Source organism: Protopterus annectens, chromosome 13.part0 (assembly GCF_019279795.1).
Source record: "Protopterus annectens isolate FY-2018-M chromosome 13.part0, PAN1.0, whole genome shotgun sequence".
In the NCBI taxonomy this organism is placed as follows: Eukaryota; Metazoa; Chordata; order Ceratodontiformes; family Protopteridae; genus Protopterus; species Protopterus annectens.
This window is the reverse complement of record NC_056747.1, coordinates 664,101,198-664,173,286: the sequence shown is the minus strand read 5'-3', so window position 1 is coordinate 664,173,286 and position 72,089 is coordinate 664,101,198.

Genomic DNA, 72,089 nt, shown 5'->3' with positions numbered 1-72,089 from the left:
ACATGCAGACTCTACACAGAAGGCACCCCAGCCGAGGATTGAACCAGAGAACTTAAGTTTGTAAGAGCAATATTTAAAATTTGCCCCTATTTTTGGGCCTTTGTCCCACTTTTGTTCATGGCTTTGTCCAGATTCCTTGCTCTAAGAGGTTGAGAGGTATGGACAGACCTAAGGACTGTGGATCCAAATAATAATAATAGTACAAAACAAATCTCAGGAAATAAACAAGCAACATCAAGAATAAGCCATAGGGAGTAAGTAAATGCTGACATCAAGAAAACTGCAAAGATTGACTATATGATTGCTGAATAACAGAAAGTAGCCAGCTCCAGGATTTAAAGAAGCTTGGAGTATTTTGATATAGGTTACTGTGTTACACTTAGCCCTTTTAACTTAAGTGATGAACTGGATCAAGAATATTATTTTCTGAATCGATCTAAATGTAATACCTACTAAGTTTATGTACATCTATGATAATATTGTCACTCATCTGGTCAGGATAAAACAGACGAACAGTTGTGGGTTCTGTTCAAGCAGCTTTATTATATACAAACACATCAGAACTGAGGCTTAGTAACTTTAACTTAAATAAACTTATAAACAGACTGACTGCCACTTCCACACATGTTCACACTCTGGCTGCTCTCTCAAAATGGCACTGCTGCCTGCACATGCTCGCTATTTATATACACATGCCACACTTGGAAATGCTTCTTAAAGATACAACACACACACTATTCTACAACCTCCCTCTTTGAGAAGTAGCTCATGCATTAATGACTACTGATTGACATGCAATAGTACAGAAATAATCATTTGACATGCAATTATACAAAACTATATATACATAAACAATCATGTCCAGGTTACTGTGTATTTTACACTGGGTCTAGAATTGCGACCAAATCGTGTGACAAAAATTATTACTAGGTCTAGCAACAGGGACTGTCTTTACTGAATGTTCAAATTTGGGGACATCTGGGACATCATCAGGAATGGAAGTGGGTGTTGAGACACGTTTTTCGATAGGAACAATGTCTGGATTGCTCTGAGATCTAGAGTCTGTATCACTGATAGAATGCTGTGATATCGGTTCTGCAACAAAAAGGAGATGTCTGCGGTTCCTCTTGTATTCTATACCCCCCGATTTTACAAAGTAGGATCTCAGCTCGGTACATATACCTGTCACTTGACCAATCCGGTCGAAGGCTTTCGCCATTTGTATCCTCACCGTCTCACTTTTTCTCACCAGATAAAGAGATCTGCTCATTTTATCATAGCTGGACTTCTGAAAAGAACACTTTCTGAATAGTTGTGCTTTGATGGCTCTGTTGCTTTTAGCTTTAGGCACCAACAAACTGGAACTGATAGGCAAGGTTGTTCTGGTTTGCCTAGACAAAAATTTCTGAGTAGGCGAGCCAAGTATGTTGTCATGGGGTATATTTCTGAGTTTGAGTAAATTCAAAAAGATATTGGTATTGTCACGCTTTGACCTCTCTAACAATTGCTTTGCACTCTGTACTGCACGCTCAGCCAGGCCATTTCACTGTGGGTATTCTGGTTTGCTGGTAATATGAACAAAGTCCCACTCTTTTGCAAATTTCTGAAACAATTGACTGGCAAACTGAGTACCATTGTCAGAAATAAGTTTATGTGGACTACCATGGACTGAGAAATGATGTTTCACCTTAGTAATAACAGTAGTGGATGTTTGGTTATGTAGCAAATTGATCTCAAACCAGTTTGAATAAGAGTCTACCAACAATAAGTAATGCTGATTGTTCCACTCAAATATGTCAGTGGCTACTGTTGACCAAGGTAGTTCAGGAATTTGGCTTAGATGAAGTGGTTCTTTTTGCAAATGCTGTTTAGTACTATTGCATACTGAACAAGATGACAGTACTTTAGCAATGTCTTTTGACAGAGAAGGCCAAAATACTAGTCCTCACACCCTTCTTTTGGTAGAATCAGAACCTGAGTGGCCACAATCTAAAATCTGGATATATTCATGTTGTAAGGAAGTGGGAACAATAACTTTATGACCTTTGACAATGATACCATCTTCCATCAACATCTCATCTCTGTAAGGAAAATAAGGTTGCTCTTCTGGCCGTACACAAGATTGCTTTGACAGACATCCAGCATCAATGAAGTGGTTGAGCTTATGCAATACTGGATCAGTCTTTGTATGATCTCTCAGCTCATCAAGTCTCATGGTAGAAAAAGTACACACTTCCATGACATCAAAGTCAAAATTATCTGCATCAAGCTGTTCCATTGTATTTCTGGGTGATCTGGATAAGTTATCGGCCAGATAAAGAATTGTGCCTTTTGTGTAGACCATTTTGAAGTTGTACTTTTATAATCTGAGCATCATTCTCTGTAATCTTGCTGGAGCTGCATGCATAGGCTTCTTTAAAACAGTGACAAGAAGTTGATGATCAGTCTCGCTCTGAATAGCTCAGCCATAAATATTATGATGGAACTTCGAACATGCAAATACAATTGCCAAAACTTCTTTCTCAATCTGAGCATACTGCATTTCAGTTTGGGAAAGGGTTCTAGACTCATAGGCTACTGGTCTGCCTTCTTGAAGAATTACTGCACCAAGACCAAACTTTGAAGCATTACAGGAAAGAATTACTGGTTAGTTAACATCATAGCATCTTAATGTAGGTGGGGTGGCAATTTTCTTCTTGAGGTCATCAAATGCTCTCTGGTGCTGTTCCAACCAAGACCAGGCAACATTTTTGTGTGTCAGCTCTCTTAGAGGCACTGTCAACTCACTGAAGTCATATATAAACTTGCCTAAATAGTTAACCACACCAAGGAAACACTGTAGGGCTTGGACATTGTCCAGTGCTGTCATCTCAAGAATGGCTGCTTGCTTGGATGGGTCTGGCCATAAGTCAGTACTACTGAATAAATGACCTACATACATGACTTCTGCTAGTCTGAATTTACACTTTGAGGATTGAGCTTCAAGTTCACTTCATGTGCTCTGTCTAGAACTTTCTTGAGGTTTCTGTCGTGCTATCCTTCACCATTGCCGCCAACCAATAAATCATCTACTATTATGGCACATGGATAACTCGAAAAAAATTTGCCCCGTTACACGCTGAAAGACTTCACTTGCAGAATGTATTCCAAAAGGCATCCTGAGAAATCTATATCTACCAAAAGGAGTACTGAATGTAGTCAGAAGTAAAGATTTAAGATCAAGCATCACTTGCCAAAATGAACTCTTTGCATCTAGAACAGAAAAAAAACAGTGGCATTTGGCATCAGAGCTGCGACTTCCTTGACTGTACGTATAGGATGATGAGGTCTCTTTAATACTTTTTTCACGTCTCTTGGGTCAATGCATATTCTGATTTAATCTAAGCTTTTTTTTGAGCAGTTACCATGGAAGAAACCCATTCAGATGGTTCTGTAACTGGACAAATTACACCTTGCTGCACCATTGTATCCATCTAGGCCTTCACTTTGTTCTCCATAGCAATCAGAACTCTCCTTGCTGGTCTGACCACTGGACTAACCTCTGGGTCTATTTTCATGGAGTACACAACTGGAAGTTTACCTAGCTTGTAATCAAAACATTGGCATACTCTGACAGAATAGTATTGGTAAGACTGGAACTAGAAAATGTGCTTACATGATGGACTTCTTTGGTAAAAGAAAGCAGTTTCATTATCAAACTGTCTCTGAGACCTAACAATGACTGCACAGGTCTTCGGACTACATAGAATTGCAAGCTGTAACTGTTTCCAGACGAACAGCATTAAAGCACTACTGAGCCTTCGGTTTAAATTTCTTCACCTTCATAAGCAACAAGTTTTGCACAATTAGTCAAATTAAGTTGCTCACCAGCTCTCACCTTAGCAAATGTTTCTGCTGACATAACATTACATTTTGAACCAGTGTCTACTTTGAGCTCTGTGGGTTTACCATTGATCAGGACAGTACAAAACACTTCATTCTTTGCTAATAAATTTACTGCATTAACCCTTTCTCCTACCACTGATATACCATCTACATAGAAAGTAGGGTTGCAGCTTTCTACATGATCAACTTGCTTTTTTAAGTGACCTTTCTTTAACTGAGTAAGGTTTGCTTGATTTGCAAAACTTTTGAAAATGGTTCAATCTTTTACACTTGCTGCATTGCTGACCAAATGCTAAGCACTGTTCTCTTTTAGACTCGTGATTACGACAGTTGACAATAAAACTTGACTTGGGTTTTGCTGACTCACCTTTGTACTGCATTGAGCATGTTTGTTTTACTGAGCTAAACTTAGAACTTGCTAGAAAGCTACGGGACCTCCCTGGGGAACCCTCTGGGGCTGTAGCTGCCATGTGCTTAGGCTTGTTTCTGCTAGCCACATGCTGAATACTCTCTACGTTTGCTTTGGAGCCTGCAGAAACCATGCTTTTAGCACTTGAAAGCATACTCGTGTGCCTTTCTGTGAGCTCATGGATTTGACAAATCTCAATAGCCTTGCTCAGCATTAAATCACTGTCACAAAGCAAAATCTTTCTCACAGCAGTATTATTAACACCACACACAAGCCTGTCCTTTATCAACTTGTCTTTCAAATCACCAAACCTGCATGTTTAGCCTTGTTTCTCAAGTCAGTAATATAAGCTGGAAAAGTTTCTCCTGGTTTTTGGTCTCTTGTATAAAACCAGTCCCTCTCTAATGTAACATTTGTCTGGGGGTTGCACATTTCCCTGAATTTACATTTCAAGCACTCGGGGTCCTCCCTTGATTCAGCCGGTACAACAATATGACGATTATCCCCCTCGCTTGCATATACTGCTGGTACATGCACAAATTAATGCTCTCTTTCAGTGGCCTCTGACCCTGCTAGGTTAAGCAAAATGAATGCCCTGGTATGTACATCTTTGTCAGAAAAAGCTGTTTGTATGAAAATATCGTATTCCTGCTCAAATATTCTCCAATTCTCTGCAATATTATGATAAAATACAAGTGGACTGCCTCTGCCATATTAACACACACTAGTGAAGGCTTTTGGAAATATGTACAAACATATATACATATGTCTGAAATTCATTCCAGAACTTGTAATTATTCTCAATAGCACAACAAGCCTCTAAATAACTGAACTTTGCAAAATGCAAAATAAGTCTCCGTGGCACAGGAACACTTTTGAAATCAGTGTACTCAGAAATCACCTCTTATCAGTGTAAGAAATGTTTCAAAATTATTGCACTTTGCGAATAAACTGGGCAGAAGAAGCCTCAGAGTATGAAACATTTCAAAATGATTGCACTTTGTGAATGAACTGTATACAGCACAAATGGCTGTACTTTGCTAAATAACTCTGCACAGTGTAAGAAACACTCTGAAATGGCGGCATTCTGCAAATAAATGCACACAGATCAATAAACTTTTCAAAATTGCTGTATTCTGACTGCACTTTACTAAACAGTTGCCCTTTGCATACAGTAAACACTTCAGAATAAATGGACAGTAATAATGCACACTCTGTAAGCACTTTACACACTTTGAAATACTTCGAACAACTTTAGTTATGCTTTGAACAGCTTTGGTCAGTGTGAAATAGTAGTTCATACCAAAACACAGTCATTTGCCAAAAAACATGCAGTTGCCTTGCTTTCTTATACTTAATTGCCCTTTTTGCCCTTTTATTATATACGTTATGCCTATTTAACCTCTTTTCATTATACTTTTCTTGTGCTAATTTTACTCTAAACATGCTTGTTTTGTAAATCCAAGGCAACTCTGAACTCCTTATGAACTTTTCTGATAATTTTATCAAATATCATAATTCTGAACATCTCGCTTAAACAGTTATGCGTTTTGTGCACTTTGTTTGATTAATAATACATTTTTGTGCTATTCATTTGATTAATAATGTGTTCTGTGCCTTTTGAATGCTCAGTATTATTTATTTTATAAAATAAATCATTTGTACGAGTTTTGGTTACCTCTTGTTCTGTTCTGGCCCTTTTATATACCCAGTCTGTTCAACATGCCTTCACTGTTAAATCTGCACCTCGTGGCTTGGAAAGCTGTCTCCTAAATCCGAGTTCTGACACCATGTCACTCATCTGGTCAGGACAAAACAGATGAAAAGTTGTGGGTTCTGTTCAAGCAGCTTTATCATATACAAACACATCAGACCTGAGGCTTAGTAACTTAAACTTATAAACAGACTGATTATCACACTCATACATGTTCACACTCCGGCTGCTCTCTCAAAATGGCACTGCTGCCTGCACAGGTTTGCTATTTATATGTACGTAACACACTTGGAAATGCTTCTTAAAGATACCACACACACACACACACACACACACACACACACACACACACACACACACACACACACACACACACACACACACACACACACACACTGTTCTACAATATTAACTCACAATTTATCATACATTGTTCCATAATCTTTCAGCAATGCTCATTGTAATTGCCTGACGGCTTGTCTTTTTTAACATCTATTGTTCACGTTTCTTGTTTCAATGGAATTGTTTTAAAAAAAAGATTTGTATTTAAAAAACAAAGGCTGAGAATGATGTAGAACTCTTATCTTGGAAGATTTCTACATCATGCTAAGACTTTGCAGTGCTAGGCAAAAAAAGGAGTAAACAAGTGACTGTAGCCACAATGAAAAGTGAAAAAGGCAGCGGTACAGGGGTTGTAGACATAAACCATCCTTATGAGAAAAAAGGTAATGAAATACTGGAAGACAGTGTTAAAATAAATGAGAAGTGACAGGTATTGTTAATAGGGAAATTTAATAGACAGGTATTATATTCTAGCTTTTTCATGGAAGCTGCATCCAAAAGGAGGGTTGCAGCACACATCCTGCAAGGGGGAAGCTTAGACTGGTGGTACTAGGTCCTCCTCAGGGAAGTGTTGTCTCAATCCATGTGTTTTCAGCTGGGGATAAAGCCAGAACCTCAGAGTTTAATGTGACCAGTCATGTGAGAAGTGATCACCAGTGTGATTCACAAATCAAATGAACTGTACAATCCATATAGCCGGCTTTAGGCACCAGTGAAGCCTACAGTTGCTAGAGGCCCCCTAGCCCTGGGGGCCCCCAACCACAGCATGCTGTTACATGTTGGTCAAACCAACAAACACTAATATAGAAATCCTGTGTACTTAATAAATCAGGTGGATAACAGCACTTAGAACTGATGAATCCTAAGGACTGGCACCATTTCTACTCCTTTAAAATTGAAAGATATCTCTGGTTGTAGTAACAGTGTTGTACAAGACAGTGGTGTAACCAGTACTACTGTATGGTACAGAAACTTAGGCAATAAAGGCAGAACAGCTGAAGAAGCTAAAGGTGATGGAAACGAAGTGCCTGAGAAAGGTGGTAGGATGCACACTGTGGGACAGACAAAGAAATGAGGACATAACAGCAGAAGCCAAAGTAGCTCCAATTGCAGAAATGATCAATGAAAACAGATTACAGTGGTTTGGGCACATGTGTAGAAAAGAAGACAATCTGGTGAGGAAGATTTGGGACAGACAGGAAGAAGGTAAGAGGAAGCGAGGGCATCCAGCAAAGAGGTGTATGGATTGTGTGAAAGATCTGCAACAGTCAGGCATGAGTGTTGAAGAAGGCAGGAGTGTGGCACTGATTCGAGAGAGATGGTGACAGTTAACACAATACCCCGAATGCATGTTGAAAAAAATGGGAAAAAGGGAGCTGAAGATATATATATATATATATATATATATATATATATATATATATATATATATATATATCTTCTTCTTCTTCTTTTGACTTATCCCGGTTAGGGATCGCCACAGCGGATCACCTGTCCGCTCATGATTGGCAGTGGAGTTTTACAGTGTCGAGTTCCCAGCCCAGCACCCAACCTTCCACAGAAGGCACACACATGTACACACTCACACCTAGGGCCAATTTAAATTGTCCAATTCACGTACAGCATGTCTTTGGGATGTGGGAGGAAACCAGAGCATCTGGAGGAAAGCCACACTACCTCAGGGAGGACATGCAGACTCCGCAGAGAAGGCACCCCAGCCAATGGCCGCCTATATATATATATATATATATATATATATATATATATATAGATATATATATACATATATATATGTATATACATATATATATATATATATATATATACATATATATATGTGTATATATATATATATATATATATATATATATATATATATATATATATATATATATATATATATATATATATATATATATATATATGTATATATATATATATATATATATATATATATATATATATATGGGTTCCCTTCAGAAGCTCGAAATACTGAAATCTCGAATTTCAGTATCTCAAGCCCAAGAAGCCGAATCCACAGAACAGTGAAAGTTTAGAAGCGTGAAATTCAAAACCTTGAATACCGGAGGTTTTGAATTTCATGCTTCTAAACTTCCGCTATGGTCATGTATTCAGGTAAGTATGTCTGTGTGTTAAGGGGTTTGGGTAGGGGCTGTGGTGTGTGTCAGTGTGTTTTGTTGCTATGATGTGTGTGTGCGAGGAGAATGTAGCTTGTGTGGTGGTGTTTTGTGTGTGTTTGTATGTAGTATGACCCCGGAGTGAGAATATTTAAGTAGGGGATATGGGGGGGGTTTGTCCCCCTGCTTTCATGTAGTAGACAGATTGTGTGCGTTTGTGTGGAGGATGGTGTGTGTATGTGTAGTAGTACCACGAAATTCAAAACCTCCGGTATTCGAGGTTTTGAATTTCTCGGTTTTCATTGTTCTGTGGATTCGGTTTCTTGGGCCTCAAGATACTGAAATTCGAGATTTCAGTATTTCGAGCTTCTGAAGTGAATCCATATATATATATATATATATATATATATATATATATATATATATATATATATATATATATATGGGTGTGTGTGTGTGTGTGTGTGTGTGTGTGTGTATATATATATATATATATATATATATATATATATATATATATATATGGATCTGCCTCACTTGGTCGACATTTCATATGGTCGAATATTCATATGGTCGACAGTTCATTTGATCAACAAGCATTTTAAGTGGAGGGCTTTGCCCCCCACACCCCCTAATGTGGGGGGCTGTGCCCCCCACACACCCCCTAACTATATACATCAACTCCAGGGTTGCACAACATTGGGGAAGGGGGCAAATGCTTGTCGATCAAATGAAATGTCGACCAAATGAACTGTCAATCAAATGAAATGTCGACCAAGTCAGGTAGACCCATATATATATATATATATATATATATATATATATATATATATATATATATATATATATATATATATATATATATATATATATATGGCCATACAAGATCTATTATTTATACCCTTTGGTTTACTGGGAAAGTGTGTTTGTGTTCACCTCAAGTAGTAGACCCCTAACAAGCAGTGTTCCCCTAGTGATGTGGGCATCCTCCAAGAGAGTCTCACCCAAATAAATGACTGGTACCAGAAACATGGCCTCAAACTGAATGCCAGAAAATGCATCATCATCCCTTTTTGGAGAGAATGATGTCCCCACAAATTATCACATTGATAATAAGGCACTAAGCATGCAATCAGTTGTGAGGGACTTGGGAACCCAGGTTGATAGCAAACTGACTTTTGCCCACCATATTGCATCTATTGTAGGGAAAACTTTCTACATGGCCCACCTCATTAGTAAGGGTATCTCATTCAGGGACAAGGTGTTCATAACATCCCTGTATTCTTCCCTTATAAGATCAATTATTGAATACAATGCCCCTTTCGGCTTGTACATCCCAAAGCACATGCAGCAGCTGGAGAGACCACAGAAATTCCTCACCCAGGGAATCCAGCGCCTCAAACATCAACCCTACACAGATAGGCTAAAAGACCTGTCCCTCTAACTCAGTCTCCTACAGACTCCTCAGAGGTGACCTCTGTCTGGCATACAAAGCAATCTCAGACCCCGCCCTGATGGGACTGCTGCATATCCGCAAGTCAAGCTCCACTTGAGTAACCCGCATGCGAGACCTCATCCTGGTCTGTGACATCAATAGGACTTGTTGGCGGGACAGATTTGTGTCTCAGAGATTCCCCCTTTTGTGGTATAGACTCGCTCTCCACATAAAGCAGAGCACCACTTTTTAAGCACAACTTGGATAATGGGATGAGGAACAGAAAATACACCCCTGGGATTCCACCTATGTCCCTACTGGACAGTGGCATAACATGCTGGCTTGTTGGAACATGGGCTAAATTCTTGGCTAGGCTTGTAAGGGCCTCAGGGCCAGTAACTTCCTAAGATCCTGTAATAACCCCTTTTCAATGAAGACCCAGGGAGAAAAGTTCCATAATATTGGTAAACTTGTGCACTATCACATACATACAAGCTTAGTGAAGTTGGCACAATTTACACAGTCAACAGATTTTTGTTGAGATAGTTTCTGGGAATCATACAAACTTAATGCAAACAGTCACAGTTAACAATCAATGGGTTTTGTTTTGATGAAGTTAACTATACAGCAATAATTCCAGACTTTCTTAAGTTTATACTAACTCTAGATTTTCTTAATGGAAACAGATAACTTTCATCAAATTACAGAGTACAGCAGATAAGAGTATAAAGCAGCCAATATATGTAAATAATAAGTTGGATGCAAATAGGCAAGTAAATAGTTAACATCTTGTAATTGTTTAGGAAGAAAATAAATAATATGATATGGACAAGATAGATGAGTAGAATGTTATATAGATATAAACACAGGCACTGAGTATGGGGTAAGAAGTAATGTCAGACAGGTTAATGTGTAAACTGGACGAGGACATTGAAAAGTAAAACATAGCAGGTGAAGACGAGTAGCTTATGAGTAGCTAAGTACAAGAAGGTAACAAGGATCACCCTGTGAGGCATACCTTTTGATTGTACGAATTTAATTTTCGCCGAATGTTCAGATTTTGGCCTCATATTTTTGGTTCGTTTTTCATAAAATTGTAGTTTTCTGGCAAATTAGTGGTAAATCATTATTCTTCTTCTTCTTTCGGCTTTTCCTGGTTAGGGGTCGCCACAGCGGATCACCTGTCCGCTCATGATTGGCAGTGGAGTTTTTCAGTGTCGAGTTGCCAACCCGGCACCCAACCTTCCACAGAAGGCACACACATGCACGCACTCACACCTAGGGCCAGTTTAGAGTATCCAATCCACTTACAGCATGTCTTTGGGATGGGAGAGGAAACCAGAGCACCCAGAGGAAAACCATGCGACCACAGAGAAGACATGCAGACTCCACACAGAAGGCACCCCAGCCAAGGATCAAACCGGAGAACCTCTTGCTGTGAGGCAGCAGCACTAACCACTGCACCACTGCGGTCACCCTAAACTAGTGGTAAATCATTAAAGACTGAAATTAGAAAATAATGACAGACATTTGAGTTTCAGACTTCATACCCTTCAGAAAATTCATGCCAATAGAACGTCTGTTATTAATTTTCTAAGTCTGTAAGAGCAATATTTAAAAAACTGTCCCTATTTTTGGGCCTTTGTTCCACTTTTATTTATGGCTTTGTCCAGATTTTTTGTTCTAAGAGGTTGAGAGATATGCAGTGGGAGGAGAATAGATAGGAGAACTTATGAAGAACTAAGTGTGAGGAAGGAAACAGGGAACATACAAGATGCATACACACACACACACACACACACACACACACACACACACACACACACACACACACACACACACGCAAGCACGCACGCAGAGTACATATATAAGGGATCCTGACTGTGTCTCTGATCATAGTCAGCTTGTTAGTTGTTCTAGACATGGATGTCAAGAACTGTACCTCAAGAGCAAAGATCAAGAGAAGTGAATCTGGACATCTACATGGAAAACACAACACAGCTTGGTTATGATCAGAGAGCCAATCATAATTTTTAGTAGTGATAGACGTTTACATTTTCCCATGTACTACAAAAGTTAGATAAAACAGTGCAGGAGCACTAAGCGTTTTATACTTGCTGCTGCCACACATAGATCAGCCACCACCAAAGAGCATCAGGATGTGCGAACAGCTTTAAAACTTGTTGAAGTCCAGCTCCAATGGCAAAGAGGGCTAAAGTCCTGACTACATCCCAGGTGATCAAGAAGGAACAGTTGAAGCATAATAAGGATAAATGGAATGGCTTAGAATTAGAAAAGGTGTACGACAAGGCTGCATGAGTTCCCTATACATGTTTAATTTGTATGTAGATCAAAGAAGCAGGACTGCATGAGGAAAACTGAGGTAGAACAACTACAAGAATTATCAACAACCTTATCTATCCTGGCCATACCACATTACTGGCTACAAGTGTAAACAATCAGAAATATCTGTTTGCAAAAATTAAACAACATAGTCTCAAAATGGTTTTGTAGCTTAATATGTAATTGATAAATCAATACATTTATTTTTCATGGGGAAGAAATAGAAAGAGTAGACATATTCAGGCTAATGAAATAGCAAGCAATCAAGAAATCTGACCTTCAATATACTGTACTTTGAAATACGGAGTTTGAGTTCAATGAATTTAGTTTGAAGGGTTGTCTGTAGCTCCACTCTTATACCTTACAGTAGAAAAAAAACTTTCTATAGTTCTCCCACTACGCAAGACACTTGGGCACACATCATGTACACCATCACACACCCACATCACTAAATCTATCCCCTTTCCTAGCCCTTACTCTAGCCCTAACCCAGTAATACACACACACACACACACACACACACACACACACACACACACACACACACACACACACACACACACACACACATGTATGAAGTTAATGCTGATTGCTAGTGGGGAGAGTGCATGGGAGAATGGCGATTGGACGACGGTGAGCTGGAAAACAGTTTCCAGTGATATTAACCTTACCAGAGGATCACTCACTTTTATGAAGCTTCCTCTCATGGAATTCAGTGGAACCATTCAGAATGAGTACAAAAACATAAGAATGAAAATACAATAGCTTGCTTGAATGCAGTTCCAATATATTCACTTTTCTTCTTACAATCCAAATCCCAGTTATTAAATAAAGTGGCCTGATAAATTCAAACAGGTGGACCTAACAACAGAGCAAACCCAAAAGTATAATCCCACCACTGTGAAACATACATTTCATTCCCTAAACCTGAATTCAGATCCAGCTGCAGGTGTGTCAAAACAGTCCAACTGCAAACATGCGACCATAAAAGCTATAGTGTCACACTGAATGTAACATCACAGTGGTTAGGATATGCAGCTATAATACAGAGTCCAATGCTGAGCTCCTTAGCAAGGCTGTAGCTCTTTCACCATTAGTGGTGTTGTCATCAAATTAGCTATGAATATATACAAAATGGGGAATAAATAAAGAACCAAAAGGCAGAATACATACAAGCCTCCCAGCATAGAATGAAATGATCAGTAAGCATTAAGTGGTCATAATGGTTACAAATAGTAAATGCAACTTATAACGCAGATGCAGGCTCACATTTCAGAGTTTACATCTGTGAAAGGGCTTTACTTGAGGTCATCATCTGGAAATAAAATGACCTTGCATTTCTATTTTTAGAATCACTTTTTTGGGTGCTCTTTTGTGTTTCCTGAATTGAACTTTGGTATTATTAAGCATGAATGATGAAATGACTTGAGTTTTTCTCTAACTCGGAGGTTTGATACTTTATGTTTGGAGTTAGACATCCAGTACCCCACATCAACAGGATTCTGCTTTACATACAATAACAAACACACACACACACACACACACACACACACACACACACACACACATATATATATATATATATATATATATATATATAGATCAATAGCTATAAATATATAGATAGAAAGATAAACTGATATAGATATGTATGTATAGATAAAGGCACACACACACACACGTACACACACACACACACACACACACACACACACACACACACACACACACACACACACATTCATCCATCCATTCCATCCGTTTGTCCATCCAGTGTTATCAAGTCACACCTGATGTCTATAAGTGCGCCATGAACTGTTAATGCCATCTACAGAGTTTACTAAGCAAGAACGGAATGTAAGCAGATTGACAAGCCTTTCTTCCATATTGCACATATACCTATGGACAATTTAAAGTCCCAGTCCCCATATTGTATGTCTTTGAAACGTGGGAAGAAACTTGAGTACCTGGAGAAAACCCTCATAAACACAGGAGACATGCTGACTCCACACAGAAGACAAAGCAAGTGAGAAATGAACCAGAGGACCTCATGCTGTGAGACAGCAATGATATTAACTGCCTCACTGCTCCACAGTGCCTATGTAAATAGAGAGATGGATGGATGGATAGATAGATAGATAGATAGATAGATAGATAGATAGATAGATAGATAGATAGACATAGAGACAGACATGTATACATAAATATAGATAATAGATGTGTGTGTGCCCTTGAGGAGGCACACACAGTTGTATTGTGTATGTGTGTGTGTGTGTGTGTGTGTGTGTGTGTGTGTGTGTGTGTATATATATATCTATATATATATATATCTATATATATATATATATATATATATATATATGTATATATATCCAACCAAGAACAGCAAACTATTCAGCAAGACCTGAAGAAGCTTGTGTGAAAATCGATTTCTCTTGTTTTGTGGTTTGAATTAAATAATTCTACACTCTCCTCTGTGTTTAATGACACTTGTTTTTGGGAATTAAACACACATGCACACACACACACACACACACACACATATATAAATATATATATATATATGGTTTACTATCATAATTTCGAACATCTTTGTTGCGAATACTTACGTACTCGAAAAACATTGTCGAAAGTTATATCGACCGAGAAAAAGAATGAACGAAAAAAATGCTGACAATTTGATTTCGAATTGTTGACATTTTACGAACATACTACTACATCTGGTTGCATATAACACACGTTTTTCAGGGGGGTACACACTCCCTGCAACTTATATATACAAAATCCGAGATCACACTACAGTGCAAGAAAGGGTACAATTCCTGATCCCCACTATAGTGCAATCTCCATCCAACATGCCGAACTCACAACAGCGAATGCACACTACCATTCAGTATTGTGCATTCCGCATGTTTTTTTCGCACATACAAATCTGTGGAGACTTACCTTCAAATATCCATTGTCGCACACCGCAGCTGCAACATTGTGATGGTACACCATATATATATATATATATATATATATATATATATATATATATATATATATATATATATATATATATATATATATATATATATATATATATAGTTTACTATTATAACATTGATGATCAAAACAAAATCCTACCTGAAATATCAAAGCAGATGGTTGAAAGGAAATGTCAAGAAGGTCAGACTTTCACAAACACACTTCCTTAAGCAAATTCTACCTTTCTTGGCATCTGTAGACTGCAGTGGAGCACTGCATACCACATGATGCAACTATTTAAAAGGGGGACAATCCCCCCTGCACTCCTCATGTGGGGGGCTGTGCCCCCACCCCCAACCCCCTGCACACTAAATATTCCAACTCAGAGATATTACTACAGTGGGGAAAAGGGAAAATTTCCTGATCCACACTGTACCGCAATCTCTTGTCATAAGGCCGGTAACATATGTGCGAATGCACAATGCATTTACTAAACCAAGCCTAGCACAAGTGAAGAATCGAAAACACGGGTTCAACCAACCAAATTTTGACATCCCATGGACATCGAACCTTCACTCAGAATTTTGATTGTAACCCTATAAATATACATATATATATATATATATATATATATATATATATATATATATATATATACCCTACCTGAAAACATCGAAAGCCCACAATATCAAAGATCAAATCGTCAAGACGAAATCCTTGAAACCTCACTTCAGCAAACAACTGGATCATTAAGTCCATTCCCACAGTAAGTAACCTGTTGGCCAACATGGTGGATTTTGCCCTTTTCCCAACTATGGTGCGATCTCCGAGTTGGTATAGTTAGTTGGGTGGTGGGGTGCATAGCCCCCCCCCCACTTGAGTGGGTTGGGCGTGGTATGGTTTCATTTTCATTAGTTGTGGTATGAATGGTTACTTACCCCGAAAATGGATTCACCGATCTGGACATTCGCTTAAGTGAGGTTTCAATGCTTTTATCTCGATGATTTGGTCTTCAATATTGTGGGCTTTTGATGAGTTGATGTAGACCCATATAATACACACACCCATATGTGTGTATGTATATATATATATATATATATATATATATATATATATATATATATAGATATATATATATATATATATATATATATATATATATATATATATATATACACACACACACACACATATATATATATATATGTGTGTGTGTGTGTGTGTGTGTGTGTGTATACATGGATTCCCTTCAGAAGCTAGAGTTTCAGAAACTCAAAATTTATATTGTTGAGACAAAAGGATCAAGTTTCCAAAAACTCAAAGCTTTTGAATGGAGAACGTGGTACAGTGAGGAATGGAGAATTTACCCTTTTCCTTACTGTAGTGCGATCTTGGAGTTCGTATATATAATATCCGAGGGGGTGCATGGGGGCTTGCCTTCCTGCAAAAATGCAGAAAAAAGCTAGATTTTTTTTTTTGTTTTGTGAAGTTTGAATTTTTCAGAAAATCTGTCATATCATCTTGACAATACAACTTCAAAAAGTGAACTGTAAGGATGGTTTGTCAAATGTTTATACTGTAGAACATCTGTGTTGCCAGGGATCCACGTTTACAAAAGAGAAACATAGGGTGTAGACTGAAACCAGGATAAAAAAGTGCCATCTCCTTTTTTGAAGAACTGATACAAACTTCAATGGAATGTCACAGGTCTCCAGTGATAACGGATTTGAATGTTAAGGAATATCCTCCTTTAATATGATAATCTGAGTAGACTAAAGCAACAAAATGTGAACATGCTTAATAACTTTTGAAGTGAACTGCCACACACACACATATATATATATATATATATATATATATATATATATATATATATATATATATATATATATATATACGTGTATGTATGTCCAGATTTTCTCCAAGAGATCAAAAACCTGACCATCCACAAGGACTCCATCCTGGTCACCACAGATGTAGGGGCACTCTACACCATACTACCTCACATATACAGTATTAATGCTGTGATCTAAGCTACCTGCAGGGACTATGCAGCACGTCCAGGGGAGACAGAGGTCCTGGGGAAACTACTCTCACTAATCCCAAATTCGGTGACACCATTTTCTGACAGACCAAGGGGCTAGCCACTCCCAAAAGAGGATGTAACATCAGGGACTATGTAGAATGACCACCAGTACCCAGGATAGTGGAAAAAAGAGGAACCTACCCATGCAGCAACCCATCATGTACATTTTGCAAGTTTATGAGTAATAAGGTTGTTTTCTACTGCCCCAAAAATAGCAAAATCTTTCAGCACACTATCCTGGCAATTGCAACTCCAAGCGGGTAATGTACAGGGCAGAGTGTACTAAATGCAGGACATTTTTACAGTGGAAAGACTATAAACAAACTCAAAATGGGAGTAGCAAAACACTATCACAACATCAGGTACCTGGCAACATCCAACCCCCTGGCAATCCACGCTCGGAACAAGGCAGGCCACAACAGGTACATTTTCCACATCCTAGACCAGATATCAGAAACTCCATTCAATGGCAACACCAACGACTATCTGGAAAAGAAAGAACTTTGCTGGCAGATCAGGCTGCAAGCCAGAAATACCCCAGGACTCAACACTATGGAATCACTCATTCCAGTCCTGAACCTCCATAAGCTCGACCACCAGAAGTATCGGTAAGTGGAATACTGGATGGACTACTACCACAAACCCAGTGACTGTCAGATTGAATTAACATCAGCATGCTACCAATCTCTAGTATAACCTGGACAACTACTTCTCAAAGAATATGTTTTTACAGCCTCATTTTTATATATTATCTATCCTGATATCATGCATGGTCTTATCCTTAGTTTTTTGAATGGTCATTTTTTTTAGAGTTTTTATAAAGTTCGTATAGAGTTTTTATAGAGTTTTTGATAGATTATAAGTCTACTTATCTGAGCCCCAAAGTCCGCATTAGCCTCCCAGTCCATTTCACTCTGGAGCTCTCCCTTCCCTCTTTACAGTGACAGTTTTTTATAAAGTCTAACATGTTTCAAGCCAAAAAAGTTTCAACATATTTCAGCCTAATTTGTTGCAATAATTTTTCCAGTCCAGCAGTTTTTCCACCCCTTCCTGGGTTACCACTTGGTAGACTACCCTTCTATTTTCCACCTACTCCCTCCCCACTATGTTCCTACCAATACTTCCTTTAATGGAAGCTATGACAGAACCCTCTGGCTTGGTATATTACCTATATTTTCTCATAATGATCATTTCTAATTTTTCAGCATAGGGTTTAGTCTGGCTATCACTAGCTTTGGCATCCCTTCCGCAACTCAGCGTACATTTTCACACTCTTTTATTTAATTATTTATTTTTTCCTCCTTTTATTATGTTTGCGGTGTTGGATTCCAGGTCTAACCCCCTTGCTTTCCCCATCCATGCAGTTAATATATACGTTCCTCTCAATGTTTCCTGATTCCTGGGCACTGGACTTCTACCCCCAGCAATAGCAGGTTTATTTTTAATGAACTGTTTGTCCTTTTATTTGAGGTAACTTCATCATTTTGCCATCAACACTACCTGATGCCTAACTTGGATAATTCTTCCAGGTGAGCTGTTTTCCATTTTTTTCAGATCTCCCACATGGTGGACTGCTCTTTTCCCTATATTGTCCATGTGTCCACTCTCCAAGCCCTTCCTTCCATGGCTTTTTCCTTCATAAGCCATCTGGCACCAACAACACCCCGTGGCCTTTGTTTTTCAGTTTTTAATTTTTATTTATATTTATTTATTTATTTATTATTTGTTTAGTTTTATATATTTTACATTCTGGCTCATCCAATTGCTCATTGTGTCTCCTAAAGCTCTGCCCCCACTCCACCACTTTCCACTTTTACAATTTAGATGTTTCCACTGGCTGACCACTAGATTTCCAATCCACTCCTACAGCTATCCCCCCATGTTGTTCCAATCCCACTATTTTCCATGCCGCAATCTGTGTTAACTTAGGCCATTGCACGTAATTTTTTGGGCTTTACCCCTAGCAATGGCAGAGTACAGATTAATTTATGCGAGTCAGATGTGATATTTTCTTTATGCTAGGAGGGTGGCTGAGGATCCTCACAGTCACATAGTAATAAAACTACTCCCGGATTGTCACGTTGGTTTATATTTGTGGGTCCCAGCATTTTAGAGTGTCTCTCCCAATCTTGATATCTGCAGTTCACTCTTTAAGCGAGGTCCATAGCTCTTTACATTCCACGGACACCACCTGAAATAATGGCGCTATTTTCATTTATACACCATTTTCCCACTCTATCCCATGTTCAACTGATCTCTAGCACATATTTTGACCCCTTCCCCATACACTGTCTCCTCCACCTCTACTAAAACTTTTTAAATGGAATGGATCCCTCAGACTCCTCTTACAATCCTGTTAAAATGAAGTGTTTATCTTATTTTTATTTTTCATCTCTCCTTATTGGGTAAGGCTGGTTAGGGTTTTTTGTCGTAGTTAATTGAACCGTGTTACAAGATTTTACTGGTAGGATTTTTATAAATAAAAATTAAAAATGAAATAAGGATGTACAATAGCCCTAATGGCAAATCTGATGAAGTTTAAGCAAAAGTATCATACGACTTGGATGTGTCCCATTCCCCCCACACCGACAATAACAGCCAAACATGAACACAGCTTACAGTAAGTTTCTAACATTTGAACTTAGAATGTCTTTTTATTGTGACTCCAGAATTTTAGTTTAATATGGAAAGCTGATGTGATTCCTCGTACCTTGATTGGTCAGCATATAGTTTGTTTGTTAACCCCACCCCCAAGCACACCAGCTCAGTCCCTGCTTTTTAGGCTTTAACAATAAAGGTTCAACCCACCATTTTCTGACCAATAGGGGGGTCCCAAACTTTACACACCTACCTCCACTGAGTATAAAACCAAGTCAACTCTGACTGTAAAATGTTCATCTAAGCAGCACTCATTTGCCATTAAAGCCATTAAAACTTTGAAAAGAAGACTGAGAACAGTGTTTTTCTTTACTCCACTGAAAGCGTAGCACACCTTTAAATGATGATAATGAGGAAGATCAGGCTTTTAAGCAGAAATGAATTGCACAGCCCATAAGTGTGCTTTGGAATGGGTTAGAATTTTGATTGAACATGATTTAGTGAAACAACATTGTTTAGAAGAGGAAGTACAGTCCTTGTGTTCGCAACTTAGTTCCCAACTCTCCGTGTCTAAGCTTGACACATTATTGACTGATATCAATGATAAACTTAAGTCCTATGAACAGGACTTAACTGATAAAAAGAAAGGTAAGCTTAAGAGAGATCTTTGTGACTATAACAACAGGAAAGCTTTCCTATGGAAGGTTAAAGTGCATGCACAGTCAACTCATTCTACCAGAAGGGATAAAAAGCTGTTAACTGTTTCCTTTGTTTCATCTGATGGTGTAGATATGCTCACGGAAGGTAATAGTGATGGGAGCGCCTATCGTTCATTACCACCTGCCTAGGATCCTGCCACCCATGAGGAGAGATTTTGCAATTCTGGTAATAGAACGAATAGCCCTTATAATGAGAGAAAGAGAAACAGATTTGGACAGGGACAGTTTAATAACACTGATGGACAGTCCAGACAAGACCATAAGAAAGGTAGATGGCAATAAGTGTGGACAAAGTGTTGACGTACTATTTAAAAATAGCAATTCTATGATCATTAATATATTTGGCTGTTTTTATTGGAACCCTTGGAATCTGCTCTTAATTTAGGTCTTAAGTTTGTTCCCTTCCTCATAAGCATAATTTAAAATGTGAAATTTTCTGACTGATACACAAATTGTATTTGTTGTGTTATTTTTCTCAGTCAGAAAAGGAATTTGAGGGAGTTTCAAGTCTTAGTACTGAAGATAGTTTCCACTCTTGTGATTCTGATGTGAATGAGTGGAATGAGACCAAACACAATGCTTATTGTCTATTAGATACATCTAGTATAAATGTAAAAGTTTATTTATACCTTCATTTGATAATAATGCCATTGAACAGTTTTCCACTGCTTTAATTTTTTTCTGTTGAATCATTAATTGATGATTTTTGAAGTTTAAATCTAATGTGAATTATAATCTACCTCTCAAACAATGGATCATGAATATCAATAACTGTGAACTAGTAATCAAGCCTTCTAATAAAGGTAATAAGATTGGTGTGATGAATTTTAAACAATATGCAGATATGTGTTATACATTGTTAAATAATACATCAGTTTATGAGAGATGTGATACTGTGGTTTAAAATCAAGCCCTTGAAAAGTATCATGTATTACTACAGAGGGGTTATAGGCTTGGTTATTTTAGTCAAAATGATTTAGATAAAAAGTTTGCTATACAGGGTTGTAATCTGGCAAATTTATATTGCTTCCATAAGGTTCATAAGGGATTGGATAAGTCACAGTGTAGACCAATAGTTGCTGCTTTTAGATATTTTCTACATAATCTGCATTTATTTTTACATGAATAATTGTTTTCTTTTGTTAAACTAACTTCTTCTTATATTAGAGATAACCAGGATTTTATAAGTAAAATTTCTAATCTGAAATAGAAAAAGATATGCATCGGGTAGTATTAGATGTACAACGTTTGTATACTAATATACAACATTGTCATGGTATTCAAGCATTATATTATTTTTAGGTGCTACACCATTGTCATGTTTTATTGTTGATTTAGTTAAATTTTGTCTGGAGAATTTTTTTTGTTTTGTTTTTAATAATGAATTATTTCATCAAATTCAGGGAACTGCCATGGGGGCCCCTTTTGCCCTCATGTATGTTAATTTATCTATATCCCTTTTTGAGACTGAGCATTTATTTTGTTAAGTTTTTTTACTGATTATGTGATAAAATATTTCTATTATATAGATGACTTAATTTTTGTTTGCAAAGGTGGCGAACAGGAGGAGATACCAACCCCAATTAGCCCCACTCATAGTTCGATACAAGACAATGGTATAGTAGTCGAGGGGTACAGGCATAAGTACAACCATTTTAGTATATACATTTACAGTAGCCTGGACATTGACTGCACATACTTTAGTTTGATTAGTAAAAGTTTGTACCTAGCAACAGAAATCAAATTACGGACGTTTTGATTGACTTAAAATTGTTTTTGAGGAAAAAGAATTGTTAATGCACCAGGAGGGGGGGGGACATGAATTTGATTAAGAGAAAAAGTACTTATAATCCACCCCTTCACCCCCAGTTAAAAAAAAAATTGAAATTCAGGTAGAAAGGGAGCTTTGACAGGGTCTAAATAAGAAAAGAAGACAATACAATTTGAATAAGAAAGAACATGCCCTCCTGGATTCTTTAAGGAACAACCATCACGTCAGGGCGGACTGTCCTTATGGACAGTATTATTTATTCAGGCAAGATATTGGATATGTTAAAAAACATGGACAGATATTCTAGAGTCCCATGTAACGAGATTAATATAGCCCATAGGAAGACTGATTTCATTCTTAAAGAATTGGTTGGAGAAGATATGATTAGTCAAGATACCTATTACTATTTAATTATGGACAAACCAATAGTACCATCTATTTTTGGTATAACCAAGGTCCATAAGGATATGGACAACCCACCACTCAGACCAGCTGTGGCAGCCACTGGGTCTAATTTATCCCTTGGCCAAATTTTTGGACTTAGGGTTAAAAAAGGTCTGGTCTGAGCAGGCGGGCATTCTGAAGGACTTTTGGGATTTTTTGAGAAGTATTAACAATGATCTATACAGTCACAAACTCATCTTTGTTACTTTAGATATCCAGAATTTATTCAACGTCATTCATTACAAGCTAGGGTTAGAATGGTTTGAAGAAGCTCTTAGAATCAAAGGAAGTTTTGATGAAAACAGTATCTTGGTGTTTATGGATTTGGTACTAAGACACAATTTTCTGTATTTCAAGGATGAGTATTTTAGGCAGTCAAGTGGAGTAGCCATGGGGGCCAATTGTGCCCCCATGTACGCAAACTTGGTATTGTCTATTTGGGAAGAGCAGTTTATTTTTCATTCTGGATATTCTCAATACTGGAAATTCTACCGACGTTACTTGGATGATATTTGTAGGTTTTGGATTGGACCTGAGGAGAAACTAATAGAATTTATCGAGTACGTCAATAGTACTACTGACTTCCTTAAATTTACCCACAATTTTTCTAGGGAACACTTACAATACTTGGATGTGATGATTGAAAAGATGCCTGAAGTTAGAAAATTTAAGTCCAATGTTTACAGAAAAGCGACTTTTTCAAACTCTTACCTGTTTTACACTAGTGTCCACTCTTTCAAACAAAAGAAAGGAATTTTGAAAGGGCAGTTCATTAGAAGTAGTAGGATGACGTCCCTGGATAGTGACTTCGACAGAGAAAGTAAGAAACTGAAAAATATGTTTTTGGAAAGAAATGACCCCCTTGTTTTAATAGAAGAAGTAATGAATGAAATAAAAAATGAGGGGGGGGTAGTCTCATTTTAGGGGTATTGAAACACACTGTAATTAACACAGAGAATACCCCAACTCCAGGCATAAATTGGAGTAGTAATTTCATCTTGAATTTCAGTAGTGACACTTATTTGGTTAAAGATATTATTTCTAGAAATTGGGGGAAGTTTGGGGACTATTCTGACTTGGACCTGTTATTCAAGGACCCCCTGAAATTCATTTATAGGAAGGGGAAAAATATTAAGGAAATGCTGGAATATAGAAAACCAAAGCAGGGTAGGCAGAAGAAAGGCACTTTTAAGTGTGGGGCTTGCTCCCAATGCTCACATGTTAAACAGCGGGAGAGTGTGTATTTAATGGAGAGGAACATAAAGTTAGAAACCAATGCTTTCTCCAACTGTGATACCATGGGGGTCATATACATCGCCATTTGTAAATCCTATGGAGCCTTCTATATAGGGAAGACCACTAGGAAGTTTAAGAGGCGAATATACGAACATCTCTATGACATCAGTAACCAAGACACTAATAATGCACTATTCAGACACACCACACTTTGTAAAGATGCAGTTTTTTGTTTTTTTTTTCTCATAGAAAAAATAGAATAGACCCTCGAGGTGGTGCCTGGGAGACAACTATAGAGTACAGGAACTATTTTGGCAGTTGAATTTGGAGGCCAACAGCAAACCAGGCTTGAATGACTATATTTCTTTAGCCCCTGTCCTTAAACTTAGATCTGCTAAACTATGTTTTTATTTAGCATTATTTCTTGACCAGTAGATGGCAGTGTTCACTACTTTATCACAGTGGCATTGTTTCAACACAATTTAAAATTTTGGTGCAACACATCTTATTTATTTATTTCTATATTATTATATTTAATGGCCTGCATTTTATGTATTTACATACTAATTATGTGATTCATTTTTTTTAAATCTGTATTTAAAACCTTGTGTTGCAATAAGTGCCTGTTTGTTTTAGGAGTTTTTACAGTTGCATTTTGAATGCACTACAAACATATTAAATGTTTTAATTGGTTAATTGTTTTGTTAATGGGAAGGGAGGGTTATTTAAGGAGATTACTAGCTTGTGTAACTATTCATTCTGATGAAGTCTAAGGATGAATATGCAAGTTATTGTTTTGTGGCGTTAAATAAATCATTTTGGTTCACCGACCTGAAGAGGCATTTATTTATTTTTATTTATTTATTTTACATTTGTTAACCGGGCTAGTCTAACTGGATATATTTCCATTTTCAGCAGAGGCCCGGGGAGAAAAGCTCCACATAGACATAAAACAATTACATAGTATGCAGAAAAAAGAGCAGAATAAAAATAAGGAGGGAATAGACAATATATGGTATTATATTATAGGATACAACATTCTTGAAATAAAAATGCACACAACATTCTTGAAATAAAAATGCACAACTTATTTAGCATTATTTAACATATTAAGATGTAAAAGAAAGTAAAAGAAAGAATAGAAAAGACATTAATAGACAAGGAGTAAGTAGATTAGTTACTTTTATAAACTTTGTTTGCATTTTGTTTGCTGGTTCTGCAAGTGCTTTGGTTTGTAGTGATTTTGGTAGTTTCCAAGCACTTTTTCCTTCTCAATTGTGGTGTTTTGTTAGCTAAAGCATCTACTATGTCTGCATGCCTACATGACAGCCCTATATAAAATGCTGGACATAATTCACACAAAGCCATGTATACCACATATTTGGACCTGCAATTATATAAATTATTCAACTTAATTTTAAAGCTTCTTGCTGTCACTATAGAATTCTTGACTTCTTTCATATATTGACATAACTTACAACTTTTCATCCCCACTTCCAAAACATCAGGCATACTTGAACATAAATTCCTTTTCTTAAAAAAAGTATTTTAAACTCTTTCCTCTTTTAGAGACAAAGACAGGGTCTCCCCTATAACATTTTAATTTCTTGAAAATTCATTAAGAATCTCCAATTATTCTTGATTATTCCTTTGATTTTACTTTCATCTACTGAATTTTCTAAAATACATGCTAAGGAAAAATCCTTTTAATTTTGTTTTGAGTTGCTATTTACATTTGCTACCTTATGTTCCCTTACATTTTTTATTTCCATGCAGGAATTGCTAATGATGTCCTCTTTCTTGAAATTTCCTTTTGAGTTTTTCACATTCTTTTTCAAAAAATACTGCCTCATCTGTTAACCTGCTTACTCTAGTGAATTGCCCCTTCACTATTTTTTTTTCAGGTTAAACTTATGCATGCTATTGTAGTGTAGATAGCTGTTACTTTGCACTTCCTTTTTATAAATCTTAACTTTTAAAGCATTGCTAGTTCTGCATACATTCAGGTCTAAAAAAATAAGGTTGTCCTTCCTATAATTAAATGTCAACCGAAGGTAACTCGTGGATTCATTCACATGTTTAATAAAATCTAAGAGTTCTTTTTTGGAACACTCCCAAATAAAAAACAAATCATCAATAAAATGTCTGTATATGATGATATGCTTTGAAAAAAAACTGATTCTAAAATAACTTCTTTTTCCCAGTTGATCAGGACTATATTTGCATAGCTGGGGGCCATAGCAGCCCCCAGAGCTACACCATTTTACTGTCTGTATATTTCATCATTATATTCAAAAAAATTATACGATAAAATAACATCCAACATTTCTATGAACAATCTTACTTGTCTAGTGTTAAATAATCCTGAAGTACGAAGCTCCCTATTCACCATTTCCAACCTTTCTACATTTGGTATGGCTGTATATAATGAAGCAATATCTGCTGTAACCAACCACATGGAATCAACTATTTTCACATTCTTCGCTAAACTTTTAAATTCAAAGGAATCTTTAATATAAAATGTACTTTGTACGACCGACCTCTGTAAATATTTATCTACGAAGATGACTAGAGATTCTGTCTTACTGCCTTGACTGGCTACTATCGGTCTAAAATCAGGGCAATTCAGGTTTTTATGGATTTTAGGAAGTCCAAAAAACTTCCCAGCTTGGGTTTTTCTACTCTAAACACTCCACTGTTTCTTTGTCAATCAAATTATCTAAAAAACATTCTTCTATACAAGCATCAACAACTCCATATGCTTTTTTAACAGATGCCCACATTGTTATTTGGTAAAACTTGTCATCATTTAGCATCAAGGTAATTTTTTTCTACATAAAATGTCGTATTAAGCACCACAACTGCATTGCCTTTATCTGCTTTCGTAATATACAGCTTAGTGTCATTTTTTTAACTCAAACAATGCATTTTTTTCTTCTTTGATTAAATAATAAAATACAGGTTCATTTTTGTCATACAATAATTTTCACACATCATTCTCACGTTACCAAAAAACTTCTAATTCTGGCCTGAGAATTGGATTATACATCCTAGGTTTTCTAAATAATATGTTTTCTGAAACCTTATTAGAGTTGTTACAGTCTTTAAATAAGCATTTTAAATGTTATTTTCTGACAAACTCTCTAAGTGTATTTATAGTATTTATCAAGTCAGCCCAAGCAGAAAGCACAAACGTCAATCCCCTGCTTAATACCATAATATGGTGTTTATTTAATACCACATTTGACAAATTAATAATTTTAAATCAGTCAGTCACAATACCTTGGTTCAATGGTTGTAATTGTTGTTTCACTTCTTTCCTTTGTAATTCTTTTTGCCATGAAATCCCTCTTGCCATCTTCTTTTTTCCAGAAGAATTGTCCTTTTGTTGGTTGATCCCCCCCCTTGCTGCTGTGGTTTGTGGGCTGCTACCTGAGCCCATGATTTCATACCTGCCCCACCATCTTGATATACATCCACCTTTTGAAAATGTTGTTTGTTGGACTTGGCGCTAGTATTTCAATAATAATTCTTTCCCTGTCTTTCTTTTGTGAATTGTTTTCCTCTGTTTTCAGTCACATAATCCACTAACTCTACTTCAGAGCTCATTCTTGTGCGTTTTGCTGTGCTATTCTGCCTAGCAACATCATTGTCACTTCCTGCAGATCCGCCCACTTCCTTCTCTTCATTAGTTTGAATACCAGCAGATTCAGGACACTCATTGCTATTATTAAAGAAACAGTTCACCCCTTCTTCATAATCCTTTCTGTCGCTAGCAAATTTTTTCATTTTACGTTTCTTTTGATTCTCATTTTCAGCTGCAACTTTATCCAGAACCCTAGACCATTTAGCTTTAAAGTTGCTCTCTGAAACAGTATTTTTGAGCCTATTATAGCTCAAAATAATATTATTATTTAATGTAGTCATAGTTTTTGTGTTTTCTTCCAGCAATAGCCTCACATAGTAAAGTCCTGTACTTTCATTCAGGGCTTGCCAAGCATCTAAGAGCTCTTTAGAAAAATTGTCTCCTGCAGGTGCACACTTTACTCCCCTAGGTAGTCTATTTGATGATAAACAGGCTTCAAAAAATAAAGTGTCCCACTGTAGTCTCTTATATTTCAACACATTTTTTATAATGTGTAGAATTCATCACCTACTGACAATTCAATAGCAGCAGTGTTGTCCAGCAAATTAAGTTCCAATAAAAATGGATTTTCTGGTGCTTTGAGACCATCAAACAACAAGTTGTCTGTGGGCTCAGACACAGCTGTAGTGCTATTAAATCTTTTTGGAATAGCATCCACATTTGAATGTCCAGGAGCACATACATTGCTGTTAACAGAATTCACCCTTTCAGACTGAGAAGCCACTTTTTCCACCAAACCTCTGCCATTGTCCAACAATGAATCCTTAGGTGTGTCATGTAGAGTAAATCCTGATGATGCCAGCAAAGAACTCGAATTTAACTCAGGTTGGGGAGCCAAATCTTTGTTTGTAAAAGCCATAAAATCTAATAATACCTCACAAAACCCCAAACAAACAAATGAAAAAATAAGGCATGCTTCAAATTTGTAATAATTGATTAAGTCAATGGTTTTGATCATAGGTTTGATGCAGAAGATGAACTGGACTGCAGGGAATATTGCTAGCAAATTAGGCTGAATGCATGTGTATACCCCGGTTTAAATGATAGGGAAAATTTTAAATTTGTTCTTAGAAGGAAAGGGTTAAGGCACTTTGTATCACATGTTATTGTTATTAAGTATTTAAATAAGTTTGTTCACTATACAACTTGGTCTGAAGAAGTTCCATGAAGGGAATGAAAGCGCTTACCAGTTGGATTTTTATGTAATAAAGTCATTTTGTGTTTTTAGCCATTTGCATTTTATTATTTTGCCTTTTTACAGCTATTTTCATTTGTTTGTTTGGAGTTTTGAGAGGTATTATGAGTAAACTCTTGTTGTTGATAATGAATTCTGCTTTAATGTGGTGCTTACATTATTCAGTGCAGTAATAATCATACAAAACAGAAGAAATTATAAAACAAGCAAACACTAAAGTATTAAAACATTAAAAGAAGTATGAAGTAAACAAATTGGACTATAAACAATAAGTATATAAGTCTGACTTGTCATCAAAACAGCCCGAGTTATAAATATATGATTTCAGCAACATGCTAAGCATACCCAATGTGATTGCACTCTGAAGCTGCTGTCAAATTAAATTCCACATGTAGAGCACCTGATAAGTGAAGACCTACTGCTCAGAGTTTTTTACATTTAACCTCAGAATGCTAGCAGGCCTGAAATATATAATTGTCAAATACTACTTAAACCAATATGGCTCCCCATAAAGCGATTGGCAAAGTTGCTACTTGTGTCATTTATTTTCAAAACTTTTTAATCACTCATTCCCATTCTTCCCTTAATACCCAACCATCACAACATCAACCTACAACCTGATTCAGCACAACCTGAAAGTTCTAAGTCACATTGTACCAACCACTGCTATTCCTATTCTAAAACTGCGGGAATCCATAACAACCTTTCCAAAAGAGATCCCGGTTTACCCCAAACTCCAAAGACATTAAAAAAAAAAAAACACTTGCAAAATGAAGTCATATGCTCCTGTTTCACCAACATCAGCATCACATAACCCAGAGCTGCAATCCCCATTATATCTAAATTTTATTTTCTTCATCACATAATCATCCTCAGTCATGTACCTCTAAATGCTTCTTTCACCACTCCTACCACCTCATCTTCTTATTATATCCACTACACCCCACTTGTTTTTCCTCCTGCACTCTCCTTCCCACCATCTTACTTTATTTTTTCCACAAATTGTATTAATGCCATACTGTTCTAAATAATAGTTTGATTACTTAATCATAAAGCTTTAGTATACAAAATGCCATACTGTTATAAACAATGAGGTTTGATTACTTAATCATAAAGCTTTGGTATACAATGTGTTTCACTACAAACTGTTTATCCTTCTCATAATTCAGTTTCCATAAAATATATATTTGCTCATTTGTCTGCTTCTATTCTATATAGCACCTTGATATAAACTTCCTCTGTATACTCAGTGCAGGCATGAAAAAGATCCATTTAGTTCAGTGCACCATCCTATTCAACAAATTCTAACATACATAAATACATTCCCGCAAGCACACATAAATTGCCAAGTAAGGAGCAAAGAAAATGACAAAAAGAAAGCAGAAGCTCTTTAAGGTACAAGTTATCAGTGTAATACAGAGCCAAGCACACTGTCACTCAGACTTGGAATGCAACACACAAATGTAGTTTTAGCCAAAGGACTGGGGTTACATAATGGAATCATGGAGTACCAGTTAGAAATTATGCAGAAGGCCCCTACTCTATCTGAAAGCCACTGAAAGCCATCATGCTTAGAGTCAGGCAGCCCTCGCACACACACACACACACACACACACACACACACACACACACACACAAACACGTATGTATATACACCATCCATCCTGTATGTGCACAAGGGTGAGAAGAAAGTGCACAGATAAATTACAAAATGTACGAAAGTACTCCAGAGCAGTCCAAATGTCCAAGTGATTATCTTTCATAAACAGAAAAGGCTTTTCACCTCACAGTAAACCTGGAATTTCAATGCTGGAGACACTTCCACTTCACTTAAGTAGGAAAATGTCACATGACTTGTGATAAAGTGCAAGAGAAAATCAAACAAATTTCATATTGAAAATACTTCAACAATAGGTTTGTAAAAATCAAACATGAAAAATAAAAGTCACATCTTTTGCCAAATTGCATTACAAATTCCATCTCATTATTCGTTTTGAATCAGTACATAGAACTTGGATACAAAGCCACAAACAAATGTTGTGAAAGGGTTCCCTCTAGTCGATAACTAAAGCTATTGCAACCTACAAAAAAAAAAAAAAAACAACTGAAATAAACTCTACAAATTAAGTACAGACAAATTCCATATAAATAAAATTAGACTATAAGTGTATTATTAAAGTCCTTCATTTGAACCAGGTTTAAATAACGTTCCCAAACTGATAATCTAGATTTTCTATTATTATCCAAAATTTTAAGTCTGTTTTGTAATGGTTTCATTCCCTATCAATGCCTGTGAATGAAAAATGTGCTGTAGGGTGTGACCTTGCATGTTTACAAAAAGTCTCTTTTTTATCTGCCACATCTAATAACATTTAGAAGCAATGCTACCCTCTGCTTCAAAGGCAGGGAAGTTTGGTCCACACAGAATGAGCTGCATATACAAATAACTATGTAAATGACCCAGTCATTATTGCAAGTAATCATTTAAAGATTCCAGTAGTTTTATGGATATTCACAGAAGTAAACAAATCAAATGAATAACACCTTTGGGATAAAAACGGATAATTTAAAATAAAATATTTAAACAAATAAAAAGCAAAATTATCTGGAACCACAGACAACAGTATAGATATACATTGAACTTTAATAAAATGTCACAAGTTAACACTTTGGCTAAAAGCTTCATTGGGCAAATAACAGTAATAAATAAAATCCTTCTTTATATAATATTTAACCTAAATAACATGATTTAAAAAAAAAATCACATAATTGAAGTCATATGACTACAAATCAGTTAGCAAGTACAAATGTTAAAGAAACATTTACTTAACACGATTCCGCAATTCCTTCAATATGGGCTCAGTACTAAAAATTTCATTCAAACCCACGTATTCTCTTATTTTTCTATTGTATTTTAATAGCTCCACCTTTTATATGTTCAGAAATAACATGTAGTGTTGCAAATATAAAAAAAAAATGTGTACCATTCATTTCCTTAATATATTTATACAGGGCATTTGTCTTATTAGATCTTTGTATATCAGATAAATGATCTCCTATGAGCTCCTTTAATTTATGGTTAGTTTTACCTATATAGAAAGCATCATACATTTGGCAAATCACCATATAAAGTGTGCTTTGTATCACATGTGCCATATGTCCATATATAAAAATTACTTTTGTTTATTGAATGTTTAATAAACATATAAGTGTGTGTGTGTGTCCACACACACACACACACACACACACACACACACACACACACACACACACACAATACATACATTTATTACATTTATATGTACCTTGTTCTTGTTTTGTGTTTCTAATGCAATTTAAGGTTTGTATTTGCTCCTTATACCATAACAAGTTTTTAAGTTATTAGATCGTTTATATGCAAAACTAAGCTGTACATTTTCTACCCCTTTAAAATGCGGTAGATGCCATACCATTGGCCAATCTTTCTTAATAATATATATAACCTGAGAAGTGCTCCTATTATAACAACACACATCTACATTTAGATGTAGAATTTGTGTGACAATTTTGTGTGTATTGAAAATCTCTCTTCTCAGAAAAGATAGGTGTAATTTATGATCACTCTTTTGCAAAATTTCTCTCTCTCTAAAATAGATATCTACTGCTCATTGTAGCCACTAGCCATAAAACCACTAGCCATATAGTTAATTTGGGTACACACTTCTTTATCTATTGTGTTAAGCTTGGTTACCTGTCCTATCTAATTCCTAATGATATTGCTAAAAATATGTGGTGCATGCACTACTGTGAAAATAAGTATTTTTTTTTCACTTGCGTTTACAAAAAGTAGTTTCTATTCTTTCTATAATATTTTTAACCAACCTTACATCCAAAAAGTCTATCTGGGAGAAGTGTACATTTTTTAATTTAAAAAATGAGTAGTGGTGTTCATATAAGTTACAAATTCATTTAATAGAATAAACCTTCCCATATTAAAAATAAATCATCAACAAATCTGTTATAAAATAATACATTATGATAATACTGATTACTTTGTTCTGACAAAGCATACTCATACAATACAATATTCACATAGGTGCTGGCCACTGGGGTACCCATTGCCACACCTTTCTGTTGTTTATAATATTGATCAAGAAACAAAAAAACAGTGTTCATTAATACAATGTTTAATAAGGCACATATATTTACATCTGATGTAGTAATTTTTTTTCTCGTGTCATGTAATCTTTAACATATTCTATTCCTTCTTTATTCAGTACAGAGGTAAATAATGACTGCATCCAAAGTTACAAAATAACAATCTATAATATTATTATTACTTTTCCAGCTGAATAATTGTTGTAAAAAATCAGCTGTGTCCTAAACAATGGCTGTAGATAACTGTAAAACTGTTTTTAATTTGTTTTCAAGACACTTTGAAATAGAATTCTGTGACCCACACCCTCACAGAGACTACATGTCTAACAGATATTTAAAGACTTATGAATTTTCAGAATGCCATAAATAACAGGAACTTTAGGTGTTGTAAAATACAAATATTCTGATACTTCTAAAGATATTTCACCATTTATATGTATATTGTATACAACTGAGTTAACTTCTGTAATTATCACATCTCTCTTTACTATATGTGTTTAATCATCAGTAGCCAACATTTTAACATCATTTTATTACAATCTACAGCATCCAAAACAACTCCCCCTCCTTTATCAGAATTTTAATTACTATGTCAGTATTGCTAATTAAAGACTGTATAGCTGCATTCTGTTCACTAGTTGAGTTATAAATGTTTTCCTTTTTATATTATTAAATAAATCATACATTTCATTTTCAACTGCTACTTTAAATGCTGAAATTACTAGGTTACTTACTGGTGTATAAATACTTGTTAATTTATTAGTTGTTACATAGTTCTGATCATCTTGTCCATACAATAACTTTAAATTCAACTTTCTCATAAAAAAGTCTGAATTCCAAAAGTATTTGAGAAATGCCAAGAGAATGAGGGATTAAGGAAAATAAGTTAACTACATTTGGTGTTGGAAAGCAAAGTGAAGACACCATGGCAATGCTTCCCCCAGATAAGATATCACTCATGAGGCATCAAGAGAAATATGTTCAGTTTGTTCTCTAGAGAGATGGCTTGCCTGCAATGTATGTTGCACTTAGAAAATGCTGGGAGTTGACTGCCTATTCCCAAACCCACATTGCTTCACTGCAGAGGAGGGATATGAGCTGTTTCCTCATTGTTTGTTGATGCATCACTCAAAAGCAATACTGCCAGTGTGTATGGCAATTGTACCTGAGGGAAAGAGGCTCTGAAAGACCTGCTGTGTTAAGAACACCACCTTCCTGCCCAAGATATTAATGTACAAATTTAAATAGTCCTGTGTTCATGTTCCTTGAACTGACTGTCCCAGACAGTGCAGCCCCAAGGCAGACTTGTCCATGCTGACCATGACTGTTGGGAGTGGAGAAAGAAGAGCATGTCCTGATATCAGGTTTGGGAAATGGAAACACCACTGCAGATGATTGTAACAAGATATTGAAAGTCATGCCTGTTTAGTCATGAGGTTGTGCAGCTGAGACCACTATACTCTCAACATCCATTGTAAGACTCTCATGTTGAATCTGGCAAAGGGTGACATGAAAAAAATGCTGCCATTAGACTCAGGGCTCAGAAAAGAAGAAGTTATGTACTCACCATAACATTCCATCTGAGTTGTTGTCCTTCATTTGTCTTTAACCTGTGGGTTCCCAGATCTGGCACGGATCCAATGGCCGCATAATCAGCATCTTGATCCAAGCTCCAAGCTCCTCTCCATAATGCTCCTGTCTCCTTCCTCCCTTCAGATCGAGTTTGCTACCCCACCTAGAATTGCACCCAACCCAAAAACTTATCCCATGCCAAATATCCATGCACAAGAAGAAAAGAGTAATGGGCATCCTGGTGATGACCACATCCTCTACTCATCATACCACCACACAGTCTATGCCAGGCAAGGGGAAGGAGGGAGGGATGGTTAAAGACAAATGAAGGACAACAAATCAGATGAAATGTTATGGTGAGTACATAACTTCTTTATCTGAAGTTGTTGTCTTCATTTGGTCTTCAACCTGTAGGACAGAGTCCCAGCTACTAGAAACCTGGGAGGCTTTCATGGAAGGATATTCCAGACCACGGCAGACCCAAAGGATGCCTTGTTCCTGGATATGATGTTCAACTTATGGTGTGAGATAAAGGTATGAGATGAAGTCCAGGTGACTGCAGAACAAATGTTGTCTAATGAAACTCTAGACCAGAAGGCAACTGAAGTAGCCATAGACCTTGTGGAATGTGCCTTCACTTGACCTGGCAGAGTCAATCCCTTGGTATAATACACCAGCAAAATACACGGGAAAATCCAACGGGTGATGGTGACCTTAGATACTGGTTTCCCTAAGAAGGGTTTAGGGCAAGATGTGAAGAGCTGGTCAGAATTACGGAATGCTTTAGTCCTGTGCAAGTAAAAATGAAACAGTCTGTGCATGTCCAGTAAGTGCAATTTGTATTCCCCTTTATTTTGGAAATTTGGGAAAAAGATGGGAAGATTAATTACCTGATTAATATTGGCCTCTGAAGCTACCTTAGGGAGAAAGAAGGGTTAGAACGCAAGGATACCCTATCCTTATGAAAAATCATATAAGGTGATTTGACTGACAATGCTTGGAGTTCCAAAATGCTTCAGGCAGAAGTAATAGCCACCAAAAAGGCCGTCTTCCAAAACAAAAATTGAATATCCATAGAGGCTGCAGGTACAAAGGGAGGTGAAACCAATGCCTGTAAAACTAAGGTAAGATCCCACAGCGGCGTGGGGTCCTTCACCAGTAGCTGAAGAAGAAAGCTGCCTTTTAGGGAGGCTTTATAAAGCTTTGAAGATGCTAAGGAAACCATATTGTGCCCCACATGAAAATTAGAAATTGCTGCAAGTTGAACCTTGATTGTAGAAAAACTAGCACCTTGTTGAAAAATCTCTGCTAAAAATTCTAAAACTGATGAGACTGGAGCAGTGAAAGGGTCTAGGGCACATTCTGAAGCTCAGATTGAAAAAGTCTCCATTTACTGGAGTATACCTTTCTAGCGGGAGATTTATGAGCCATCAGCAGGATCTTTTTTACAGGTGAAGATAAGCAGGAAGTCCTGACAATGAGGAGAACTGAAGCACCCAAGCGGTGAGCTTCAGACTTCCCAGGTTTGGATGGGGAATCCCTGAAGGGTGAGAAATGAGATCCAGAACTGGATCCAGCAACCATGGTGGAGCCACAAGATGAGACCAGAGAGAGGGAAACCAGACTTGGCGAGGCCAGAATGGGGCAATGAGGATTACTAAGCTCCCCAGCCTGTGAGCTTTCTTAAGGATATTGGTATTAAGGGAAGAAGAGGATAAGCATACAGAAGACTGGGGGGGGGCAAGCATGAACATGAGCATCTCTGGGGGCGTCCCCCAGAGGGGGGCTCAGAGCAAAAAACTTGCTGCATTTCACATTAGAAGTAGAGGCAAAAAGATCGCAGCAGGCTTCAGCCCAATTGAGAAAGATCTGTTTCACTACTGAAGGATTCAGAGACCACTCATAGCGCATCAGAATAGACCTGCTGAGCCTGTCCGCTGTAATGCTGGACCTCCCTGGAATGTGTGTTACCACCAGAAAATGGCCGGTGGAAATCACCCACTCCCACACTCTCATGGCTTCATGACAAAGGGGATAAGACCTGCTTGCCTCCTTCTTGTTGATATACCAGACCAGAGACATATTGCCTGTCTGGATAGCAATCATTCCTGAGGGAAGATGGGCATGGAGAGCCTGCAACTCTAGAAGCACCGCCCTCATCTCCAAGACACTGATATGGAATCTGGTCTCGTAGGGGGACCACATGCCTTGGACTGTCCTTCCAGAGCAATATCCCCATCTGCCCTAGCAGGGAGGTGTCCATAGTCACCATGGTCAAGGGGAAAGGGAGAAGAAAGGGGCAACCCCGAATAAGGTTAAGGTAATGTAACCACCACTGAAGAGAGTCCCTGCACACCCTAGAGACTTGAACAGGGTGAGACAGCAGGAGAGCTAACATGGACCATTGGACCACAAGAATCCACTGAAGAACCTGCATGTGAAAATCTGCCAAAGGTAAGAGAAGGATCGTGGCCACCATGGACCCCAATGCCCTTAATATTACTTCCTCAGTGGCTGGGCTTGAAGAATGCCCAGGATGTGAAGTTTCAGTAAATGTATCCTCTCCAAGGTAAGAAAGACCTTGGTTTAACACCTGAACTGGGGCCAGCGATGACTTGCTGAGATTGATGGTGATGCCCAACCACTGGGCTAGGGAAAGGAAGTAATCCTTTGCTTGACAGAGCTGAAGCCTGGAAGGGGCAGCGAGGAGCAAATCATCTAGGTAAGGAAAGACCTGTATGCCCTGGAGTCTCAGGTGAGATGCTATTAGCACCATCACCTTGGTGAACACCCTGGGGGCTGTGGTGAGACAAAAGGGGAGCACTTGAAACTGATAATGATCAGCTCCCAGCCAGAAGTAAGAGCACCTGTCCATTTTGATGTGGTAGTATGCATCTTGGAGATCAATCGAGTACATCCAATCATTCTCCTGCAGGAAGGGCAGGATAGACTGAAGGGTGGCCATCCAAAATTTCGTTTTGGCTACTGACAGGTTCTAGATGGATAGATCCAGAATTGCTCTTAGGTCCCCTGTCTTCTTTGGCACTAAAAAGAACCTGGAATAAATGCCTAATCTGAACTGGTCTGGGGGAACATGTTGGATGACTCATTTTTCTAGCAGATTTGTCATTTCTAGTGATGCATCCTCCCTGTGCACAGGTGGGACATCCGGGAGGTGACTGAGTGGTAGAGCTGACTTTGGAAAGGGGATTGAATAACCTCTGGATATAATTTGCAACACCCAACGATCTTCTGTGATGGACTCCCAAGCCGTTAGGTGAAGTGAAAGGCGACTCCCAACTGCCTCCAGAGACAAGCAATCAGGCAAACCTTCAGGTCTGCTGTGGGACTCTGTCTGAGAAAGGTTCTCGAGACCCTTGATTTCTCAGACCCCCTCTACCTCTAGGGTGGCGTCTATCAAATCTCCCTCTGCCCCTGGGGGAAGGTGAGTCCTGAGTGTCCTGGGGCAAATAAGAAAGGGCTCAGAGCTGATCCTTGATGTAATCCCACCTCCACCTTAAATGCATCCATCACTCCCACCGCAGACCACAAGTGAATATGTATAATGTTTATGACATTCAGACTTTATGAGTTTTCCTAACCAAAAAATTTGGAAGTCTAAGTTCGGATAACTGACGTTTCAAATAATTGACGTTCATATAATTGACTACTACATTTTGAGTGGTATACCATCCTGCAGCACCTGGATTATAAGACTAGGCTAATGCACCTCACTTTTTACAGCACATCTTTTTGTTCCCACACTGATTCCTAGAGAAGGATCATTGAGGGTTCGAAAAGTGGATCTCAATGGCAAACAGAGTCTTCCCGTCCTTCTCACTCTGAACTAGGGTGTCACACACTGTCTTCCCAAAAAGGGAGGAACTGTCATACTGAGCATTCATAAAAGACACCTTAAAGGGTTCTGAAAAGGCACACAACTGGAGCCAAGCATGATGCCTGATAGAAATGCCAGTACCGGCAGTTCTAGTGCCGCCTTCCATTGCATGGGTGAGGAGACATAGAGATGTTAGCAACAGATGTCAGGGTGGCCATTCGGAAGGAGAAAACTTTCTTGTCCTCCACCAACATGGACCCTGGGGTAGACTCAGTGACCTCCTTGACCAGGCCTCGCTGCAGTCTAATCACATATGCCAGGTAGTTCGGCACCTAGACAGAAAAGGTCGGTGAAGCATATACCATCTTCCCAAAACTATCCATCGTCCTGAACTCTCGGTCTGGAGGGTGGACCACAGAGTTCTCCTGAGCAAGCTCCTTTTTAGTGGCAGATGCCACCACCATGTCATCAACTGGGGATCCTTTGTTCCAATAGGTCCTATCCAAAGGGGGGCTCAAAACTTTGCCAGGGCATTTGGGAATGGGCTCTACCATGTCCGGTTCCTTCCACTCCCTACTGAGATGGAATCAGATCCAGCAAGGGATGTGCAGGAGGGGACATCCAGGAAGTAGAGGGTCCTACACCAAAAGCCTCCAGGAACACCGATTCATCTGAGTTAGGTTTTTTGGACAAACCACCCCCCTCCCCCACACTGGCATAGGATTTCCATGATGTTTCTGAAGGAGACATCCTCAGGGGGTTATTGGGGGGAACCTTCCCCTTCCTCCAAATCAGTGTCTTCAGTGAGTGACTCTGGTGGGGAGTCCAAGTGCCTCCTTTTGCATGTGCATTTGCGAGAAGCCTCCTCAGTGGGAGATTCTGAGGAGGACTCACCAATGACTTGCTGCTCCCAAGATGGGGCATCCTGGGGCATAGTGGCGGCAGGCTGTCCCTGAGATGAAAGAATGGTCAGACCCACACCAGAAACACAGGATGGACTCCAAAGACAAGACAGTCAAGGGTCTCAATGGGATAGAGAGGACCCTCTCCACTACATCGAAAGCCAAAGAGAAACAGACCTCCTGAGAAGAGATGATAGTCATAGCTATGTCCCTCTGACCCAACAGGGGAGTCGGAGCTGAGCCTATGAGGGCTGAGATACCTAAGGGAAGGCTCTGCTCCAAAAGGCTTAGAGCCAACACCATCCCCTCAGATCCGGCAACAAGGCTCCAGCTCCAAGAGCTGGATGGATCCAAGCAAGTCAGTTCTGACCTGCTCAAGGCCATAGCTGGCATTGAGGTGCAAGGTACCATCGGAGCCGACCCCTCGACGCTGAGTGTCCTTGGATCCAAGGGCTCCAAAACTGAGGGCTGGATTGGCAAAGGAAAAATAGGGATGAACACAGATTGCTTGACCCATGCTCTGGAGGGAGAGGGGGGCAGACAAGACTTCCAACTGGAGCTAGGTGTGGATAAACTTCTGCATCATCCTATCCATCTCTGCTTCAGAAAGACTGCAGTTGGAATGACATGAGGCCACCAACAGCAGCCTGGAGTGGTGGTGAGTGGAAGCCTGCACCGGCTGCTGGGAAAAAAGCTCCTCCAGCTCCAGGGAGAACCAAGGAGAACAGAGCTGAGGGGACTCCGACCTCGAGGTCAACCTAACTTTGGAAGGTGGACCCAAAGACCTGAGCAATCTGGGGGAATCACTTCTTAGGCCAATCCTTATGTTTAGGAGGCTTATCTTCATCCCCGGGCCTCTTGGCAGGGGTTTGAATCCCAGAGGTCGGGGTGGAGATAGCCAAGGAGACCGAGGCAGAAGAGGCCTGTGCCTCGGTGGAAGGAGAGGGAAGAAGCCCTTTTAGGATTAACTTATTTCTCCTGTCCATCAGTGCCAGGGATTAAACCCAGTACAGAAGAAATAGGAGGTCTCTAAGTGGGCTGCCCCAAGCATACCACATACCACACACACAGAGTGTGGTCATCGGCTGGGGAGAGCTTATGGCCACACTCCATGCACTTTTTAAACCCAGCTTTTGGGGTCTCAGACATAATAAAAGGTACTGAAAAGCCCAACAAAAAGCCTCACCCACAAACACACACACACACACTGACAGAAAAGAAAAGAAAAAAAATTATGATGGGGAGATCTTGATCCAAGCTCTAAGCTCCTCCCCTACCCATAATGCCCTTGTCTCCTTCCTCCCTTCAGATCTCTTTTGACATGATTCAGCTTGCATCATGATCCATGTCCCAAACTCGGTTTTTGGGTAATTGCTGCTTTTTTAATCCCTTTTGCCTAATTTTGTCTCCTAAAGTTTACCTTTTCTATTTTTCTACCCTCCCCTATCTCGACCCAGTCACCGGCACAGGCTTCCACTCACCACCACTCCAGGCCACTTTTGGTGGCCTCATGTCATTCCAACTGCAATTTCCTTCTCCAATCCAGCCCTCAGTTTTGGAGCCCTTGGATCCGAGGACACTCAACATCAAGGGGTCGGCTCTGATGGTACCTTGCACCTCAACACCGGCTATGGCCTTGAGCAGGTCAGAACTGAGCAGGCTATAAGCTCAAAAAACATGCACAAGTGAATATGTATCTTCATTTGGCTGCTCCCGTTAGGGGTCGCCACAGCAGATCAACTGTTTCCATTTCCTCCTGTCCTCTGCATCTTGCTCTGTCACACCAACCACCTGCATATCCTCTCTCACCACATCCATAAACCTTATCTTAGGCCTTCCTCTTTTCCTGTTACCTGGCAGCTTCATCCTTAGCATCTTTTTCCCAATATACTCTGCATCCCTCCTCAGCACATGTCCAAACCAACATAATCTTGCCTCTCTGGCTTTGTCTCCAAACCTTCCAACCTGGGCTGACCCTCTAATATACTTGTTCCTAATCCTGTCCATCCTCGTCACACCCAGTGCAAATCTTAACATCTTCAACTCTGTCACGTCAAGCTCTGACTCCTGCCTTTTTGTCAGTGCCACTGTCTCCAACCCGTATAACATAGCTGGTCTCACTACCCTCTTGTAGACCTTCCCTTTCACTCTTACTGGTACTCTTCTATCACAAATTACTCCTGCCACTCTTCTCCACCCACTCCATCCTGCCTGTACTCTCTTCTTCACCTCTCTTCCACACTCACCATTACTCTGAACTGTTGATCCCAAGTACTTAAACTCATTCACCTTTGCCACCTCTACTCCCTACATCCTCACTATTCCTCTATCCTTCCTCTCATTCACACACATATATTCTGTCTTAGTCCTGCTGACCTTCATTCCTCTTCTCTCTAGAGCATATCTCCACCTCTCCAGGGTCTCCTCTACCTGTTCCCTACTCTCACTACAGATCACAATGTCATCTGCAAACATCATAGTCCACGGGGACTCCTGTCTGATCTTGTTTGTCAACCTGTCCATCACCATTGCAAATAAGAAAGGGCGCAGAGCTGATCCTTGATGTAATTCCACCTCCACCTTAAACGCATCCGTCACTCCCACCGCAGACCACAAGTTCAATATGTATAATGTTTATGATATTCAGACTTTATGAGTTTTCCTAACCAAAAACATTGGAAGTCTAAGTTTGGATAACTGACGTTTCAAATAATTGACGTTCATATAATTGACTACTACATTTTGAGTGGTATACCATCCTGCAGCACCTGGATTATAAGACTAGGCTAATGCACCTCACTTTTTACAGCATAACCTACAAACACTTTAGAGGTAAGTTATGTCTAGCTTTTACAGCATTACACAATGACAGCTTGAGAGTACTGCTGGGGCATGAAATTTACAAATCATAAACGTACAGCTATAGTATTAGCTATTTTAAATAATAACAGATATCTCAGAAACTGGACTGAACAGTACTACCACAGTCATCATTACAAGCATTAGCACTGTGCGCAGAAGGATTGTGTGTGTGTGTGTGTGTGTGTGTGTGTGTGTGTGTGTGTGTGTGTGTGTGTGTGTGTGTGTGTGTGTGTGTGTAGTATGTCCTTCTGACACTCTTTGAGCCATTTCAATCAAGAGCATTATAAGGCACAGCAAACTATAAAGTAGCTCTTTTCACTTTCCTCCACTTATTTATTTGGTGAGACCTTATCTCCCTCTCTGTAATCTACGGCAATGACAAAAGACACACGCCATCCATAGCATCTGCACATATATAACCATTGCTGCCTTTGGTCACTTATTCAGCATCATGTTCTGCTTTGTCTCTTTCTCTTTCTTTCCGTCTCAGTCTGCATTCTGCCTCCTCCTTCCCTTTCTCTCGCTCTCTCTCTCTCTCTCTCTCTTTGTATACACTATAAAAGGTTGATGTCAACTTACTGAAAAGAAGGAACAAACCAGGAAGAAAACCACTAAAACCAAAAAAATCCCAGTTACAGGTGATGCCCAACTCCAGAAAGGAACTGTTCAGGTAGAAATTACAGTTGTGTACACTTTCCATAAATGTAGATGTTTGAGTGTTCTCACTGCTGCAGTGTTCACCATTGGGGTTATCCATGCTGTGATAACCCTCAGTCGGTCCGAATACCAGAGTCAAGGTTTTGTGTGTCAGCTGCTGTCACTTGCTGGGTGACATCAGGTCATCCAAGCTATAAATGAGAGCAGGCGACACAATTACCTCAGTTTTTCTTGCCTTAACCAACCAAAGAAGTCCAATTTTAATAATTACTAGTAGTCCTGGGGTAAGAGACGCCCATAGAAATATGTGTCTCTCTAAGGACAGCAGATATCAGGGGGAAGGAGGGAGGGAAAGCATGACTGCAGCAGTGAGAACACTTGAACATCTACATTTATGGTAAGTGTACACAACTGTACTATGTTCTTCATTTCTCACTGCTGCAGTCATCACCATTGGGCAGATTCTGAAAGCTGAGGAGAAGGGTAGAAGGTTGATAGAAACTTAAGATTGGGAGAGCATGCCCTGCAGAATTGCAAAGGCAAACCCAGCCCTAGCTTTTGAGAATAAATCCAGATGGTAATGCTTGGTGAAGGTGTGGACTGAAGTCCATGTGGCAGCTTCTAGGATGTCCTTGGTGGGTACCCCTCTAAGGAATGCTGTGGAAATAGAGGCTGCCCTAGTGGAATGGGTTCTGATGGCCCTAGGGGTGGTTTTCCATGCAAAGAGTAGCACAATTGGATGCAGAGTGATATCCATTTGGAAATGGTCTGTTTGGATATTGGTTTCCCCTGTGTCCCTGCTTTAAAGCTGACCAAGAGCTGGTCAGTTTTCCTGAATGTCTTTGTACAATCCAGATAAAATCTGAGTTGCCTGTGCACATCCAAAGAATGCAGTATCCTTCCCCCCTTGTTCTGAGGGTTAGGGAAGAAGGTGGGCAGGTGGATGGCCTGTTTGAGGGTAACATCTGAAACCACCTTTGGCATGAAGGAGGGGTTGGCTCTCAGGGAGACCCTGTCTGCATGGAAGATGATAAATGGCTCATTGGCCATTAAAGCTTGAAGCTCTGACACTCTCCCGACTGAAGTGATAGCCAGGAGAAAGGCAGTCTTCCAAGAGATGTACTTTAATTCTGAGGATGCTGCAGGCTAGAAGGGGGGCAGAGTAAGATTTTCTAAAACATAGTTCAGATCCCAGGCTGGGTTGGGCTGTCTTCTGGGAGGCCTGATATTAGAGGCTCCTCTAAGGAATTTTTTGATAAGAGGGTGGGAGAACAATGGCTGTTCTGTATCAAAGTGTGCTGAGATGGCAGAGGCATAGATCTTTATGGAGGAGAAGGAGAGACCCTTATTAAGAAGCTCAGCCAGATAATCTAGAATAAGAATAATGGAGGGCAGATGAATGTCTGCCCCCTTGGACTGGCTCCAGGAGCAGAATCTTTTCCATTTTCCAGCATAAGATTTTCTGGTGCTGGGCCTTCTAGCTTCTGTGATGATGTCAAGGACTTTCTTGCTTAGCATAGATTCCTTGTTGGTTATGGTAGAATAAGCCATGCTGACAGCCTGAGTGTCTGAAGGTCTGGGTGCAGCATTGTCCCCCTCCCCCCAGATAGCAGGTGAGGTATTAGAGGTAGCTGCCAGGGGGGCTGAAGAGATAGACTGTGCAGCAGTGGGTACCAATGCTGTTTAGGCCAATCTGGGGCAATGAATATTGCTTTTTGTTTTTCCTCCCTTATCTTGATTAATACTTTTGGAATGAGAGGAAGATGTGGGAATGCATACACAAACAGGGTATTCCAAGGGAAGGTCAGGGCATCGACATTCCAGGCCAGGTGATGTTACTCCCTGGTGCAGAATTTCTGTACTTGGTGATTTAAATGAGAGGCAAAGAGGTCCACCTGGGGGGGGGGGTCCCCATGTGTTGGTAATTTGCAGAAAAATGTCTCTGTGGATTTGCCATTCATGTGGGTCCAGCAGGTTTCTGCTTAAGGTTGTTGTTGATGCCTGGTAGGTATTGGGCTATAAGATGTAGTCCCATGGATGAGGCTGCTAACCAAAAGTTTATGGCTAGTCTGCACAGGGGGTAAGATTGACTCCCTCCCTGTTTGCTGATGTACCACATGACTGTGGTGTTGTCTGTTTTTATGAGAAGAATCCCTGGTTTGAGGTAGGGTTTAAAGGATGCCAGAGAGTTTTGCACTGCTATCATTTCCTTTTGGTTGATGTGCAAAGGTAGTATTTGAGCGTCCCAGAGACCTTGGGTGCATCTGCCTTCTAGGTGAGTGCCCCAGGCAATGTCCAAAGCATCTGTAGTTATGGTCTGGTCTGATGGTCAGAGGGTGAATGGAAGTCCCTTGTTCAGACCACAGACCTGGGCCCACCAGAGGAACTCTGATCTTATGCAAGGGATCACAGGTAGGGAGGTGTCCAGAGGTTGAGAGTGTTGACACCATAGGTTCTTTAGGTACCACTGAATTTTCCTCGTGTGCAGTCTGGCCAGAGGTACCAGGAGGATGCATGAGGCCATGTACCCTAGAGTTTGCAGGAATTTCCCGGCAGAAAACTGGGTTTGGGAGGCCAGAGTAGTGAAGTATTTTGGTAGGAAACTTTGTTTTTCTGGAGACAGAAAGGCCATTTGCTGTTCTATGTCCAGTAAGGCTCCTAGAAATATGATTTTCCTGGTAGGTGTGTGTTTTGATTTCCTTTTGTTGATAGTGAACCCCAAAGAGGTGAGCAGGGTTTTTACAAATGAGAGGTGCTGCAGGAGCAGTTCCTTGCAGTCTGCCTGGTTGAGACAATTGTCCAGGTAAGGGTAAATCTATACATGATTTTGCCTGCAAAAGGCAATGGCAGGAGCTAGACATTTGGTGAATACCCTGGGAGCAGTAGATAAGCCAAATGGCAAAGCAGAGAATTGAAAGTCTAATGATCCTGCTCTGAAGCGCAGGAATTTTCTGCATGATTCCCTTATTGGGATGTGCAGGTAAGCCTCCTTTAGGTCTAAGGTGACCATCCAAGCTTTGTTTGGCAGCATTGGTAGAAGGTAAGCATTTTGAATTTTGGGATTACCAGGAAGGTATTGAGAAAGGATAGGTCCAGGATGGGATGCCAAGTTCCCACTTTCCTGGAAACAAGGAATAGTCTTATAGGTTCATAGGTTCATACTAGGCTATCTGCCCTAGGGCATTTATAAGCCTAGCCAGAATGTGTTTGGCTTTCACCACCCATTTTAAATTTATTTTGCTATGCCCTTTTTCGAGGTTGGTATACTGTGCCTCTGTCTAGCAGTGACACAGAAGTGATACCCGGGGTAAACCTACGATCTCCCATCCACTCATCAAGATTCCTCTTGAAGAGAGTCAATGAGGGACTCTGCCTAACCTGGACTGGGATTTTATTCCAGAGTGAAGGGAGCCTCTGGGTTATGAATCTGCCCCTCCAGCATGTCCTATTTATTTCAGTGCTGAGGTTCAAGTCTCTCGAGTGTGTAGCTCGATGGGATTTGGATTTTCTGAGGTGCAGCATGTCCATTAATTCCGGGTTGGACATGGCTTTATACGTCAGGCACAGATCGCCTCTGAACAGGCGGTATGCCACTGAGTAGAGCTGGAGTTTCTTTAACCGGGCAGCATATGGCATCTGTTTGAGCCCTTTGATCCTCTTGGTGAGGTACTTTTGGGGTCTTTCCAGTTGCTGCAGGTGTCTGGTAAGTTACATCCCAAAAGGGGCATTGTACTCAATTATGGGCCTGATGAGGGATGAGTAAAGAGGCACGATGACCTCCCCTGATCTAGATATGAATCCCTTCATGATTAGGTGGGCTACATAAAATGTTTTTCTAACCACTTTGGCCACGTGGTTATCAAATGAGAGATTGCTATCAACTTGGGTCCCCAGGTCCCTAATTACTTCTTCTGTACTTAATGGATTACCACCTATGTGGTAATTTGTGGGCACTTTGTTTTTGCCAAAGGGGATGACTATACACTTTTTGGCATTTAGCTTGAGGCCATGACTCTGGCACCAGTTGTCTGTTTCTATGAGGCCCTTTTGGAGGATGTTTGTGTCAGCTGGAGAGTCGATTATGGCACCCAGTTTGCAGTCATCTGCGAACTTGGTCAGCCGCAGTCCTTCCGTGTTGGCCTGTACCTCCGAGAAATATATACCGAACAAGAAAGGTCCCAGGACTGAGCCTTGTGGGACACCACTTGTAACTGGTTTGGAGTCTGACATGGCTCCAGCAATTCTAACCATGTGGGTTCTGTCCTTGAGCCAGTTTGCAGTCCATCTAGTGGCATAGGGGTTTATATTTAAGCTGGTGAGCTTATCTATAATGCCCGAGTGGGGTATTGTATCGAAGGCTTTTGCGAGGTCCAGGTAGGCTGTGTGGACCACCTTCCCCTCGTCAGTGGCCTTGGTGACTGTTTCAAAGAAATCAACCAGGTTTAAGAGGCAGGATCTGCCCTTAACAAAGCCTACCTGGGTAGGATCCAGTGTCTGTAGGTCCCCAATATCTTTATTTATTAGTTCCATGATGATCCTTTCCATAGCTTTGCAGACCAAGCTAGTCAGGCTTATGGGGCGATAGTTTCCAGGATCCGTTGAGGCACCACCTTTATGGAGAGGGACCACTGTTGCTGTACGCCACTCTTTGGGCACATATCCTGTAGCAAGGCTAAGATTGAACAGTAGTTTTATGTTTGGGTTTAGCTCTTCTTGGAGTTCATGTAGGACACAGCCCAGGACACCGTCTGGTCCCATTGATGCTGTGTTTTTTGCTTTGGAGAGGGCGGCTCTTACCTGAGCATCTGAGATGTCAGGGGGGCAGCACTCTGCTGGGATAGATATTTTCCCTTTTGGTGGGGGGGGGGAGTTTGCGCTGAACCTGTCAGCTAGGATGTTGGCAATGTCTGTGGGTTCAGTGTATTTTTTGTCATTTTGAACTAATTCTGAGCATATCTGGGAATTACTACCCAGGTTCCTAACATAACTAAAGAAAGCCTTGTGATTATCCTTAGTGTCCTGTGCAATTTTTCTCTCGAAGCTGGCCTTAGACAATTTTATGAGTGCCCGTAGTTTTTTGCTAATACTGATCAGTGATGCCTTCCCTTTTTGGGATTTTGCTCTATCATTTAGTAGCTTCCTCCTTCTATTGTATAGTTTGTTTATGGCTGGGGTCCACCAGACAGGACGTCTGCCTTTGGAGGATTGGGTCTTGGTTTTATTTGGGATCGCATGATCCATGCATTCCTGAAGGTGTTCATAGAATGCGTTTATAAAGGATTCTGCAGTCTGAGCCGTATTTTCCACAGGCCCGGGGGCTTTGAAGGATTCCACCTCGGTTTTGAGGAGTGTGAAATTTGCTTTAGAGAAGTTTTTCACTGTGGTTTTCTGGGCAGGGGGTGGGGTCGGGATGTGAATATCCAGTGAGATTAGTTTATGGTCTGATTTTACCAGTGAGGGATACACTTCTGGTCTGGAGCATAGAGTCCCCATGTTGGTGATGATCAGGTCCAGTATGTTTTCCCCTCTTGTGGGAGTAGTAACAAGTTGTTCCATAGCATTTGAGTTTATAAATTCTAGGAACTTTTGAGCTAGGGTGTTAGAGCTAGAGTAATGCTCCCAGTCTATGTTTGGGTAGTTGAAGTCGCCCAATATAATGGTGTTTGGAGAGACCTTCATATTTTCCAGTGTTCTCAGAAAGGCCGAGTGGGGTTCCTGGGTTTGGGAGGGTGGTCTGTAGCAGGCTATAAACTGGAAGGCAGTTTTACCCATTGTTAGTTGCACATGGATAGTTTCTGATGCTTCGTGCTTTGCCACCAACCTGGAGGTGTGGGTATCTTATCGATACTCCCCCTCCTTTTGTGGTTTGGTCCAAGTTTTGGGGCCAAAAAGAATGGTATGAGGTATAACCTGGTAGTGCTGGGGTGCTCTCGGGAGCCCTGAACCATGTTTCTGTTACTGCACAGATATCGATGTTCTCCATGCTAAGGAGAGTTTCGAGTGCGTGCATCTTGAGGTTTAGACTTCTGGCATTGAGTAGCATTACTCTTAGTTTCTTATCCCTTGTGATACCTATGGAGGTGGGTTTGTCTTTTGAGCCTTGCCTAAAAAAGGCACTATGGGGGTAGCAAGAGCCTTTGCCAATATCCGAAAGCCCAGGGGTGACAGGTGCAAGCCGTCCCTAGCGAAGCATCGTGGCTTGTCGAGCATATCATCCCAAGCTGACAGGCATTGGATCCCCTTTGAATGACACCAGTACAATTGTTGAAATTGATCATCTTGTCTTCATATTGTGGCATCATTCTTGGTGAGGGTAAGATGCTACTCAAGGTCAGGGTCATACCGGCCTAGGCTACATGCTCAGAGAGCTCCTTTATGTCTCTTTTCATGTAGTCCAGGGAGGTACGTCTCAGGTCATTCACACCAGCATGGACAATGACTGAGTCATATTTGTACTTGCCTTGAAGTGACCTGAGTGCTTGTGTTATGTGGCGGATCCTAGCGCCCGACAGGCTGCTCACCATGACCCTCTCCTTGTTCAGCCTGGTGAGCGGGACGTCAGTGTGCCTGACGATAGAGTCACCTATTACAAGTGTATCAGGTGTGTTGTTTAGTCTTTAAGGTCTGTGACTGTTCGGCACACTGGCTTTGTGAGATATGTGTTGCATGTGTATTGTTTTGGGGTAGCGGTTGCTTGGGTGTCTGCTTTGGAGGTCTCTGCTGCTTAGGCAGATCTTTATTTAGAGCCTCCGAGTATGTTTTTGTGTGATTATGTGTTTGGTTTGCTGTCGTGGTAGGTCTATGTGAGACTGGAATTGTAGTGAGTGTGGTTTCCTTCTCCTCCTGACTGGTTATGCCAGTACTGAGTTGAGAGAGCTTAGCTTCCAGTTTGGCTATATGGTTGTATCTCTCACATGTGTTGGAATTTGTTGGGAGGAGGAGAGGGTTGTCTGTGTACATGAGGCAGTTGTAACATTGCCTCAAGATTCCCAGATTCACCAGTTGGTCCGGAGTGGAGATTGACAACTGACCTTTGGACATGCTAGAATAACATTGGGAATTCCTTAATAATTGAAAACAAGGGCCAGTGGGGAGTGAGGGTGTAGTGCTTTTAATTTTTAGTGCTGACTTATATAATTGCTTTAGCGCGCAAGTGCCAGGTAACCTAAGTGCAATGTGTTACAGGTAACTTAAATGCAAAAATGACAAACAGTAACTTTCTTTCAAGTGAAACAAGGAAATAAGTACAGTAAGCAATGCAGATATCACTAGTGATCCACAGAGGCGCTGAGAAGCCGCGTATTAGGTGGAATTAGCGTTCCAGGGAAATAACAAGCAAACAAACAACAAGCATATAAACAAAGCTAGATTCAGCAGGCCTGGATCTAGTCTATGCTACAGCAAACAAGGTGTACCAATTTCATTAAGATACAGTTCAAATATTCATGCACTATAAACCTTTAACCAGAAATTCCCAGCTCAGAAGGGCAGAGTCCAGCCTCTTCTCCCACAAGAGTGCAGACCACGAACCTTCTTAATGTAAAATAACTGGCCTGAAGCCCAAGTGCCTAAACCAGAACTAATACACTTTAAGAATAACAGACACAGGGCTATCAATCAGCAGTTCCCAACTTAGAAGGATGAAAGCTACCTGTCCTGCCACCACAGTGCATGCCACAAACCGTCCTAATGTAAAACAACTGGTCTGAAGCCCAAGTGCTTAATCCAAAAGACTTAGAATGACAGCTACACTTTAATCAAGTTACTACCAAGCAGTAATAAATACAATTGAATACTTTAGAGAATGCCTGGATTAGTGCTCAAGTTACACAAACAAAGCTAGATCCAGCAGGCCCAAATCCAGTCTATGCCACAGCAAACAAGGCGCACCAACTTCAGTAAGAAGCAGTTCAGATATGCACGCACTATAAGCCTTTAACCAGAAATTCCCACCTCAGAAGGGCAGAGTCCAGCCTCTCCTCCCACAAGAGTGCAGACCACGAACCCTCTTAATGTAAAATAACTGGCCTGAAAGCCCAAGTGCTTAAACCAGAATTAATACACTTTTAGAATAACAGACACTGAGCCCTCAATCAGCAGTTCCCAACCTAGAAGGATGTAAGCTACCTGTTCTGCCACTACAGTGCAGACCACAAACCCTCTCAGTGCAAAACTGGTCCGAAGCCCAAGTGTTTAAACCAAAAGGCTTAGAATGAGTTACACCAAGCAGTAATAAATACAAGTGAGTACTTTTAAGATGATGCAAAAGTAAAATAAAGTAGGTAGAAACACAAGTATAGTAAAAGCAGATGAAATTTTTTTTTTTTCTGAACAAGTGCTGAGATCAAAGAAACAGATATGAGTGCTGAAACTAGAAAACTGGCTAGTTATAAGAAAAAAAAACTAAGCTAGAAGGCTTCCCTCCAACACAGAAGGGCTTGGGGGCTCAGAAGCCTACAAAAAGTCTATACCCCTTAACAGGAAAGGCAGGAAACAAGCTTAATTTTTTTTTCTGTTTCCCAGATGCTCTCTTTGTACACAGTAGGAGTGACTGAAATCAGAATATAATCTCACTGCACTCAGTTCAGTGAGCAAATGAGATGGGCCCAGAAGGAGTATCCAAACACAAATTTACAAGAGGGGCGGGCAGTTTCAAGGCCACTAAGATTAACACCAAAACAAAAACAGGGAGGGTAGGTGGGACTAACTGAAGAGCAGAGTCAAAACTTCCAGTTCAGTTAATATTCCTGCAACACACAGTTAGAATCAATTTAAATACTGTATTCTTTTGAAAAAAAGTGCAGATAAAGGTACTTAAATTCTCTTATACGTCCAGTTGAATACAGCAAGTTCTTAGCCGGCCAAAGCTGAGGTTTTTAACAGAAAATATTTCACACTGTACCACTTAAATAGGCAAGGATAGGAAATCAAAGAATGTGGCTACCCCCACACCTGTAATTACTAGCAAATAACAAAATTCAGCAAACACTGACTAACTTCCAGTTCAGTTAATATTCCTGCAACACACAGAATCAATTTAAATACTGTATTTTTTTGAAAAAAAAGTGCAGATAAAGGTACTTAAATTCTCTTATACGTCCAGTTGAATACAGCAAGTTCTTAGCCGGCCAAAGCTGTGGTTTTTAAGCAGAAAATATTTCACACTGTACACTTAAATAGGCAAGGACAGGAAATCAAAGAATGTGGCTACCCCCACACCTGTAATTACTAGCAAATAACAAAATTCAGCAAGCACTGACTAACTTCCAGTTCAGTTAATATTCCTGCAACACACAGTTAGAATCAATTTAAATACTGTATTTTTTTGAAAAAAGTGCAGATAAAGGTACTGGAATAGAATCCTTTTGCAACTTGTTCTGGAGGCACAGGTTCTACTGCCCCTAGGGCTATAAGGTTTTGCACTTGTTTTAATGCTTCTGCCTGCTGGTTTGGAGGTATGTCTAGGTACCCTTTTGGAGGTGGTAGTTCTCGGAAATTGAATTTGTACCCCGGAGCAAAGATTTTTAAGACTCATTGATCTTTTGTTATAAAGTTCCAATTTTCTCTGCAAAGAGATAGCTTTCCTCCTAGCTTTTGGTGTGGTGGAGGCAGGCAGAGATGGGGAAAGTAGTCATTGAGAGTTTTTAGCATACAGGGTTGTTTTGAACTCCCTGCTCTAGAGTTGTGGGGGGCACTGCTTAGTTCTTTGGTGGCCCTGAGTTTGAGCCCTGGTGGATCTGTCCCTATGGATTTTGCCTTGTGCCTGCCTGTTTGGTGCAGGAAAGGACTAGTGTTTAGAGGGAAAAGTTCTGCTGAATCTAGGAGGTTGCACTTGAAGGAAATCTTTAACAGTCTGCATCTATTTTGCTTTGTCTTCCATCTTTTTACATACCTCTTCAGATTTCTGTCCAAACAAGTGGTCTTTGTTAAGAAGTGAATCCATGATTTTAGCTTTGACATGATCAGGAAAAGGTTGTTCCTTTAACCATGTATGTCTTCTGAAAACAGATCTTGTCACTGCTGCCCTGCTAGAAGTTTCTAGGGTGTCAAATCCACAGTGCAAGGAGTGCTTTGCCACCTGAGAGGAAGAGTGTAGTAATTCTGCTATCTCTTTATTATTGGCAAAATCTGGTAAAGCAGAAATTTTCTGTTTCAAATGTTCCAAAGTGTGCTGTTGATATTTTAACATATGGAACTGACAGTTGACAGCCCTTATAGTTAAAGTTGCAAAGGTATATACTTTTTTACCCCATTTGTCTAGGGCCCTGGATTCTTTGTCTGAGGGAGTAGGATTCTTTGCAGAGGTAGCCTTAACTCCATTAGGTCCCTGAGTAATCACCTCTGGATCTGCTATAGGATTTCTGTAGAGGAATTTATGTGAGTCAGGTACCCTGTAGTACCTGTCAGGTTTTCTGGGGGCAGGTGGAAGGGTGTCAGGGGTAAGGGTGGATTCTTGGTAAACATCATCTATCACCTCCAAGATGGGTGGGATGGCCAGAGGCCTATGCTGGGGTAGGTCCAGAAACACTCTTAGTCTTTTCTTGGATTGAGGGAAATCCATTGATTCCCATTGGAAGTGTTCCCTGAGGGTGTCGAGGGTTTCCCCAAAGGAAAAGTCCTCCGGAAGTGATGCAGAAGTAATAGATTCCTCTGCATCTGCGTCTTCATAGGCAGTAAGAGGATTTTCCTCTTCAAAAACAGAGGAGTCAGATCCCTCTGAGTATAAATCCGATTGGCTGTCTGGAGAAGGTTCCCTTCTCCTTTTGGCTGGGGTGGCCTGATTACCCTGGAAGAAAGTGATGACGTCTTCCGCCATTTTCAGCATTCTAGTTTGAGGAGGGGGAGGAGCAGTGGAATGGAGACTTTTTGCTGTTTTCTTAGGAGTGGGTCTAAGTCTGGCCTGAAGGGTATCCCTTGGTGCCGTCGGTGTGTTAGTCAGAAGAGAGGGTGAAGGCCTTGAAGTGAAATCCGAAGTGTGAGTGGTATCCTTGGAAGCAAGTGCCTGCCTAGCGGCTCTGGACCCAACCAAGGCCAAGACAGTTGAAGGCTTGTTAGACGATGCAGACATCTGCAGCATACAGGACTCCGAAGGGGTCTCAGTAGAAGCCTGTGAAGTAATCAAGTCGGGCATCAGGGGCTGCGAAAGTGCCTCACTGATTAACGAAGAAATGACAAGCCATTTAGCAGTTGTGTCATCAGAAGGTTTGGCCTTATACGTTCTGACTCTAGCTTTATCTTTATATTTTTTCAAAAGATCTGCTGTTTGCTGACTAATGGAAGATGGAAATAACTGGCTGCAAACAGAGCTCTATGACGAATAGTTCTAGCATTAAAGAGAGGACAGAACCGACAGCGGGGCACGTCGTGATCTGGGGATAAGCAAGTGATGCAGTAAGAATGGACATCTCGGTGTGGTATTTGCTTTTCATAGGAGAGACAGTTATTGACTTGTTCGGGCATCGATTAGTGCAAGAAAAAGGAAGGATCCCCAATGGACAACTTAGCTTTAGACGTTTTCAGCTGAAATTTGAAATCTGGAAACAGCCAACTGGCACTATTGTGAATTGCTTCTGCTATGGGCTCCATGGAAAGAAAAACTGAGGTAATGGTGTCGCCTGCTCTCCTTTATAGCTCAGATGCCCTGATGTCACCCAGCAAGCAACAGCAGCCGACACACAAAACCTTGACTCTGGTATTCGGACCGACTGAGGGTTATCACAGCATGGATAACCCAATGGTGAAGACTGCACCAGTGAGAAGTGAAGAACATCAGCACATCCACTTTATTTAAACTTAATGAAATGCATAAAGCTATCTTTTGAACTTACTGAAAAGCAATATACTGAAAGTCATAGTACTAATTATACAATGACGAAATGCTGCAATCAATATACCTACCACCCTACATGTATAAAGAACTGGACTTGCACGCCCCCCCCCCCAAGACCCATGTGAACACTTCTTTCCAAGTTTTCCTAACAGGGGAGTGATATTGTTTGTTGACTGACTGTGTACTGGCACATTCTGCTAATGTAGTACATGTATGCTATTGATAAGTATTATGAGTTCAAAACTATAAAGTTTTAACAGACACACACACACACACACACACACACACACACACACACACGCACGCACACACGCACACACGCACACACACACACACACACACACACACACACACACACACACACACACACACACACATTTAAATCAGCTGAAAGTAATGCCCTAAATACAAAACAGCAAAAAATGTCCCCACCTATGAAACTTATATCATCTCCTTGGTCACACCAACTTGAAGAAGGGAAAAATCTTCCAGAACTAAATCATTGCCAGCATGCATTCATATAGCACACCAGCAGTAACTACAAATAAAAATAAAGCTTTACATCAACAAAGGCAGCATAGTTCTAAGTATAAAACTAAAACAGTCAAAAAACTAATGCAATTCACTTCACTATAACAACACACTAAGTATATGCTATTAGCAATAAAAAACACCTTTAGCAAAATAGCCTATACCGATAATTTAAATATTCAAACTGACAGTATTCTGAAAGTTTTTAACAAAGTGACAGTCTGATACTTTTCAGGGATATCACATATACATACAGAAAGAAAGAGAGAAAGACGGAAAGGAATACCTTCGATCCTTAATTGCTCCCCTTTCTACAACAGGAAATTGAACAGAGCATCCCAACTGACTAGTACCTGTGATGTACCCTAAATTCTTAAAAAAATGGAACACACTGCCTTTGTAATATGAAAAGGCAAAATGACAATTAGATATCCCCAAATACTCTAAAACCAGTTCTTAGTATCCCGTGGGTCTTACCTACCTACCTACCTACCAAAATAAAAACAAATAAATGTACATATAAAGAAATGGTTAGTTCTAGTCTGTAAATTTCTGCTTATGTGCTTGAATGGTATGGTGGCTCTTTGAAGGACATTTCAAACTGCATATATTTGCTATGTTTTTTTATACCTTAAGAATGAGCACTTCTTTCAGATAACTGTCAGAATACCAGCTGATAAAATCTACAGTTACTGATTTTTGGACCGGATTGCAGGTGAGACATCTGTGAAAGTGATGAACTCTAGACATGCAACATTTTCCACTGTAGAAGCTTAAGAGGATAATGTTAGGAAATTTTATAAGGAGTTAACTCATTCTAGGCATTGCACATGTATGGGCCTTCACTGGCTGCATCTGCCTGAATTTGTTAATAGGGATATCAGAGCAGCTCTGTTCTGACTTGACCCCATCACCAGTAGCTAGCCGCTTTCATCAAAGGACTATATTGCATACCTCTCAACCTCTTACAACAAGAAATCTGAACAAAGCCATTAATAAAAGTGAGACAAAGACCCAAAATAGGGATACTTTTTAAATATCGCTCTTACAAACTTTGAAAGTTGATAGAATAACAGGTTTTACATTAGCATGAATTTTCTGAAGGGTATGAAGTCTGAAACTCAAATGTATATCATTATTTTCTAACTTCAGTCTTTCATGATTTGCCACTAATTTTGTCAGAAAACCACAATTTTATGAAAAACAGACCAAAAGTATGAGGCAAAACTCTGGAAATGCTACGAAAATCTGTACAGTTAAGAGGTATGCACTGTATTGTAACGTGTTATTACAACATGGCAGTAAATAACTACTAGGCAGCAGGTCCAGTACATGTATAATTTTGTGGCTGGCTTGCTGTCCTTAGTTTGTCATTCTTAAGATGGGATAGCTTTCATGGCTTTCACTTAAATACAGAAAGCAATAATAATTTAGTACAGGTGCCGGATTTACAGAGTCCAGAACTCACCACGTAGACTAAACCAAAGTCCATAGTAAATGAGCAGATCATAAAGCAAAGAAGATCAAAACTACAAAAACAGGGGCGGAGCCTAGATGGCGAACTGAGCAGTGAATTGTGAGAGCTCCATAAACTACTATAATAATAATACAGGAACATTTTATTGTTTTCAAGTTTAAAACATCAGAAATCTATAGATAAACTACTAAACTACATAAATATCAATTTTGGTGGAGATATACAAAAATTTTCTTGACAAATAACTTGGAGATATATTGAGTCACTGAATATGAACAACTCAAGGAATTCTCATCCAGATGCTGCTTTGAAAAAAAGAACTGCAATTGATGACATCTACCTTATAGGAACTATCTTTGAAGATGGATGGCTTTAAAAATGACTTAGAAACCCTCAAATTAAATTCTCAAAAAACAGTCTGAAACTCAAGGAACTATTACAGCAACACCATACAAAAATAACAAATACAGAGGCTTCTCTAAATGACATTGAAGAGAGACTTAAACAGGAATAATTCCAAAAAGAATTTCTGCTTAAACAGAATACATGGCTGCTTAACAAAATAAATGACTTAGAAAACAGGGAAAGGAGAAACAACATAAGGATCTTTGGTCTGCCTGAAAACACTGAAGAATAAGAAGTTATGTACCTACCATAACGTTCCATGTTAGTTGTCTTCATCTCGCCTTCTTTCTTGCTGGATGGGTTCGGAGCTGATCCTCGGCTCCGACTCGGACTTTTTCTAAAGCTCGAGAGCTATTTACCGGCTCGAGGCCTCCCCTTATCCCACAATGCTAGGCGTCAGATATCCAGATCTCGTTTGGAAAGCTAACACCATGGAAAGAAAAAAAAAAACACACTAGTTCCCACCAAAGGTTTACCTACAGTGCTACAAACAGAGGAGGACATAACCTAAAAACAAGGTCAACCATAGGAAGAAGGCCTCAAAAGGGATTCTTCTCGGTCCTAACCAGGCTAGGGGGATGGAGGGTGGGACGCAAGAAAGAAGGCGAGATGAAGACAACTAACATGGAACGTTATGGTAGGTACATAACTTCTTAATGTTAAGTTGTCTATCTCGCCTTCATTCTTGCTGGATGGGACAGCGTCCCTAGCACCTTAGCCCTGGGTGGCTCATCGAAACAGACTCTTGAGCACAGTGGAACCAAAATCAGCTCGACTCCTGGAGGCTATATCCAACTTGTAATGCGAAATGAAGGTATAAGGAGTGGCCCATGTTGCTGCAGCACAAATAGATTCCATTGGAAGTCTAGCCTGAAAAGCTACCGACGTAGCCAATGCTCTGGTGGAATGAGCTTTTGGTTTTGAAGGAAGTTCTTTATGTCTCAGTTGGTAGATCAAGGTAATAATAGAGGCCAGCCACATGGACAAGGTTACCTTAGAAACTGGCAGGCCCTGCTTCCCCTCAGCATAGGACAGGAAGTGTTGATCTGATTTTCTTGACTGTTTGGTCCTATCCAAATAAAAACGTAACTGCCTGTGAATGTCCAAATAGTGTAACTTTTGTTCAGCTCTGTTTGAATAATTAGTAAAAAAGACAGGAAGATCAATAGCCTGATTGAGATTTGTCTCTGAGGGTATTTTGGGCAAAAAGGAAGGATTAGTCCTGAGTGAAACTCTGTCTTTGTGAAAAATAAGATATGGAGGATGAACACAAAGGGCTTGAAGTTCCGATACTCTTCTGGCCGAGGTGATGGCTACTAAGAAGAGAGTCTTCCAGGAGAGTAACTTTAAGGAACAAGAAGCTGCAGGTTCAAAAGGAGGGAGAATCAATGAAGTTAATATCAAGTTCAAATCCCACGGGGGGGGGGGTCTTCAACCGAGGGTCTAAGTAAGATAGCTCCTTTAAGAAAGGCCTTACAAAGTTTGTGGGACATGATACTGGACTCTGATAGGCTAATGTGAAAATTTGCGATAGCAGCCAATTGGACCCAAATGGTGGCAGCTGAGGAACCTGCTCGAAAAAGTTCCGCCAAAAAATCTATAACATTATGGACAGGGGCTGTAAAGGGGTCTATCTTTCTAGCCTCTGCCCAGAAAGAAAAACATTTCCACTTACTAGCATAAGTCTTTCTAGTAGAAGGTTTGCGCAAAGAAAGCATGATTTCGCACACTGTCTGAGAAATATGTGGAAGCCTGGCTAAGGTTGGAAGTGGAACAACCAAGCTGTGAGGTTGAGAGACTGAAGGGATTGGTGCAGCCCGCCTGACTGATGGATCAAGAGGTCTGGCACTGGGTCCAGATTCCAGGGCTGCTCCAGCAGGTGACGATGCAGGAATGGGAACCAAATTTGTCAAGGCCAGTAAGGAGCAATGAGGATCATCCTGGATCCCAAAGCGGTTGCTTTCTGAATCAGTTTTGGAATTAAGGGAAAAGGAGGGAATGCATAGAGCAGACCCCGGGACCAATCGTGAACTAGAGCGTCTCTGGGGGAATGGCCTGGGAGGGGGAAGAGAGTGAAGAAGTTGCTGCACTTGCTGTTGAGAGGGGTTGCAAAAAGGTTGCAGCAAGGTTGACCCCATCTGCAGAAAATTTTGTCTGCTACTAACTGATTGAGAGACCATTCGTGAGGCATAAGGATTGCTCTGCTTAGCCTGTCCGCTATGACATTGGACTTCCCGGGGATGTGCGTTGCTATCAGAAACCGTTGAGTGGAGATCGCCCACTGCCAAAGTCTGAGTGCTTCTCGACATAAGGGATAGGACCTGGTTCTGCCCTGCTTGTTGATGTACCACACTACCGACATATTGTCCGTGTGAACTGCAATAGTCCCGGTAGGTAGAGAGTCCTGAAGAGCTTGCAACACTAAAAGTACCGCTCTCATCTCCAACACGTTTATAAGCAGATGGTACTCTAGGGGTTGCCAAGTGCCCTGGACAGTCCTGCCCTGAAAATGCCCCCCCCACCCAATCAGGGAGGCATCCGTTGTCACCGTGGCAACCGGAGGAGGAAGTACAAATGGTCTGCCCTGAAAAACTTGAGGGGAGACCATCCACCAAGAAAGGTGGTCTTTGCATGATTGAGTAATTATTATGTTGTGAGACATCGGAAGCTGCTGAAAGGACCATTGGGTAAAGAGCATCCACTGAAGAATTTGCATGTGAAAACGAGCCAGGGGAAGTAATGTGATAGCTGCTGCCATGAGACCCAAGGTTTTTAATACAAATCTGGCCTGAATTCTCTTGCATTGTAGCAACGTTTGAACATGTCGGCGAATGTTTAATACTCTTTCTAATGTTAGTTTTGCCGACAGTTCTTTTCTGTTTAATATGGCGCCTATAAAGGGTATAGATTGACAAGGCGACAATGCAGACTTTTTGAAGTTTATAGAGATACCTAGCTCTGAGCAAGTTTGGATGGTATAATCCCTGGCTCGGATTAGTTGATGCCTGGCGGAAGCAGTTAGGAGCCAGTCGTCTAGATATGGAAACACCTGGAATCCTCTCCGTCTCAGGTGAGCCATAACCACTGCCATGCATTTGGTGAACACCCTAGGGGCTGTGGTGAGACCAAAGGGCAGGGCTCTGAATTTATAGGGACTGGTTCCCAGCCGGAAGTGGAGAAACCTCCTGGAGTGTCAGTTCATTTTGATATGGTAGTACGCATCCTGAAGGTCTATGGAGTGCATCCAAATGTCCGGACCCAAAAAGGGTAGAATGGACTGAAGCGTGATCATCCGGAACTTCATTCTTTGAACAGATTTGTTTAATCTGCTGAGATCCAAAATGGGTCTCCAGTCCCCTGTCTTCTTTGGTACCAAAAAGAACTTGGAGTAAATCCCGGATCCTTGCTGGTCTGCTGGGACTGGCTGGATGGCTCTTTTTCTTAGCAGTTTTGAGATTTCTAGTACTGCTTGTTCCTTTAGACTGGGTGGAACATCTGGAAGGGATCTGTTTGTTTGAATGGGGGTGTGGACAAAGGGGATTTTGTAACCCTCGGATATGATAGCCTGTACCCATTTGTCTTGTGTGAGGAGTCGCCAGGCTTCTGGGTACAGTGATAATCTTCTCCTGACTGCCTCCGAGAGTGGACAGTTGGGCAGCCCCTCAGGGGTGCTGAAAGGGTTTGTCGGAAAAGGTTTCCCTGATACCCTGATTCTGTAGACCCCCTCTGCCCCTCGGGCGGCGTCTGTTGTTGTTCCCTCCTCTGCCCCTGGAGGGAAACTCTCCATGTGTGTCAGGCACGACTCCTTGGGGTTTGCGAAACCATATTTTTCCACCCTTTTGACCTTTGGTCTAGAAGGAGTAGAAAAACAGACTCCCATGGCAGAGAGAGTCTTGCCTTCCTGCTCACACCTGGTAAGGGTGTCCTTCACCTGTGGTCCAAACAAAGCTGAAGGACACCTTAAAGGGGTCAGCAAAGTTACATAACTGCATCCAGGCATGTCTTTTCAAAGCCACTGCTGTGCCTGCGGCTCTACTCGCCTCATCGGCTGCATAAGAAATGAGCCGCATGGAGGAGTTGACTATAGAATTAAGGGTCGCCAGCTGGGAGTTAATCTTTTCCTGAGACTCCGCAGCAGATGGATCCTAAAGGGTATCACCCAGTTTCTTAAGGAGATCTCTTTGAAGGCGGGTGAAATGGCACAGATAGTTCAGCGACCGCATGGAAAAAGTCGCTGAAGAAAACATCCACTTCCCGTACCTGTCCATTGTCCTAGATTCTTTATTAGGTGGATGGACAGGCACTGAAGGGTCAGCCAACTCCTTCTTAGTGGCTGCTGCAACCACCATGGCATCAACAGGGACACCCTTAGTGAGAAACTGTTTGTCGGACGGGGCTGTGATGAATTTTGTGGGCCTGCGGGGAGTTGGTTCCACTGTGTCAGGAGCCGTCCATGCCTTCCGAGCCACTACTTCCAAGAGTGGGTCGAAAGGTGGAGACACCCAGGAGGTGGAAGGACAAGAACCAAATGCGTCCAGATCCTCCTCGGAAGGGTTGAGGGCAGTCCAGTTCCCCCTCTGCTTAAGGATCTCAAGGATGACTGAAAAGGAGACATCCTCAGAGAGGGACCTTGGGGACCCTTCCGAATCCTCCAAGTCAGTGTCACAGGTGACTGACTCGGGGGAGTCAACATGCTTCCTCTTACATTTTCTCTTCCAAGGGGGCTCCTCCGAATGATCAGGGGAGGCCTCGGAAGAGGAAGATGCACCCAAAGGGGTTACCTGGAGTGCTTGTTCTCCACGCTTGGGATCAGGAGGGTGGACAGAGACCGGCACAGGCACCATGGGGGGAGGAGTCGAAGGGGTCGATCGCGGAGCCGACCCAGGAGTCAACATGCTCCTCATGACCTCAAAGGCCCTATCAGGCAGAGAAGAGGGCCCCCGCTCCGAAGAGACGTGAACCCCTCTTGGCACCGAGAGGGATAGCTCCGAGGCTGATGTCGGGGCCGAGCTCACCTGCGCCGAGGCCCCAAGAGGGAGAACGGGGTCGGACAAGGGTCCGATGCCACTCGCCCCCTCGGAGCCGACGAGGAAGTCTCGGTGACCAGATCCCTCCAAGGACAGAACCAATGAAGAGATCAGAGCTGACAAAGGAGCCGAAGGGTGGGGTATCGGCTCCGACGTTCCTACGATTCGAGCCCCAACAAGATCCGGCTCTGAACACGGTAGTAGAGTCGGAGGAGGAATAGTTGAAGAAACAGGGATAGCCACAGTCTGCTGAGAAGGGCTAGTCAACATTTTGGCCAGTGCCTGCGACTTAAGGAGCCTACTGACCACCCTCTCTAAGTCATGGTCAGATAACCTGGAGGACCAAAAGGAATGGGACCTATGACTCTTCTCCGATTGTAGTAATGGGGACCTAGGAGCCGAGCGAACAGATTCTAAAGAAGGGGATCTCGAACGCTTCTGGCTCAGAGATGGCTCCGATGGCAAAGTCGGGGCCGACTGATCTTTCAAAGTGTCAGTGCCGGCTGGAACCGACAAAAAAGTAGAAGCTCCGCTCGGCGTCGGCTCTGAACAGGGAGTCGACGGTTTGGCGGGCTTTAAGGATTTCCCCGACAAAGGCTTAGTCGGGGATCCTTCAGGCTTTAACAAGCCTCTCAAAATTAGTTTATTCCTACGTTCCTGCAGGACTCTTGGACTGAAAGCATGACAGACCGAACGAGAGTCCTGCAGGTGTAGGGGGCCCAAACAATAAACACAAGAAGTGTGACCGTCTGTCAGAGACAGCTTCTGACAGCATGAGTCACACTTCTTGAAACCTGAAACCTTGGTATCTTTGGACATGGTAGAAGAGATACCAAGGGAAGTTAAACTAGTGCTTAATCACTAAACACAGACACACACGCACTAGAACAGACAATACAACTTCTACAACTATAGCAGTTATAATTAACCAAAAACTATAAAAACTATATATATATATATATATATATATATATAAAACACACTATAAAGAGATAGGCCTAACCACTACCCCAAAGTGGGATGGGGAGGGGAAGGGAGAAAGGGAATAAAACTCTGTAATCAACAGAAAAAAGGGGATTATAAGTGGGTCTAAAGGGATTACAATTTAACAACTCTAATAGAAAAGAAAATCTAAAATAGCAACAACAACCCTGACTATGAAAGGTTATAAAAAGAATTATATGACCTGGAGCTGCCAAGCTGTCAGTTTGAGGGACTTGAGGAAAGTGTGAGGAACTCCCGACGAGTGTGTCAACAGATCTGGCTCCGGGTCCAGAATCCATGGTTCCTCCACTTGATGGGATTGAAGGAAGGGAAACCAGATTTGTCGAGGCCAGAATGGGGCTATCAGTATTATGGTCCTGTCCAGACATCTGGCTTTCTGCAAAAACCTGGGAATTAGTGGAACAGGAGGAAAAGCATAAAGGAGACCCGGGGGCCAATCGTATACCTGTGCGTCCCTGGGGACACCCCCTGGGGGGGGGGTAACAGGGCAAAATAGCTTCTGCATTTGGCATTCAAAGGGGATGCAAACAGGTCGCAGCAAGGCTGGCCCCATCTGCGGAAGATCTCTTCCGCCACTTGACATTTGAGGGACCACTCGTGAGGGAACTGGATGGCTCTGCTCAACCTGTCCGCGATTACGTTGGAAATCCCCGGGATGTGCGTTGCTATCAGAAAGCGTCCAGTGGACTTTGCCCATTGCCAAATTCTGAGGGCCTCTCTGCATAACGGGTAAGATCTGGTTCCCCCTTGCTTGTTTATGTACCAGACCACTGACATGTTGTCTGTCTGAACTGTCACTGTTCCCCGAGGTAAGGACTTGTGAAAGTGTTGCAATGCTAGAAACACTGCCCTCATCTCTAGAACATTGATGTGCAGATTGTACTCCATGTTGGACCATTGACCTTGGACTGTTTGTCCCTGAAAGAATCCCCCCCATCCTATCAGGGAAGCGTCCGTGGTTAGAGTTGCTACCGGACTGGGTAATACAAAGGGTCGTCCTAGTGTTAGCTCTTGACTGTGTATCCACCACAAGAGATCCTTCTTGCAATAATTCGTGATCAAGATCTCGTGAGACAGTGGAAGTTGTAGATCGACCATTGGGCGAATAGCATCCATTGAAGGATCCTCATGTGCATTCTGCCTAAAGGAACTACAAGAAGGGATGCTGCCATCAAGCCTAGCACTCTTAATACTTGTCGTGCAGAGACACTGTTGTTGTGAAGAAGGAGCGAAATTTGGTGCCTGAGGTCTGACACTCTTGATGGGGGGAGAGTAACTTGAGCCAGGGAAGTGTCTAGCTGTGCTCCTATAAATAAGATACGCTGTGATGGCGATAAGACAGATTTTCCAAAATTCACCGTTATGCCTAGTGAAGAGCAAAGATTGATGGCGTAGTCCCTGGCTTGTAGAAGACGACACTTGGTGGTGGCAGAAAGGAGCCAGTCATCTAGATAAGGAAACACCCGGAATCCCTTTCGTCTCAAGTGAGACGCTACTACTGCCATGCATTTGGTGAACACCCTGGGGGCTGAGGTGAGACCAAAGGGCAGAGCGCGAAACTGGAAATGACTGGCTCCCAGCCAGAAGCGCAAATGATCTCTGGACACCCTGGCCATTTTGATATGGTAGTATGTGTCTTTGAGATCTATAGAGCACATCCAGTCGCCCTTTTGCAGAAAAGGGAGGATTGACTGAAGCGTGACCATCCGGAACTTTTCCTTTTTTACAAAGGTATTTAACTTGCTGAGGTCTAAAATTGGCCTCCAGTCCCCTGTTTTCTTTGGAACTAAAAAGAACCTTGAGTAAGTTCCGGATCCTATTTGGTCCGCTGGGACTGGTTGGATGACTCTGTTTTCGAGCAACCTTCTTATCTCTATGGTTGCTTGGTCTCGCAGACTGGGTGGAACATCTGGGAGTTTTTTGGAGTTTGGTGGTATTTTTATGAAGGGAATGTTGTAGCCTCTGGTAACTATGCTTTTTACCCAGTAATCTGATGTAAGATTTAGCCATGCCTCTAGGTATAAAGCCAAGCGACCCCCGACTGCCTCCAGAGTAGGACAGCCAGGCCTGCACTCAGGAGTGCTGGAAGGGTTTTTCAGAGAAGGTCTCTCTGTCACCCTGATTTTGCGGACCCCCTCTGCCGGCTGGGCGGCGTCTCCCATTTCTTCCCCCTCCTCTGCCTCTGGAGGGGGCGTCACTTTGGGTGTGTTGAAAAGATCCCTGAGTCTTTCGGAACCACATCTTTCCTCCTCGTTGCCCTTTAGGGTAGGGTCTAGATGGAACGGAAAAATGGACCCCTACGGCAGACAGGGTCTTCCCTTCTTGTTCACACCTCGTGAGAGTCTCCTTTACTTTGGGCCCAAACAGGGAGGCACCATCAAAGGGTGCATTGGCAAAGGAAGACTTAAAGGTTTCCGCAAAGGAGCATAAACGCAACCAGGATTGTCTTCTCAGTGCAATCGCTGAAGCTGCCGCTCTACTCGATCCTTCGGCTGCGTATGAAATCAGCCTATGGACGAGTTGACTATGGAATTTAGGGTGTTAAGTTTCGCTGTCACTTTCTTGGCGACAGCAGCATCTGTGTGTCCCTGAAGAGTATCTCCTAATTCCTTAATGAGATCTCTTTGTAAACGCGTAAAATGCGTAAGGTAGTTGAGCGATCGGATGGAAAAAGTCGCCGAACTAAATATGCGCTTCCCATATCTGTCCATTGTCCTAGAATCCTTATTAGGAGGATGGACAGAGGAAGATGATTCAGACATCTCTTTCTTAGTGGCCGCCCCCACCACCATAGTGTCTACGGGAACTCCTTTTGTAAGATAGGCTTTATCTTGGGGAGCTGTCATGTATTTGTTGGGTTTACGCGGGACTGGTTCCACTGTATCAGGTGTTTCCCAAGCCCTCCGAGCTACTAGATCCATGAGATCATTAAAGGGAGGAGTCACCCAGGAGGTATAAGGTTGAGTCCCAAATGCCTTCAATAAAACCGATTCATCCGCAGAAGGGGTAAGGGTTTGCCAGTCCCCTCTTTGCTTCAGGATTTCCAAAATGTCTGCAAAAGAGACATCCTCAGAGGTGGACCGTGGGGACCCTTCTGTTTCATCTAAATCAGTATCAGATGTAAGAGATTCCTGTGGGGAATCTATGTGCCTCCTCTTGCACAGTCGTTTCCTCGGAACATCCTCAGTGGGAGCTTCTGGGGATGCATCTGAGGAACCAGAGTCTCCCTGTGGGGACTTCTGAGGCATTGGGTCTCGACACTTGGTAGGTACCGAAGGCACAGAAGCAGAACGCGGACCTTTTGGGGAAGGAGATAAAGAAGCCGATGAAGTAAGTGTCTGATCCGACAAGACCTTCCTCATGATGTCAAAGGCACCGGTGCCCCGACCCGAAGATCCGACCCGATCCGAAGAAGGAGGTTGTTTCTCCGGAATCGGAACCATGGGCTCCGACACCGAGGATGGATCCGAACTGATCTGAGCCGAGGCACCGAGAGGAAGAGTCGGAACCGAAATCTCGGTTCGACTATCCCCCCCCATAACCCAGGAAAGATGTTTGGCTCCGAGACTCTCCGTCTGGTTCCGAAGGAGTCAAGGTCAATGGAGCCGATAGCACTACTGGAGGCTTCGGCACCGAGGGCTCTACAATCATAGGTTCTTCGACTCCTAACACCGATGACTCAACGGGTCTCGGAGGAGGAAGTGTCAAGGGAACTGGAATAGCTTCGAGTTTCGAAACCAACTGGTACGAAACCTCGAGCAATTTTGACAAAGCCGAGTTCTCCATAAGCTTCTGTACCACTCGGTCCACATCGGAGTCGGAAAGTGGCCTCGAAGAACGGGTCAAAGGGATCGAAGCCATCACCGAGCGAAGGATAGTAGACGGTGGTACCTCTGATACCGGCTCCAAGACCTGAGCCTCATGCAGAGATAAGGTCTCGACACCCGGCACCGAAGTCATAGGAGCCGGTGTCCGAATTTGAAAAGAGGTGCTTGGAGCCGATGACTTGGGCTCCGACACTCTTGAAGACCTCGACCCCTTCGAAGACTTCGAAACCTGTTCAGCCTTGTCCAGGGCCTCTTGAAACTCAGGTTTGATTAAACCTCTGTCCACCAACTTCCTGCGTCTTTCCAGCATGACCCTCCCACTAAAGGAATGACAGATGGAACAGTCTTCCTGCAAGTGGAGAGGGCCAAGACAGCAGATGCAGGATGAATGGTTGTCAGTAATGGACATCTTCTGTCCACACTGACACCTTTTAAATCCACTCTTAGTCTTTTCTGACATTCTACTAGAAAAAAGAGACAGCATTATATAGAAAAATTTTTAACTACAATATCAGAGATATAAGTATATATATAAAAATGTACAAAAAACACACCACAGCACACTGAGATATATGTATATATATTTTTGAAAGAAAAAAAATAAAATAGAAAAAGTTAACTTTCTTTCAAATACTGTAAGTTCTTACAGACAAAAAATGGCCTAAGGCCCTTACTAATAATTTTAAAGGTAACAAACTACCTAAACTAGTTCACACAACTACTATATATATGAAACTATCAATTATTAAGATAAAGATTATAAGAATATAAAAAATATCTATATTTAACAAGAAAAAACAGTAAAAATTGTACTGGCCCGAGCCTCTCGATGCGATCTGCTGCTAGCGGCAAACTAGATCTGAGGGTTAGCACCGGAGGATCGTGGGATATTACTGTGCCACGAGCTTTCTCGAAGATGTGAGCTAGTGATGTGGCTGACTCGGAGCCGAGGATCGGCTCCGAACCCGTGTGTAAGAACAAACGGTGAGATTGAACAATTTCACATTATTAATTACAACAGGTATCACACCTACGAGTGCTGTTTGATCAATTCTGATACGGTGTGCATGGAAGCAGCTGTGTCTGGCAGCTAGTACAAATGTCATTATTATTCTATCTAAACATAGTTAATATCAATTATGGCCGTTATCAAAGCTTCAAGTGCTGTTTGATCAATCTTAATATGGTGTTCACGGATGCAGCCATGTCTGGCAGCTAGTACAAATGTGATTATTATTCTGTCTAAACATAGTTAATAGTGCTGTTTGATTAAGCCTGACATGGTGTGTGTGGATGCAGCAGTGTCTGGCAGCTGTTGTGTGTTGCTGTTTCCGTCTCCGGAAAGCTGTGGGTTGTGGCTTGTGATCGAGGTTTGCTGATGCTTGTGTATTGGGAGGAGACATTTGGTGTTTTGGTCTGGATCCAGGGTAAGGGGGTGGATGTAACTGTGATTTGGGATGTTTTGGCAGAGAGTAGTTTGTTTATACATCTGCTGAGTGAGAGGTGGGAAGGCTGGATGAGTGTGATGTCTCTTGTGGCGGCTTGTTGGAAGTTTTGTTCTGTTTTTTTATCTGTTTGCTCTCCGTTCTTTTCCTGGCTGCTGCCTCACTGAAAGGGAGGGAATTTAGGCTTGAAGCTGCAGTGAAGTGAAGCTTTGCTTCAGGTACATCACGAGCCTCTGGTATGCAGTACACAGGCACACTAACAGAAGCTGATGCTCCCAGGTTGCTATGGTAAAGGAGACAGAGTGACAATAATGATTACAGACTCTGAGGAGCCTCCGAGATTATTCTCGGCAATGAAGTTTTTGGTTTAAAAATATATATATATATATATATATATATATATAAAATAAAAGGGCTGTTTTAAACCACATGTACACATATTGATGGTCTCCCAACCCTTTATTTAGCTCATTAAGTTGATTCTTGATAAAAAAAAAAATAATAATAAGCGCAATTTTATATTTAAAATTTATTTTGGTCCAAACACATTAAGCACTTGCATAAGAGTGGAAGTCTGAGTTATTGTGAAAGACTAAGAACACTTGGTCTTGTGCAGGCAGTACCCTTTGCAATGGTCTGGGAGGTGAGCTTGCTCGGACATGTTGAGCATATGGGGATAGCTGATTCTAGGGGTGTTTGGGGTTGCCGGGAAGTGCTAGAGAGTCATCAGATTTCCTTTGTGCAAATATCTGTGGGAATGGAAGGTGTGTTGAGTGGTTCACTGGCAGAGTGGCCACTGCATGGAACAGGCTGGTAAAATGGAACAGGACAAATATTGGTTTGGATATTTTAAGAACGGCCTGGAAACACACCACATGAACTAGTGAATGGTATTCTGGCAAAACTGGATGGGCATTGTTGCCCATGCTTGAAGTACTGATATGTATGTATGTAAGGATGGAAATATACTTATAACAAATAAGAAACTAGAAGGGTCTCATAATTTAAAGTCTATGGACTGTATAAACATGCTTGGAAGGAGCTAATAATAAGAATAAGCATTACAGCTTGTGATCTCTCAAATAACTAAGCAACAGCAAAAAAAAAAAACACAGTTATGTAATGTATGATTTTAGTAAATATAGACATAAAATATATAATCGTCATATAAGATGAAGCAGTCTGCTGAATTAAGGTATTAAAGACAGGATTTAATAACATGGGCTTGTGTATAATAACACTACTGTCTTAACATAAATGACATACACTACACTGAACATCAAGGGGAAGCATAATGATTTTCTTATATAAGTAAATATGCATAACAAGTCATGTAATTCCTTTAACTTGAATTGTAGTTTTTGTAACCCATCTTGACCATATATAATACTTAAGCAGTTACCAAGGTAACTAATGTTTTATACAAGACATTAAACTGACAAAGTTGTTCAAGAGAAACAATAGAAGCCTGAACTTGAAATGTTACAGAATGTAACAATCATATTCTGAACAAACAGTATTAAATCGACAATAGACACTCAGTTTAATAGCATGGGCTTGTGTATAATAACACTACTGTTTTAACTTGTCATAAATGACATACTCTATATTGAACACCAAGGGGAAGCATGATGATTTTCTCATATATGTAAATGTGCATAACAAGTCATATTAATTGCTTTAACTTGAATTGGTTTTGTGACCATACATAATACTTAAGCTGTTACCAAGGTAACTAATGTTTTATACATGACATCAAACTGACAAAGTTGTTCAAGGGAAACACTAGATGCCTGAACTAGGAATTTCACAGAATGTAACAATCACATCCTGAACAAATAGTATTAAATTGACAATAATCACTCAGTTTAACCTTTGCTGATTATACAAAATAGAATTTTGCCATTTAAATCTAAAAAACTTTCAGTATATGCCATAAAATGGCAATTTATGAATATGGAAAGGGAACTTGTAATCATTAATCACAATAAGTGAATTTGTTGTTTTAACCTATAATTTCACTCATTTTATAATAAGAAATGACAGATATGAAAATCATTATGTGTAGGAAATGGGGGGGGGATGCACTGATAATTAAAATGCACTAACTTTCATCAATGTTCACATAAAACAAACTTGATGCTTTAAGTAAGTTAGCAACAAACAAAGTGATTACTTAAATGCTGGCAAACAATGAAATATAACTTCTGATATATCCAGTAAAATACATTGTATTTTAACATCAGGTATAAATATTATTACCATATATTTATATTAAGTGATACATTTTGAAAGACTTCATCAATAAGGGTGAATATGTTTAATAACTGTGTGCTATAATCTTTTACTGAGGTTTTATATATGATACATCCTACTTTACTATGATTGAATTGCTTGTCATCTGTCTTTCATGTAAATATTAATTGCTTATACAATAAGGAGACATTTATATTGTATTAAAATTCTGTCTAATCTACAATAGTACTATATCTGTTCACAATAATATAAATATTGCCTATTCCTATTACAAATATTCTCCATATGATAATTCAATTTATGGAGCTCAGATGTTCTGGATTGTCAAGGTATGAGTGATAATCTGATGGACTTTGGTTTATCCATCAGATTAGGAATGATTTTCATTCCATGGCTAGTGCGGATCATAGTTTTGTTAACATTTATTAATTTAAATTTATTTCACAAAAACATTTTTAGTATGCCTAACCAAAACATTATTTTATTAGTAAACACTCAAGGTATAAAACTGATAATTTCCTTTAAAAGCTCAAACATATAATTTATAGTTATCAGAGGAAAATGTTTAATAGTCACAATAAAATAAAAAATACATAGTCTAAATAGGTTAAATATTGAAAGAACGAAAGTTACAAAGTGCGAACGCTCAGATGAACAAAAATGCCGCAACTCGAAGTTTGTTTTTTTAATCGCAGTACAGTGAAGATCGGAATATTTGCCCTTTCTTCACTGTAGTGCGATCTCGGAGTTGGAATATATATTTAGCGGGGTGTGGGGGGGCACAGGCCCCCAAAATAATATTTTAGAATTGCGGCATTTGCGCTCATCTCAGCGTTCACACTTTGTATCTTTCATTCTTTCAATATAGACCTGTCTAAATAACCTAAGATGGATTTAACTTTATTATCTTTAAATACCAATGGCTTAAACAATCCTAACAAGAGATCAAATCTACTGAAATATTTAAAACTGAACAAAGCACAAATTGTCTTCCCTCAAGAAACTCATTTCAAAACAAATGACAATTACAAATGGAATCCTAAGGAATATATGATATTGGCGCAATCCACTTATAAGACAAAGACAAAAGGGGTAACAATTTTATGGAAAACAAATGTGATTAACCCAGAAATCATTTATAAGTATGAAGATAAAGAAGACCTTATGGCATTAGTAATAGTTAAATAAAATAACAGAATATGGACCCTAGCCAATCTATACTGGTTCCCAGGCATTGGAACAGGAACTGTTAAAAAACACTTGGATTTCATTTCCAATAATTATAAAAGCAACTTAATATTAGGAGGAGATTTTAACTGTATATTTGATATTTCTGAAACTACAAATAAAAGACCGCTGCGTACATCTGCTGTATCAAAAGTTTTAA